Raw genomic sequence first — 72089 nt, forward strand, 5'->3', positions numbered from 1 at the left:
CAATTCATCAATCTCGGAACGTACAACAGTTGCTTGAAGAATGGAATATGGAAAACTGCAAGTCTTTTTCGACTTCTTTGGCAAATGGAATCGTTTTGAAAAAATGTGATCAAGAAAATTGCGGTGAGTTATGTGATGTAAAGACTTATCAATCATTGATTGGGGGCTTGATGTACTTGTCTGTCATATCGAGATCGGATATATCACACGCTGTGTCACGACTTTCACAGTTTGCTTCATATCCACATAACGATCACCTTGCGGCAGCTAAACATATTTTGAGATATCTTAAAGGTCACCCTTAAGGCAAAATAACATAATCAAGCGAAAATGGACTATGTTGTTTCACCGATTCAGACTGGGGAGCAGATTCCAATGACAGGAAGTCATATAGTGGCTGTGCACTATTTTTTGGCGATGGCTTAATTGCTTGGGAATCGAAAAACACAACATGTCGTTTCACTCAGTTTCATGGAGGCGGAGTATATAGCATTGTGTCAAGGAGCAAAAGAAGTTGCATTTCAAAGAAGTCTTCTCCAAGAAATGGGTTTCTTCGAATTTGTTTCTGGACCAACAACTATGCGCTGCGATTATCAAGGTGCTGAATTTTTAGTCAAAAATGCAACGGTACACAAACGAAGCAAGCACATTGACATCCGTTATCATTACATCCGAGAGAAATACATGGATAAAGAAGTCGATATCGAATATGTGCCAAGTACTGAAAATGCAGCCGACATCTTAACGAAGGCCTTATCTAGGGAAAAGCATTTTAATTGTTAGTATATTTGAGTTTAATACTTTGTCAATTCAACTGTATTATTGTATTAGAATATAAGTAGTAGTAGGCTTTGAAATATTTTGCTTTTACATGTATTGTTTGTCACCCTTATTTTCTTATGTTCAAATTAGTTCAATAAAAACTTCCATCAACATAAACCAAAAACATTGCGTTTCCTTTGAAAAATACCATAGATATCGAAAAATAATCGATTTTTCGAGATAGAAAAATCTCAAGTTGAAACTGTTATAATTCCTTATTTTAAACTACCATAACTCCTTCAATAGTTCGAATTTCCAAGATTTTAAAGCATTTATGAACTCCTAACGCAATAGATATTCATGACGAATGCAAATCCTTTCGAAAATTCGACTTTGAATTTTTTGTTCATTTTTCGAAGAAGGCTATAGCTCATGAAAAATTTAAATTTTTCGAAAAGCCAAAATTTTTTCAAGTGGTGATAAGGATAGAAAGGCAAGTACACAGTCATGCTAAATAAACCAAAGACATTGCGGTTTCTTCGGAAAATACCATAGATATCGAAAAAATCGATTTTTTTGAGTTCGAAAAATCTCAAGTTGAAACTGTTATAATTCCTTCTTGAAACTACCATAACTTCTTCTATAGATCGAATTTCTAAGATTTTAAAGCATTTATGAACTAAGCACGCAATATGTAATCATATCGTGTGCAAATCGTTCCGAAAATTGGACTTTGAATTTTTTGTTCATTTTTCGAAGAAGGCTATAGCCCATGAAAAATTTAAATTTTTCGAACACCCAAAATTTTTTCAGGTGGTAATAAGGATGGAAAGGCAATTACAAAGCCACGCGAAATAAACTGAAAACATTGCGTTTTCTTCGGAAAATACCATAGATATCGAAAAAAATCGATTTTTTCGAGATCGAAAAAACTCAAGTTGAAACTGTTATAATTACTCCTTTAAACTGACATAACTCCTTCAATAGTTCGAATTTCCAAGATTTTGAAGCATTTATGAACTAAGCACGCAATAGGTAATCATATCGTGTGCAAATCTTTTCGAAAATCGGACTTAGAATTTTTTTTTTTTCATTTTTCGAAGAAGGCTATAGCCCATGAAAAATTTAAATTTTTCGAACACCCAAAATTTTTTCAGTTGGTAGTAAGGATGGAAAGGCAATTACAAAGACATGCTAAGTAAACCGAATACATTGAGTTTTCTTCGGAAAATACCATAGATATCGAAAAAAATTGATTTTTTCAAGATCGAAAATTTCAAGTTGAAACTGTTATAATTCCCCCTTGAAACTGCCATAACTCCTTCCATAGATCGAATTTCCAAGATTTTAAAGCATTTATGAACAAGCACACAATAGGTAATCATATCGTGTGGAAATCTTTTCGAAAATCGGACTTTGATTTTTTTTTTCATTTTTCGAAGAAGGCTATAGCCCATGAAAAATTTAAATTTTTCGAACACCCATAATTTTTTCAGGTGGTAATAAGGATGGAAAGGCAATTACAAAGACATGCTAAGTAAACCGAATACATTGAGTTTTCTTCAAAAAATACCATAGATATCGAAAAAAATCGATTTTTTTTAGATCGAAAAATCTCTAGTTGAAACTGTTATAATTCCTCCTTGAAACTGCCACAACTCCTTCAATAGTTCGAATTTCCAAGATTTTGAAGCATTTATGAACTAAGCACGCAATAGATAATCATATCGTGCGCAAATCTTTTCGATAATCGGACTTTGAACTTTTTGTTCATTTTTCAAAGAAGGCTATAGCCCATGAAAAAATTAAATTTTTCGAACACCCAAAATTTTTTCAGGTGGTAATAAGGATGGAAAGGCAATTACAAAGTCACGCGAAATAAACTGAAAACATTGCGTTTTCTTCGGAAAATACGATAGATATCGAAAAAAATCGATTTTTTCGAGAACGAAAAACTCAAGTTGAAACTGTTATAATTCCTCCTTGAAACTGCCATAACTCCTTCCATAGATCGAAATTCTAAGATTGTAAAGCATTTATGAACTAAGCACGCAATAGGTATTCATAGCGTGTGCAAATATTTTCAATAATCGGACTTCGAATTTTTTGTTCTTTTTTCGAAGAAGGCTATAGCCCATGAAAAAATTAATTTTTTCGAACACCCAAAATTTTTTCAGGTGGTAATAAGGATGGAAAGGCAATTACAAAGACATGCTAAGTAAACCGAATACACTGAGTTTTCTTCGGAAAATACCATAGATATCGAAAAAAATCGATTTTTTTTAGATCGAAAAATCTCTAGTTGAAACTGTTATAATTCCTCCTTGAAACTGCCACAACTCCTTCAATAGTTCGAATTTCCAAGATTTTGAAGCATTTATGAACTAAGCACGCAATAGGTAATCATATCGTGTGCAAATATTTTCGATAATCGGACTTTGAACTTTTTGTTCATTTTTCAAAGAAGGCTATAGCCCATGAAAAAATTAAATTTTTCGAACACCCAAAATTTTTTCAGGTGGTAGTAAGGATGGAAAGGCAATTACAAAGTCACGCGAAATAAACTGAAAACATTGCGTTTTCTTCGGAAAATACCATAGATATCGAAAAAAATCGATTTTTTCGAGAACGAAAAACTCAAGTTGAAACTGTTATAATTCCTCCTTGAAACTGCCATAACTCCTTCCATAGATCGAATTTCTAAGATTGTAAAGCATTTATGAACTAAGTTCGCAATAGGTATTCATAGCGTGTGCAAATATTTTCAATAATCGGACTTCGAATTTTTTGTTCATTTTTCGAAGAAGGCTATAGCCCATGAAAAAATTAAGTTTTTCGAACACCCTAAATTTTTTCAGGTGGTAATAAAGATGGAAATGCAATTACAAAGTCACGCGAAATAAACTGAAAACTTTGCGTTTTCTTCGGAAAATACCATAGATATCGAAAAAAATCGATTTTTTCGAGAACGAAAAACTCAAGTTGAAACTGTTATAATTCCTCCTTGAAACTGCCATACTAGTTCCATAGATCGAATTTCTAAGATTTTAAAGCATTTATGAACTAAGCACGCAATAGAAAATCATATCCTGTGCAAATCTTTTCGAAAATCGGACTTTGAATTTTTTTTCATTTTTCGAAAAAGGCTATAGCCCATGAAAAATTAAAATTTTTCGAACACCCAAAATTTTTTCAGGTGGTCATAGGGATGGAAAGGCAGTTACAAAGTCATGCTAAATAAACCGAAAACATTGCGTTTTCTTCGAAAAATACCATAGATATCGAAAAAAATCGATTTTTTTTAGATCGAAAAATCTCAAGTTGAAACTGTTATAATTCCTCCTTGAAACTGCCATACTAGTTCCATAGATCGAATTTCTAAGATTTTAAAGGATTTATGAACTAAGCACGCAATAGATAATCATATCGTGCGCAAATCTTTTCGATAATCGGACTTTAAATTTTTTGCTCATTTTTCGAAGAAGGCTATAGCCTATAAAAAATTTTAATTTTTCGAACACCCAAAATTTTTGTAGGTGGTAATAGGGATGGCAAGGCAATTACAAAGTCATGCTAAATAAACCGAAAACATTGCGTTTTCTTCGAAAAATACCATAGATTTCGAAAAAAATCGATTTTTTCGATATCGAAAAAACTCAAGTTGAAACTGTTATAATTCCTCCTTGAAACTGCCACAACTTCTTTAGTTGTTCGAATTTCCAAGATTTTGAAGCATTTATGAACCAAGCACGCAATAGATAATCATATCGTGTGCAAATCTTTTCGATTATCGGACTTTGGACTTTTTGTTAATTTTTCGAAGAAGACTATAGTCCATGAAAAAACTAAATTTTTCGAACACCCAAAATTTTTTCAGGTGGTAATAAGGATGGAAAGGCAATTACAAAGTCACGCGAAATAAACTGAAAACATTGCGTTTTCTTCGGAAAATACCATAGATATCGAAAAAAATCGATTTTTTGAGAACGAAAACCTCAAGTTGAAACTGTTATAATTCCTCCTTGAAACTTCCATAACTCCTTCAATAGTTCGAATTTCCAAGATTTTAAAACATTTATTAACTAAACACGCAATAGGTAATCATATCGTGTGCAAATCTTTTCGATTATCGGACTTTGGACTTTTTGTTCATTTTTCGGAGAAGGCTATAGCCCATGAAAAAATTAAATTTTTCGAACACCCAAAATTTTTTCAGGTGGTAATAAGGATGGAAAGGCAATTACAAAGTCATGCTAAGTAAACCGAAAACATTGCGTTTTCTTCAAAAAAAGCATAGATATCGAAAAAAATCGATTTTTTCGAGATCGAAAAATCTCAAGTTAAAACTATTATAATTCCTCCTTGAAACTGCCATAACTCCTTCCATAGATCGAATTTCTAAGATTTTAAAGCATTTATGAACTAATCGCGCAATAGGTAATCATATCGTGAGCAAATTTTTTCGATAATCGGACTTTGAATTTTTTGTTAATTTTTCGAAGAAGGCTATAGCCCATGAAAAATTTAAATTTTTCGAACACCCAAAATTTTTTCAGGTGGCAATAAGGATGGATAGGCAATTACACAGTCATTCTAAATAAACCAAAAACATTGCGATTTCTTCGAAAAATATCATAGATATCGAAAAAATCGAATCAAAAGGCGTTGGCAAATATAACGCTATGCGTAAAACCATCAGAAATTTTACATATCAAGAATTGTGCAACAGCATAAGAAGCTTGGTAAACATTCAGCCGTTTGTATCAGAGGAATACTCCTTCTCGGAAAGTCAATTTGTTCAAGAAATTGGTGCGGTTCAGATTCCAGAATGCAGAGAAGTATGTCCCGCAGTTGAACGAATTCTATACGATGGTGGATGACTTGAAGGCCACAAGTGTGGTCATGCCTGAGGATTTTTTAAGCATTTTGCTGCTAAGCAGTTTACCGGAAGAAATATAAAATTTCGTGGTAGCTATTGAAAGCAGAGATGAATTGCCCGGTATAGAAGTATTGAAATCAAAAATCCTGGAAGAAGAATAACGTCAAAACAGCAAAGGCGAGAAAATGATTGCTGAAAATGTGTTTTGTCGCAAAATTTCGTCAACAGAAAACTTGTCGAAAATGGAATTGTGCATCAAAAATCTTGTCCCTACACCCCACAGCAAAACGGTGTTGCGGAACGTGCAAACCGGACATTGTCGGAAATGGCTCGTTGCATGCTGGATCAATCAAAATCAAAGCAGTATTTGTGGGCTGAGGCAGTCAATACAGCTATGAGTTATGGGTTGGAAGAAAACCTTCTGTAAGCAATATCATAATCTTTGGGTGCGAGGTTGTTGTCGTGCAACATAAACAAAAACGAAGCAAACTGGAACCAAAAGGCGTCAAAATGATTTTCGTTGGTTTTGAAAAGTATACTAAGAGTTACAGGCTGTTTAACCCCACGACGCAAAATATCGGCATAGTAAGGGATGTTATTTTCTTCGAAAATACGTTTGCAACTCCCGTGCTGGAAGAAAATCTTGAAGTTGACAGTTTTTATGATTTTGAAATCCCTGGTGGTACTGTTCAAGAAGATACAGCTCCAGTAAAAATCGAAACCGTTCAAGATGAAACTCAAGAACATAACCAAGAACTCGCTAAAGACGATGACGAAAGTCAGGAAAGTGCAGTTGATGTCCCGAATGCTAATGGCAAACGTTGCCGAGGAAGATCAAAAATTTGTCGTACAGGAAAGGTTGGAAGACCTAGAAAAGTCTATGTTACAGAGCCCCGAGTTGAAATGCTGAATGCTGTGATCGAGAATCCTACCACAATTGCTGAGGCATTAAAGTCAGATAATGCGGATCGGTGGAAGCATGCTATGCAGGTAGAATATGATTCTTTGATTAAAAATAAGACATGGAAATTGGTTGACCCTCCGAAATCTAAAAACGTCATAAGTACAACAATGACTACAAGGAAACGTATGCTCCCGTTGTTCATCATTCAACAATACGCTTAGTTCTAGCGTTGGCTGCAAAATATGAATTGATGGTGAATCATGTGGATATTGTTTCGGCTTATCTAAGCGGCGACCTACAGGAAGAAGTTTATATGAAACAACCCCCACAGTTCCAGAATAAAAAATTTCCAAACAAGGTAGCAAGCTAAAACGTTCACTCTACGGTTTGAGGCAAACTGAAAGAGAGTGGAATAAGAAAGTGACGGAAATTTTGACGAAAATTGGTTTTACCAGATGCAAAACGGATAATTGTGTATATGTCAGACGAAGCAAAGAAACTATAAGTCTGATTGCTATTTATGTCGACGATTTATTGTTGGCGAAAATGCAGGACGTAATCACCAGCCTAAATAAAAAGATCGAGGCGGTTGATCGAGGTGCAATCTCATTCTATTTGGGAATGGAGATTGAGCGGGAGGATGATGGCAACATATCAATTCATCAATCTCGGAACGTACAACAGTTGCTTGAAGAATGGAATATGGAAAACTGCAAGTCTTTTTCGACTTCTTTGGCAAATGGAATCGTTTTGAAAAAATGTGATCAAGAAAATTGCGGTGAGTTATGTGATGTAAAGACTTATCAATCATTGATTGGGGGCTTGATGTACTTGTCTGTCATATCGAGATCGGATATATCACACGCTGTGTCACGACTTTCACAGTTTGCTTCATATCCACATAACGATCACCTTGCGGCAGCTAAACATATTTTGAGATATCTTAAAGGTCACCCTTAAGGCAAAATAACATAATCAAGCGAAAATGGACTATGTTGTTTCACCGATTCAGACTGGGGAGCAGATTCCAATGACAGGAAGTCATATAGTGGCTGTGCACTATTTTTTGGCGATGGCTTAATTGCTTGGGAATCGAAAAACACAACATGTCGTTTCACTCAGTTTCATGGAGGCGGAGTATATAGCATTGTGTCAAGGAGCAAAAGAAGTTGCATTTCAAAGAAGTCTTCTCCAAGAAATGGGTTTCTTCGAATTTGTTTCTGGACCAACAACTATGCGCTGCGATTATCAAGGTGCTGAATTTTTAGTCAAAAATGCAACGGTACACAAACGAAGCAAGCACATTGACATCCGTTATCATTACATCCGAGAGAAATACATGGATAAAGAAGTCGATATCGAATATGTGCCAAGTACTGAAAATGCAGCCGACATCTTAACGAAGGCCTTATCTAGGGAAAAGCATTTTAATTGTTAGTATATTTGAGTTTAATACTTTGTCAATTCAACTGTATTATTGTATTAGAATATAAGTAGTAGTAGGCTTTGAAATATTTTGCTTTTACATGTATTGTTTGTCACCCTTATTTTCTTATGTTCAAATTAGTTCAATAAAAACTTCCATCAACATAAACCAAAAACATTGCGTTTCCTTTGAAAAATACCATAGATATCGAAAAATAATCGATTTTTCGAGATAGAAAAATCTCAAGTTGAAACTGTTATAATTCCTTATTTTAAACTACCATAACTCCTTCAATAGTTCGAATTTCCAAGATTTTAAAGCATTTATGAACTCCTAACGCAATAGATATTCATGACGAATGCAAATCCTTTCGAAAATTCGACTTTGAATTTTTTGTTCATTTTTCGAAGAAGGCTATAGCTCATGAAAAATTTAAATTTTTCGAAAAGCCAAAATTTTTTCAAGTGGTGATAAGGATAGAAAGGCAAGTACACAGTCATGCTAAATAAACCAAAGACATTGCGGTTTCTTCGGAAAATACCATAGATATCGAAAAAATCGATTTTTTTGAGTTCGAAAAATCTCAAGTTGAAACTGTTATAATTCCTCCTTGAAACTGCCATAACTAGTTCCATAGATCGAATTTCTAAGATTTTAAAGCATTTATGAACTAAACACGCAAAAGGTAATCATATCGTGTGCAAATCATTCCGAAAATCGGACTTTGAATTTTTTGTTCATTTTTCGAAGAAGGCTGTAGCCCATAAAAAATTTAAATTTTTCAAAAACCCAACATTTTTTCAGGTGGTAATAAGGATGGAAAGGCAATTACAAAGTCATGCTAAATAAACCGAAAACATTGCGGTTTCTTCGGAAAATACCAAAGATATCAAAAATAATCGATTTTTTCGAGAACGAAAAATCTCAAGTTGAAACTGTTATAATTCCTTCTTGAAACTGTCATAACTCCTTCCATAGATCGAATTTCTAAGATTTTGAAGCATTTATGAACTAAGCACACAATGGGTAATCATATCGTGTGCAAATTTTTCCGAAAATCGAACTTTGAATTTTTTGTTAATTTTTCGAAGAAGGCTATAGCCCATGAAAAATTTAAATTTTTCGAACATCCAAAATGTTTTCAGATGGTAATAAGGATGGAAAGGTAATTACAAAGTCACGCTAAATAAACCAAAACCATTGAGTTTTCTTCGAAAAATATCATAGATATCGAAAATAATCGATTTTTTCGAGAAAGAAAAATCTCTGGTTGAAATTGTTATAATTCCTCCTTGAAACTGCCATAACTCCTTCCATAGATCGAATTTCTAAGATTTTAAAGCATTTATGAACTAAGCACACAATGGGTAATCATATCGTGTGCAAATTTTTCCGAAAATCTGACTTTGAATTTTTTGTTCATTTTTCGAAGAAGGCTATACATACATGACGCCCATGAAAAATTTAAATTTGTCGAACATCCAAATTTTTTTCAGGTGGTAATAAGGATGGAAAGGCAATTACAAAGTCATGCTTAATAAACCATAAGCATTGCGTTTTCTTCGAAAAATACCATAGATATCGAAATATAATCGATTTTTTCGAGCTTGAAAAATCTCAAGTTGAAACTCTTATAATTCCACCTTGAAACTGTCATAACTCCTTCCATAGATCGAATTTCTAAGATTTTAAAGCATTTATGAACTAAGCACGCAATAGATAATCATATCGTGTGCAAATATTTTCGATAATCGGACTTTGAATTTTTTGTTCATTTTTCGAAGAAGGCTATAGCCCATGAAAAATTTAAATTTTTCGAACACCCAAAATTTTTTCAGGTGGCGATAAGAATGGAAAGGCAATTACAAAGACATGCTAAATAAACCAAAAACATTGCGTTTTCTTCGCAAAATACCATAGATAACGAAAAAAATCGATATTTACGAGATCGAAAAATCTCAAGTTGAAACTGTTATAATTCCTCCTTGAAACTGCCATAACTCCTTCAATAGTTCGAATTTCCACGATTTTAAAGCATTTATGAACTAAGTACGCAATAGGTAATCATATCGTGAGCAATTCTTTTCGATAATCGGACTTTGAATTTTTTGTTCATTTTTCGAAGAAGGCTATAGCCCATGAAAAATTTAAATTTTTCGAACATCCAAAATGTTTTCAGATGGTAATAAGGATGGAAAGGTAATTACAAAGTCACGCTAAATAAACCGAAAGTTAAAACTGTTATAATTCCTCCTTGCAACTGCCATAACTCCTTCCATAGATCGAATTTCTACGATTTTAAAGCATTTATGAACTTAACACGCAATAGGTAATCATATCGTGTACAAATCTTTTCGATAATCGGACTTTGAATTTTTTGTTCATTTTTCGAAGAAGGTTATAGCCCATGAAAAATTTAAATTTTTCGAACACCCAAAATTTTTTCAGGTGGTAATAAGGATAAAAAGGCAATTACAAGGTCATGCTAAATAAACCGAAAACATTGCGTTTTCTTCGGAAAATACCATAAATATCGAAGAAAATCGATTTTTTTGAGTTCGAAAAATCTCTAGGTGAAACTGTTATAATTCTTCCTTGAGACTGTCATAATTTCTAAGATTTTAAAGCATTAATGAACTAAGCACACAATAGGTAATCATATCGTGTGCAAATCTTTTCAATAATCGGACTTTGAATTTTTTGTTCATTTTTCGAAGAAGGCTATAGCCCATGAAAAATTTTAATTTTTCGAACACCCAAAATTTTTTCAGGTGTTAATAAGGATGGGAAGGCAATTACAAAGTCATGCTTAATAAACCATAAGCATTGCGTTTTCTTCGGAAAATACCATAGATATCGAAAAAAGTCGATTTTTTTGAGAACGAAAAATCTCAAGTTGAAACTGTTATAATTCCTCCTTGAAACTGTCATAACTACTTCCATAGATCGAATTTCTAAAATTTTAAAACATATATGAACTAAGAACGCAATATGTAATCATATTGTGTGCAAATCTTTTCGATAATCGGACTTTGAATTTTTTGTTCATTTTTCGAAGAAGGCTATGACCCCTAAAAAATTTAAATTTTTCGAACACCCAAAATTTTTTAGGTGGTAATAAGGATGGAAAGGCAATTACAAAGTCATGCTAAATAAACCGACAACATTGCGTTTTCTTCGAAAAATACCATAGATATCGAAAAATAATCGATTTTTTCGAGATCGAAAAATCTCAAGTTGAAACTGTTATAATTCCTTCTTGAAACTACCATAACTTCTTCTATAGATCGAATTTCTAAGATTTTAAAGCATTTATGAACTAAGCACGCAATATGTAATCATATCGTGTGCAAATCGTTCCAAAAATGGGACTTTGAATTTTTTGTTCATTTTTCGAAGAAGGCTACAGCCCATGAAAAAATTTAAATTTTTCGAACACGCAAAATTTTTTCAGGTGGTAATAAGGATAAAAAGGCAATTACAAGGTCATGCTAAATAAACCGACAACATTGCGTTTTCTTCGAAAAATACCATAAATATCGAAAAAAATCGATTTTTTTGAGTTCGAAAAATCTCTAGGTGAAACTGTTATAATTCTTCCTTGAAACTGTTATAATTCTTCCTTGAAACTGTCATAACTCCTTCCATAGATCGAATTTCTAAGATTTTAAAGCATTTATGAACTAAGCACACAATAGGTAATCATGTTGTGTGCAAACCTTTTCGGTAATCGGACTTTGGTCTTTTTGCTCATTTTTCGAAGAAGGCTGTAAAAGAGCCCATGAAAATTTTAAATTTTTCGAACATCCAAAATTTTTTCAGTTGGTAATAAGGATGAAAAGGCAATTACAAAGTCATGCTAAATAAACCAAAACCATTGCGTTTTCTTCGGAAAATACCAAAGATATCGAAAAAAATCGATTTTTTTGAGTTCGAAAAATCTCAAGTTGAAACTGTTATAATTCCTCCTTGAAACTGTCATAATTTCTAAGATTTTAAAGCATTAATGAACTAAGCAAACAATAGGTAATCATATCGTGTGCAAATCTTTTCAATAATCGGACTTTGAATTTTTTGTTCATTTTTCGAAGAAGGCTATGACCCCTAAAAAATTTAAATTTTTCGAACACCCAAAATTTTTTAGGTGGTAATAAGGATGGAAAGGCAATTACAAAGTCATGCTAAATAAACCGACAACATTGCGTTTTCTTCGAAAAATACCATAGATATCGAAAAATAATCGATTTTTTCGAGATCGAAAAATCTCAAGTTGAAACTGTTATAATTCCTTCTTGAAACTACCATAACTTCTTCTATAGATCGAATTTCTAAGATTTTAAAGCATTTATGAACTAAGCACGCAATATGTAATCATATCGTGTGCAAATCGTTCCGAAAATTGGACTTTGAATTTTTTGTTCATTTTTCGAAGAAGGCTATAGCCCATGAAAAATTTAAATTTTTCGAACACCCAAAATTTTTTCAGGTGTTAATAAGGATGGAAAGGCAATTACAAAGACATGCTAAATAAACCAAAAACATTGCGTTTTCTCAAATTGAAACTGTTATAATTCCTCCTTGAAACTGCCATAACTCTTTCCATACATTTAATTTCCAAGATTTTAAAGCATTTATGAACTGAGCACGCAATAGGTAATCATATCGTGTGCAAATCTTTCCGAAAATCGGACTTTGAATTTTTTGTTCATTTTTCGAAAAAGGCTATAGTCCATGAAAATTTTAAATTTTTCGAACATCCAAAATTTTTTCAGTTGGTAATAAGGATGAAAAGGCAATTACAAGGTCATGCTAAATAAACGGAAAACATTGCGTTTTCTTTGGAAAATACCAAAGATATCGAAAATAATCGATTTTTTCGAGAAGGAAAAATCTCCAGTTGAAACTGTTATAATTTCTCCTTGAAACTGTCATAACTCCTTCCATAGATCGAATTTCTAAGATTTTAAAGCATTTATGAACTAAACACGCAAAAGGTAATCATATCGTGTGCAAATCGTTTCAATAATCGGACTTTGAATTTTTTGTTCATTTTTCCAAGAAGGCTATAGCCCATGAAAAATTTAAATTTTTCGAAAACCCAAAATTTTTTCAGGTGGTAATAAGGATGGAAAGGCAATTACAAGGTCATGCTAAATAAACCAAAAATATTGCGTTTTCTTTGGAAAATACCATAGATATGGAAAAAAATCGATTTTTTTGAGTTTGAAAAATCTCAAGTTGAAACTGTTATAATTCCTCCTTGAAACTGTCATAACTCCTTCCATAGATCGAATTTCTAAGATTTTAAAGCATTTATGAACAAAGCACGCAATAGGTATTCATAGCGTGTGCAAATCTTTTCGATAATCGGATTTTGGACTTTTTGTTCATTTTTCGAAGAAGGCTATAGCCCATGAAAAATTAAAATTTTTCGAACACCCAAAATTTTTTCATGTGGTAATAAGAATGGAAGGGCAATTACAAAGTCATGCTAAATAAACCAAAAACATTGCGTTTTCTTTAGAAAATACCATAGATATGGAAACAAATCGATTTTTTTGAGTTCGAAAAATCTCAAGTTGAAACTGTTATAATTCCTCCTTGAAACTGTCATAACTCCTTCCATAGATCGAATTTCTAAGATTTTAAAGCATTTATGAACTAAGCACGCAATAGGTAATCATATCGTGTACAAATCTTTTCGAAAATCGGACTTTGAATTTTTTGTTCATATTTCGAAGAAGGTTATAACCCATGAAAAATTTAAATTTTTCGAAAACCCAAAATATTTTCAGGTGGTAATAAGGATAAAAAGGCAATTACAAGGTCATGCTAAATAAACCGAAAACATTTCGTTTTCTTCGAAAAATACCATAGATATCGAAAAAAATCGATTTTTTCGAGATCGAAAAATCTCAAGTTGAAACTGTTATAATTCCTCCTTGAAACTGTCATAACTCCTTCCATAGATCGAATTTCTAAGATTTTAAAGCATTTTTGAACTAAGCATGCAATAGGTAATCATAGCGTGTGCAAATCTTTGCAATAATCGAACTTTGAATTTTTTTTTTAATTTTGCGTAGAAGGCTATAGCCCATTAAAAATTAAAATTTTTCGAACACCCAAAATTTGTTTAGGTGGTAATAAGGATGGAAAGGCAATTACACAGTCATGCTAAATAAACCATAAGCATTGCGTATTCTTCGGAAAATAACATAGATATCGAAAAAAATCGATATTTTCGAGAACGAAAAATCTCAAGTTGAAACTGTTATAATTCCTCCTTGAAACTGCCATAACTCCTTCAATTTTTCGAATTTCTAAGATTTTAAAGCACTTATGGACTAAGCATGCAATAGGTAATCATATCGTGTGCAAATCTTTTCGATAATCGGACTTTGAATTTTTTGTTCATTTTTTGAAGAAGGCTATAGCCCATGAAAAATTTAAAATTTTCTCCGATTTTTTGCTTCTTGCAACCTTAAAGATAATTTCGGTTAAGAAAAAAATTATAATTTCAACCTTGGTCAATTTAGAAACCTCTTGTTTCTTCCTACTTTTGAGCTTTAAACCTAAAGCTACCCCAACAGCTTCCGCAGAAAATAACCCCACCTATTAGTTACTCGCACACTTCTGTAACGCTATGATAGTATCTTATCTAAAACTGCGCAAATACATATCAAAATGCAATAATCCATTCATTGTGGTAAAATTTCAAACCCATTTTATTTAGTTGGCAGACACGCTTCATTGTTGTTGTACTTTTTTACGAGCAATTTATCATCATCTGGGATTTTATGGTTGCTGATATCCATTCAATGATCATCATAAAATGTTGTTTCATCTACGAAGGCACGTCACCTCACATCAGCGCCACTTACTCTTGCCAGCAGCCTGTAAGAGCACTTTAATACAAGCTTTTATGCGATGATTTGAATTAAATTGCTTGTAAATGAATATGAGTTACGTTTGCCCAAATGGTGGCCACCATTCCTTCCAACTATGCTTGTCATTCATTCATTTATCACTTATCACCCACAGCGATTTTCGCGTGAATTTATTTGCATTCTTTGAGGAGGCATCATTCATGACCGCAATCAGTGGACAAAGCGTGGCATCACAGCTTCTTCCAATTGTAGTTTTATTATTTGATTACCGTCTTCATTGTTTGGCTAATTCATTGAATTTGTCAAGTCCAGATTTATTAATGAAAACTTCCCATCACTGTTGGCGATGCGAGCTAAATGCATTGATTACAAAAACGATAAAAGACTCTCTTCATGTCACTGTGAAGAATTTCAAGGGTATGTAAGCTAGAGTAAGGGTAGATTTTCATGAATGAAATAACGATGTGTGAAAGTCAATGTCGAACATGGGAATAGGCGAATTTTTGTAGTCATCATTAATGTAAACAAAATCAGCAAAAAGGCATTAAGTTCGGCCGGGCCGAATTGGACCAAACTCGCCACGGACGTCGAGTGGTGTTAAAAATTCAATGCACTGTTTAAGTTGTTAAAACAGAATATTGGTCAATATGGCAACTATATCGAAATATAGACCGATATAAACCATATAGGGCACGGATGTCGAAAAGCCTAACTTATGCCACTATAAATTTCAGCGAAATCGGATAATAAGGCCCTAGACCTTGAAATGGGAGATCGCTCTATATGGCCGCTATATCCAAATATAGACCGATTTTGAATGCGGATGTCGTAGGGCCTAACACAGCGCACTGTGTCACATTTCAGTAAAATCCGGTAATAAACGCTGCTTTTATGAGCCCAAGGACTAAAATCGGGAGATTGGTGTATATGGCAGCTATATCCAACTTGTCGTGAACCCAAGGGTCTCTTGCCATTGGATTGAGGAGTCGGACTGGCGGGCGCTGGTTGCTGACATTTCAGCACCGGCTTTTGGCTCAGTCTGTGGGGCGCGGTTCTTTTGCCAATCCAACCCTCTGGCAAGTGACAAAAAAAAAATTTACCAGCTATCGATGGAACAAGAAAACTCAATAAACCATTAACGAACAACTATATAAACAAACTTGTAGACATCACAACTGTGGAATTGCCTGGCGCCTAAATACCTTCCCGGCGCCTCAGGACATTGCCCACCCCTACCATGGTACACTTCGTCCTGAAATGTTTAAGGGTACCCCATGATCCATTACCTATTCTCACTCCGCCTGTCTAGTTACTTACCCCATATTCCGTTGATTTAGCCTTCCATCACTCAATTAATAAGGCAAGTGTTTTCAATGATAATTCATCATACAAACTCAAATATTTTATTAAATAGGAAAAAAATATACATCATTAATAGCCGAAAGGCTTCGGGTTAACCAAATTTATTGACGGCAGTCCTCTGGCCTTCACCACCAAATCGTCTGCCCTTTCATTTCCCCTTACTCCGTTATGGCACGGCATCCAAACGATCCATCATCAGAGAAGGCGTTAATCTCCTTCTTACACTGCAAGACTGTTCGTGACCTTGCCGTCCTGGTTGTTATAGCCCTTATAGCAATTTTACTGTCGGTAAAGATGTTTACACTTGACGTCCTCACGTTAGCACCACACCATTTCACGCATTCCGTGATCGACCGGATCTCCGCCTGCAGACCCGTTTCATGGCCAGGCAGTCTAAAACAGATCTCAGTCCCTGGGTTCTCAATGTATACCACCCAGGCCCACTCTGTCGTTTAGCTTTGATCCATCTGTGTAACGTGATCTTCCAGATGGCAATACTAGGGTTCCGTCCATCCAAGACTGTGCCGATGGCAGCAGTGCCTCGCACTCGTCTTCAAGGTTCATCTCAGGTATCCGTTCGGAAACCTCTTCCCTTCCTTCCAGGTTTCCTATCGTCGCCTCGATTATACCGCGATGCTATGAGCTGCTCCCATCCTCAATCCATTCTCCCATTGCCTTAAGTTTCATAGCCGCAGTGGCTGCCTCACACTTAAACTGTATGTCAATGGGTCGGATATCTGGAATAGTCTCCAGTGCTCTAGTGGGCGTGGTTCTCATCTCTCCGCCTATGCCGAGACAACATATCCGCTGAACATGTTGTTTGGTCCTTATGTTGCACTTTTTCTCCATAGCAGTCCACCAAACTACTGAGGCGTAAGTAAGTATAAGCTGATTACTGGCTTGGGTGTATGTCCATAGTGGCATGGGGCGGATAAATATCTGCACCTTCTTTCCAACCTAAACTAACCTTAAAAATGTTAAGATAAAAAAGAAAATTTCAAATTAGATTAAAAAAAATGAAATTTAAACTGGGTCTAATAACTACCAAACAATTACGAGAAAAAGGCAAACTTTGGATATAAAATCGTTAACTATCCTTTTATAAACAAAAAAAATTAAAAATTCGTCCCTTCCCGTTCTTTCAGATGGTATGTGCTGCTTCGTCTGCCTCGGATGAAAGTCAATGTATTGCCAGTGTAGAATACGGCCTTGGTGAGACGAGAACTCAAAGGGACATTTGAGTTCTCGTCTGTCCCTCCGTGCGTCTAGTCTTTGGTAAGTATTGTCTAGTTCAAGTGTCGGTCGGTGCGTCTGGCTTCCGCGCCTTGGAAGCCGAAGGGTGGCGGTGCCAATGTCACCCTGGAGTGCACTCCGAGGGTGGCGGATAAGTTGTGCGAGGTGGGAGCGTCCACTTCACGTACGTACTTCCGCTTCACCGCCCGGCTGCAGGATGCGGTCTTCGCATGCCATCGGTGCATGAGTTTCGACCACAGGGTGCGGATTGCCGCATGCAGGGTGATGTTTGTCGCCGTTGTGGATTGGGTGGACATGTGGCTTCGGCCTTTCGGTGCTTTCAAGGGCTTGCCGGCGGATCCCATGATGATCTCCGCGGCCTGTCCGATCTATCCGGCGGGTAGGCCGACGCTAGACATTAAGGATAGTCATGGGGATTACATTTTCCCAATTTAATTGCCAGCGGTCTAGAGCGGTGACACAGGATTTGGGTCATGTCATGCGCAGCATTGGTTGCTAGGTCGCGCTGGTACAGGAACCGTATGTATTGGACGGGGGAGATGCAAGTCTTTACTGACAGCGGTGGCGACTCTGCCATAATTGTAGATGACAGCGACATCGACTGTACGGTGGTTAGCTATAGCCAGTGGGGAGTCTGCATTTGTGCAGCAAGGCGGTATGATAAGATGTTCTTGGCTAGCATCTATTGTAGGTTTAGCTCCGACTTAGAGCCCTATCTTGGATATATGGATATGGTACTACTACTCGCGAGCACCAATCCGCCGCTGTGGTTCTCGAAAATGACCCAGCACTCGCTTGGTCATGAGAATCGCCATCTTGGGCAGTTGCTCAGCGAATGGTTGACTTTGAATGACGTCGGTGTGTTGAACATGCCGAGCGAGAGGTAAACCTTTGATGGGCCTTCAGTCGTTAGTGACATTGACGTTACGGCTGCGAATGGGGCGGCATTTACTGCTTACCAGTTTAGGTGGAGGATTTGTGACGAATGGGGTTCAAGTGACTATAATCCGATTGAGATTATGGTCACTTCCAGGGATCGACGGACTCGGGTAACGACTGAACGATCCGGGTGCTGGAAGAATCGAGACGTGAACTGGAATTTGCATGTGGAAAGTTTTATGGAGACTGCATCAGCATTGTCTTTAGATGACTTTAGGACCATGAATGACCAAATTGCTAAGGTAGACGAGTGGATGAGAGCGGTAAATGATGCGCTCCTTGGCAGACGTCGAAAAACGAAACCAAGTAAGGTCAAGGGGTGGACCCGTGAGCTGAACACAATGCGGCGGACGGTCAGGTGTCTGAAGAAGCGATTCCACAAAGCCCGAAGTTTCAATGCTGAGGATCTTGTCTCACGCCGAAACGATTACCTTAGCAATTTGAGGACGTACAAGCAACTGTTGATTAGGAGCAAGGAAGATCACTTTAGGAGATTTGTACAGGACAGCAGAGATGATTCATGGGGCAAGGTATACCGCGTGTGGCGGCGCGGTGGGCAACAGGGTTCTATTTAGGGTGACCTGGGCGGTTTTAGTGTGGGGGACAATGTGTGGGGGACAATGTGTTGAATTCTTGGAACAAATGTACTAGGGTATTAATGGGAACGTTTTTTCCCGATGCGAATGACCACGAACAGGCTCCCAGTGTGGAGATTATCGTGCCCCTCCAAGTCTGGAAAGGGTCCGAGATAGTGGACAGTGTCTGCCGGCTTAGAAGCGGGAGGTCACCTGGCATGGACGGTATGACTGGACAGATGTGTAAAAGCATTTGGAAGGCTATACCTGACACGATGCGTCGAAGTAGGCTATTTCCCTCGTGCGTGGAAATGGGCTCGAGCCGTAGTCCTTCTTAAATCGCCCGATCGATTCAGGAGCAAACCGATATCGTATCGGGGCATCAATCTCCTCCCTGTGCTTGCAAAATATTGGAGAGGATAATGGTGACAAGATTTAGGGTGGGCTACAGGGAGGGTACTTCTACGTACCAAGTCGCCTTTCGGGAGGAAGAGAGCACTGTGGATGCCTGGATCCATGTGCAGAACAGTGTGAGAGAATCGAGCGCCAACTATGTCCTTGGCATATTTGTGATAGTCCTTCAAAATCAGTGCATATGCGCGAGACCTGCTCATCCTGGTTGAAGGAGATTCCAGACTTGCTCTGGAAACTCGCGGTGAGCTTGCAATGGGCATTGTGCGCGAATGGAGCGATCGTGTTGGTGTTGACGTCGCGGAGAACAAAACCGTTACAGTGTTGCTCAAGGGCATCTTGTCGCGGAATCGTCCACCCACGATTCGATCTGGTGGGCTAGCATTAGGAACGTAGCGCTCGTAAAATATCTGGGAGTGACTGTTTTAGATAGGATGTGTTTCCTGGTCCATTTAGATCTGGTGAAGGAAAAGAGGACTTGCGTAGCCGGAATGGTTAAGAGTGTTCTGAGAAATGATTGGGGTCGTAGTCGTCACGCTGTTCGGTCCATATATGGTGGTCTATTTGTTGCTTGCGCAACTTATGGAGCGCCAATACCCCAAACCGGATATATTTGCTGACTTTTGCAATAAGAAGTTTAAATGAGATTAGAAAACGAATTTGATATCCAATTTTGAAGCAAATTGCAATATGGGGTTCAAATAAATGATATGGGGCTCAAATATAAGTATTTTGGAGTAGAATACGAATTTGATATCCAAATGTATTACCATGTATTTAGGGCATGGTCTTTCCCCAAAGGGAAAAAATTTTTCGACCATGCCAATATGTGGCTCAAATGAAAGGTATTTGAGATTCGAAAACGAATTTGATAACCTATTTTGGGGCCATGTGTTTGGCGGACGCCGTGTAAATTACCCTAAACCAATGACAATACGAGGTTTAAAAAATGGTATTTGAGAGAGAAGAGCACGATGCTGATATTTTTTCAGGGCCAAGTATCTGGGGGATCACCTCTCCCCCGAAAACACCACTAAATCAGACATCATGAGAATACCGGACTGAAATGAAGTATTTTAAGAATGGAGTACACCTTACATCCAAACTAAAATTCGTAGACCAATAAAGTTCATTTGGTATTCAGATAAAGGCACTTATATTGTTAAACTGTTAGTCAAGTTAGCATGGTATTTCACTAAAAGATGTTTAACTGTCGAAAATAAATATTTCAAGGAAAATTTTGTTCCATATAAAGTAAAAGAAGGCGCAGCGGAGCGGGCCCGGGTCAGCTAGTGTCTAAATAAATAAATACCAAATATCAGCCATATTCAGAGCACTAAGCGACACTCTACCGCTAAAGACGAGAAAAATGAACGAGTACAGCATCAAAACATGTATTGGGTTGCCCAAAAAGTAATTGCGGATTTTTCATATAGTCGGCGTTGACAAATTTTTTCACAGCTTGTGACTCTGTTATCGAATCTTTCTTGCGTCAGTTATCAGCAATTACTTTTAGCTTGCTTTAGAAAAAAAGTGTAAAAAAAGTATATTTGATTAAAGTTTATTCTAAATTTTATTAAAAATGCATTTACTTTCTTTTAAAAAATCCGCAATTACTTTTTGGGCAACCCAATAACTTATGCAACACCCGCCAAGTTGGAGACATTGCACATTTCTTGGGAACGTGTCCTATATTCCAAGAACTCACGAAGAACTACTTCGGAATAGAATTATTTAATGAGCAAGAAACCATAAATGTATTAAATGGCCTCAATTACATTTGAATACAATTAGCTAATTATATAATAAATGCTTAAAGATATAGGTCCTTTTTACTAGAAGGTTTTGATTACTAAGTAAGAACAAATTTGGACACCACATGCAAAATTACAGCCAAACCGGATAAGAATTGCGCCCTCTAAAAGCTGAAGAAGTCAAGACCCAAGAGCGGTTGGGTCTTGACTATATCAGGTTATAAACCGATGCAATCCATATTTAGCACAGATGTTGGAAGTGATACCAAAACACCACATGCAAAATGACAGCCAAATCGGATAAGAATTGCGCCCTCTAAACGCTAAAGAAGTCAAGATCCAAGATCGGTTGGTTCTTGACTATATCAGGTTATAAACCGAGGTAAACCATACTTAGCACAGTTGTTGGGAGTGATACCAAAACACCGCGTGCAAAATTTCAGTCAAGTCAAACAAGAATTGCAGCTTCCTGGGACTCAAGAAGTCAAATCGGGAGATCGGTTTATATAGAAGCAATATCTAGAAGCTATATCTTGGGGTGCGTTGTTCCGTTATGACTTCCAAGAACTGTCCCAAATACGGTTCAAATCGGTCTATAACCTGATATAGCTCCCATATAATCCGATCTCCCGATTTGACTTCATGAGTCCTTACGTAGTGTTCTGTTGTGACTTCCAAACACTATGCCAAGTACGGTCCAAATCGGTCTATAACCTGATATAGCTTCCATATAAACCGATCTCCCGATTTACCTTCTTGAGCCCCTGGAAGCCGCAATTTTTGTCTAATTTGGTTTAAATTTTCCACATAGTGTTCTGTTATGACTTCCACCTACTGAGACAAATACGTTCCGAAACAATGTATAACCTGATATAGCTCCCATATAAACCAATCTCCCGATTTGACTCCTTGAGTCCTTACAAGCCGCAATTTTTGTCCGATTAGGCTGAAATTTTGCATGCGATGTTCTGTTACGACTTCCAATAACTCTGCCAAATACGGCCAAAATCTATCTATAACCTAATATAGCTCCCGTGTAAACCGGTCTCTCGATCATCCTTGTTCGGTTCCTAGAAGCTTTAATTTTGCTGAAGTTTGACAGAAGTTAGGTATGCAGAATAAAATTATGCCCAACGACTAAATTTATTTAGTATAAATGTTTACCAGAATCCATGGTGGTAGGTTCATTCATTTTCAGCAAACAACAGACTTTTTAGCAGTAAGCGTGCTGCTCTGAAATAGCAGTACTACTGCTGTAATAGCAGAACTACTGCTACAATAGCAGCAAAATTAACTGCTTATATTCAGCAGATAGTGTTTACTATTTTCAGCCAACTTTTTTCTATGAGTGTATGTGTCCCGTTATGATACCGAAAGCTATACTGACCTCCTTCTAACTTATTTTCAGTAATTGCCTCGTCTGTGCCAAGTACGGTTCAAATTGCATAATAACTTGATATAGTTGCCATATAAACCAATTACGGACCTTTACTTCTTGAGCATCTAGAGGGCGTAATGTTAAACCGATTTGGCTGGAATTTTGCATACGGTCTTTTGATAAGACTTCCAACAATTATGGCCAAGTATGGTCAGAATCGGTCTTTGAACTAATATAGTCCCCCTATAAAACGATTTCTCGATTATTCTTCTCTAGCCTATAGAGGGCGCCATTCTTATCCGATTTGGATGAAATTTTGTACAACGTAATTTTAAACCGATTTGGCTGAAATTTTGCATGCGATCTTTTGTTCAGACTTCCAACAATTATGGCCATAATTGTATGGTCAGAGTCGGTATTTAAACTGCCCCCCTATAAAACGATTTCCCGATTATGCTTCTCTAGCCTATAGAGGGCGCAATTCTTATTAGATTTGGCTGAAATTTTGTACAACGTAATTTTAAACCGATTTGGCTGAAATTTTGCATGCGATCTTTTGTTCAGACTTCCAAGTATGGTCTGAATCGCTCTTTAACCTGGCATAGCTGCCATATAAACTGATCTCCCGATTTTACTTCTTAAGCCTGTATAGGGCGCAGTTTTTATCCGATTTGCACAATGACTTGAACTATGATCTCCAATATCTAAGGCACGTATTGTCCAATTAGGTCCATAACTTGATATGGCTCCAAAAGCATGGCAATTTTCATCCTTTATCCTTTGTTTGATACGAGGCAAAGAACTTGACAAATGCGATCCATGGTGAAGGGTATCTAAGATTCGGCCAAGCCGAACTTAGCACACTTTTCCTTGTTTAATGGTATGCTAATTTTTCACTCGAGATGAGCTAAATGGCCGAAAATTTTATGTAATCGAAAAATAATAATAATTTTAAAATAGTTTTATTTTTATCATAGAGTGTTCAAAATTGATTACAGTTAACAAATTAAAACAAGTTACGCAAGTGATAGAATAAAATCAAAAAATGCCAAACAAGGATGGGTGTGCAGCTGGCAGCTGGCTTCTGACCATGATCATATTATTAATAGTATTCTGAGCTGTGTTTTGTATTCATATGCATATCAGCTGTATAAAGACAGGCTTGCTTAAACGATTTTATTCTGTTTTCATAAAAAAATTTGCAAAATTCTATTTTAAAAAATTTTAGAAAATCGTTTGAGAAATTGACTTTTACGGCAAAAATTCTTTGATATTTTATTTTTAAAACAAAAGTCTTAAAACTTGTTCTCCTCATACCTTTCATTGAAATTCCATTATAAATTTTTTTTTTTGAATATATTCCCCGTATTCTATGCATATAATTATTAATTTTATTGATGAAATATGTTTCATTGACGTACATAAATTAAACAAATATTCAACATCAATCATTCGCGCGTTCGAGTTGGATATATTTTGTGTTTTGTTTTCTTCAAACCCACTGGATAATAATTTTTTTTTTTGATTCTGAATTCGAATCTTCCACATGTTTCGACGGTTAACTTCTAAATATCCGGTTAAATGGCATCCAGCGAATAAATTATAATCGGCTAATAAAAACAAGTAACAGCGTGCTAAGTTCGGCCGGGCCGAATCTTGGGAACCCACCACCAGGGCAGCAAAAATTAAAGCTTCTGACAAGTAGACCGGTTTACATGGGAGCTATATCAGGTTAAAGACCGATTCAGACCACATTTGGCACGCATGTCATATGAAAAGACGTTGTATAAAATTTCATCCAAATTGGATAAGAATTGCGCCCTCTATAGGCTAGAGAAGCATAATCGTGAAATCGTTTTATATGGGGGCTATATCAGTTTAAAGACCCATTCTGACCATACTTGGCCATAATTGTTGAGAGTCTTAACAAAAAAAGTATGCAGAATTCCAGCCAAATCAGTTTAAAATTACGCCCTCTAGAGGCTAAAAATTTCAGCCAAATCGGATAAAAACTGCGCCCTATACAGGCTTAAGAGGTAAAATCGGGAAATCAGTTTATATGGGAGCTGTATCAGGTTAAAGACCGATTCCGACCACATTTGGCACGCATGTCATATGAAAAGACGTTGCACAAAATTTCATCCAAATCGGATAAGAATTGCGCCCTCTATAGGCTAGAGAAGCATAATCGGGAAATCGTTTTATATGGGGGCTAAATCAGTTTCAAGACCGATTCTGACCATACTTGGCCATAATTATTGGAAGTCTTAACAAAAAAAAGTAGGCAGAATTCCAGCCAAATCGGTTTAAAATTACGCCCTCTAGAGGCTAAAAATTTCAGCAAAATCGGATAAAAACTGCGACCTATACAGGCTTAAGAGGTAAAATCGGGAGATCAGTTTATATGGGAGCTATATCAGGTTATAGACCGATTCAGACCACATTTGGCACGCATGTCATATGAAAAGACGTTGTATAAAATTTCATCCAAATTGGATAAGAATTGCGCCCTCTATAGGCTAGAGAAGCATAATCGTGAAATCGTTTTATATGGGGGCTATATCAGTTTAAAGACCCATTCTGACCATACTTGGCCATAATTGTTGAGAGTCTTAACAAAAAAAGTATGCAGAATTCCAGCCAAATCAGTTTAAAATTACGCCCTCTAGAGGCTAAAAATTTCAGCCAAATCGGATAAAAACTGCGCCCTATACAGGCTTAAGAGGTAAAATCGGGAAATCAGTTTATATGGGAGCTATATCAGGTTAAAGACCGATTCAGACCAAATTTAGCACGCATGTCATATGAAAAGACGTTGCACAAAATTTCATCCAAATCGGATAAGAATTGCGCCCTCTATAGGCTAGAGAAGCATAATCGGGAAATCGTTTTATTTGGGGGCTATATCAATTTAAAGACCGATTCTGATCATACTTGGCCATAATTGTTGGAAGTCTTAACAAAAGACCGTATGCAAAATTCCAGCCAAATCGGTTTAAAATTACGCCCTCTAGAGGCTAAAAATTTCAGCCAAATCGGATAAAAACTGCGCCCTATACAGGCTTAAGAGGTAAAATCGGGAAATCAGTTTATATGGGAGCTGTATCAGGTTAAAGACCGATTCCGACCACATTTGGCACGCATGTCATATGAAAAGACGTTGCACAAAATTTCATCCAAATCGGATAAGAATTGCGCCCTCTATAGGCTAGAGAAGCATAACCGGGAAATCGTTTTATTTGGGGGCTATATCAATTTAAAGACCGATTCTGATCATACTTGGCCATAATTGTTGGAAGTCTTAACAAAAGACCGTATGCAAAATTCCAGCCAAATCGGTTTAAAATTACGCCCTCTAGAGGCTAAAAATTTCAGCCAAATCGGATAAAAACTGCGCCCTATGCAGGCTTAAGAGGTAAAATCGGGAAATCAGTTTATATGGGAGCTATATCAGGTTAAAGACCGATTCTGACCACATTTAACACGCATGTCATATGAAAAGACGTTGCACAAAATTTCATCCAAATCGGATAAGAATTGCGCCCTCTATAGGCTAGAGAAGCATAATCGGGAAATCGTTTTATATGGGGGCTATATCAGTTTAAAGACCGATTCTGACCATACTTGGCCATAATTATTGAAAGTCTTAACAAAAAAAAGTAGACAGAATTCCAGCCAAATCGGTTTAAAATTACGCCCTCTAGAGGCTCAAGAAGTAAATGTCCGTAATCGGTTTATATGGAAGCTATGTCAGGTTATCGACGAATTTGGACCGTACTTAGCACAGTTGTTGAAAGTCACAACAGAACACTACATGCAAAATTTCAGCCAAATCGGACAACAATTGGGGCTTGTAAGGGCTCAAGAAGTCAAATCGGGAGATCGGTTTATATGGGAGCTATATCGGGTTCTTGACCGATTTGGACCGTACTAGGCACAGTTGTTGGAAGTCATAACAGAACACTACATGCTAAATTTCAGTCAAATAGGACGAAAATTGCGGCTTCCAGGGGCTCAAGATGTCAAATCGGGAGATCGGTTTATATGGGAGCTATATTAGGTTCTCGACCGATTTGGACCGTATTAGGCACAGTTGTTGGAAGTCATAACAGAACCTCACATGCAATATTTCAGCCAAATCAGAAATTACGGCTTCTGGGGTCTCAAGAAGTCAAATCGTATATGGAAGATATATCAGGATAAATACCGATTTAGACCGTACTTGGTACAGTTTTTGAAAGTCTTAGGAGAACACTACATGCACAATTTCAGCCAAATCGAACAAACTTTTTTTTTTTTTGTCGGCCAATACGCAGGTGATGTCATCCCCTTTGAATGCAGTGCATTGCGTTGGCGAGAGAAAATTAAGATTTGGAGGGGGGGAAAGGATGTAGTGCTTATTGACATTTGTCTTAAATTCTTGTATGTCAAAGTGGGTGGGAAAAACATTAGCCGGAAGTCGATTCCACATTCGAACGGTTCGGGCGAAATAAGAATTCTCTCTATAATGCATTGTGCGGTCTGCTGGCCAATCAATTACAAACCGGTGTGAGTTCCTGGAATGTCTAGTATTCCTGACATACATCCTTACATCAGGAATAAGAAGACGAATATCAGACGAACACACGCCAAACAACCCACATTGCGACGATGATGAAGGGAGGCAATAGAGTTGGATACCCCACTGTCCCCAATCAACGCCATCGCTCTCCTCTGTACACGGTCCAGTAGCTCCAGAGATGATTTTGAAGCTCCAGCTCATACATGTGAGTTGTACTCCATTTTCGGCCTTATGAAAGTGGTGTCGATGTTAAGAAGATCAGACGGAATGAAGTAATTCTTACACCCTTTAAGGAAGCCTAAACACTTGAATGCTTCTTTCGACACTTCGAATACATGTTTAGCCCAACGGACATCACTTTGTATTTTCATGCCCAGAACATCAAGAGCTTCTGATTGCTCAACATCTACACCGTTAATAGACAAAGATAATCGTAATGGGTCAGCGAATAGTTTGTGTGACAACAAGCAGCACTGAGTCTTCCGTGCATTAATATCTACTCGATTCATTCGGCCCCACTCTGAAATTGCCAGCAAATCCTGGCAGAGTGTATCGTCCATAAGCCGCCTCTTGTCCTCAATCTCTCGAGGACTTGGGCTATGGTCGAATGACTACGAATGACAGAGATTACTGTCATCCGCAAATGAGTAGATCGGATTCGATGTCTGACGCAACTGATCGTTGATGAAAATTAAATATAAAAAGAGAAGGAGAAAGAACACAGCCCTCTGGGGTACACCTGCGGTCAATTTGCGCTCATTGGATGAGAACCCATCTGTAACGACTCGAATAGTGCGATCTCTGAGAGAGATCGAAATAAATCGAACAAAGCCATTACCGACACAAAATGCGACAAGCCTTGATAGGAGTGCACCGTGCCAGACCCTATCAAATGGCTTGGAGATATCCAGAGCCACAACCTTACTCTCACCAAACTGGTGGATTGAGCGACTCCAACGTTGCGACAGAAGTGCCACCCATAGAGCGATTTCTACGGAACCCATACTGTTGGTCGCTAAGAAGGCCATTAGACTCTAAATACCTCACAAGATGGTGAATAACCATGCTCTCCATGACCTTCGAGAGAGCGTAGCATATCGCAATTGGCCGATAATTTGCAGTGTTGCTTGCCTCACCCTTCTTGGGTATTGGCTGAACGTTCGTAACCCTCCAAAGCGCCGGGAAGACTCCCGAACGGTAGGCAAGATTGAAAAGGTTGCGTAATGGACAAGCAAGTGTCGAAGAAGACTTGCGTAAGAGAAGTGTCGATATGCCATCCGGGCCCGGGATTTATTTACCTCTAGATTTTCAAGAAGCCTTTTAACTCCACGAGTTTGAAAAAATATTTGGGGGATGATGCCAGATACATTATCTACTGAGGGGAGTGGTTGATTGCTATCCGGCAGGGAAGAATTCCCTGCAAATATTGGGTTGCCCAAAAAGTAATTGCGGATTTTTCATATAGTCGGCGTTGACAATTTTTTTCACAGCTTGTGACTCTGTAGTTGCAGTCTTTCTTCTGTCAGTTGTCAGCGGTTACTTTTAGCTTGCTTTAGAAAAAAAGTGTAAAAAAAGTATATTTGATTAAAGTTCATTCTAAGTTTTATTAAAAATGCATTTACTTTCTTTTAAAAAATCCGCAATTACTTTTTGGGCAACCCAATATATCAGCCAACAGGTTGGGCCTTATCATCCTACATCAATATTAAGTACATGTGCAAAATTTTAAGCTCTATGCTTTCGACCGCTATTGTGATTTCGACACACGGACGGACGGACATGGCTAGATCGACTCAGAGCGTCGAGATGATCAAGAATATGTTCACGGGGTTTTATGTTTACGGGGTCTTCGACGAATACTTCGATGTGTTACAAACGGAATGACTAGCTTAGCATACCCCCATTCTATGGTGGTGGGTATAAAAAGTTGTTAGATGTCTATTAGATATACGATGATGCAGATTCTTGATGGTTCTACAAAATTATGAGAAAAGAACCCTTGTTCAATTGTTGCGCGTATTTAATCCACAAAAGGGGGTTTACACAAAGTCTACCTTTTGTATTTAAGTCTATCGCAAATGTGCTAATTCCAAAAATTTGGTATTATTTATGATCGCCACTAGTGAAAAAAATAGCAATTTCCAGTCCAACGATCATTCACTTTCTGTTAAAATTATACCAATAGAAAATGAATGGCGATATTGAAATTGAATTTGCAGATTCAAAATACGAGGGCTGCTTTATAAGTTTCTGACCTAATACTGAGAATGCAAATTTTTATCATCAACCAGTAAGGAAAGGCAAAAGTGCGGACTGTATAATACCCTATTCCTGTCCTAAAAGTAAAAAGTGTGAGCTATATGTAATTCTGAATCAATTTTGATGGATCTCGACCGGGCCGAACTTTGGATACCCACCAACTCGGGCGTATATGAAAACCCCCTTTCGCCACAATCCGTTGAAAATTGGATAACTTGTGCACCCAAATTCGTCACGGACATTCAGTGGTCTAATATATATGTCACTATTCAACTTTGTAGAACAAAAGACTGTTTTTTTTTTTGGTACATATATGCAGCTAGCTGAGCCGGGCCCGCTCCGCTGCGCCTTCTTTTACTTTATATGGAACAAAAGTTTCCTTGGAATATTTATTTTCGACAATTAAAGATTTTTTAATGAAATACCATGCTACGACTAACAGTTTAACAATATAAGTGCCTTTATCTGAATCCCATATGGTCTTTATTGGTCTACGAATTTAAGTTTGGATGTAAGGTGTACTCCCAGATACTTGGCCCTGAAAAAATATCAGCATCCTGCTCTTCTCTCAAATGCCATTAATTTAAACCCCATATTACCATTGGCTTAATAGGAGTTTACAGGACGAGGCGTCCCCCAAACACATGGCCCCAAAATAGGTTGTCAAATTAGTTTTCTAATCTCAAATACATTTCATTTGAGCCACATATTGGCATGGTCGAAAAATTGTTTCCCTTTGGGGGTGTTTGTTTTGTGGCCCCATAGACACTTTTCCCTAATATTGATATCAGATTTGTGCATTACTCCCAAATACTTTTCATTTGAGCCCTATGTGGCTATGGTCGTAAATGTGTCCCCTTTGGGGGAGGTTTTTGAGAAGAGGCGGCCCTCCAAACACTTGGTCTCATATTTAGATATCGGATTCTAATCCTGCACTCAAATACCTTTTATTTAATCCCCATATTCCCATGGTCGGTAAATAAGTCATGTTTGGGGGGTGTTTTGGGGATGGGATGGACCGCCTGAAACGTGGTTCCACATTTGAATTTTAGATTCGTATTCTACTCGCAAATACCTTTCCTTTGAGTCCCATATTGCCATGGTCGGTAAATATGTCCGATTTAGGGGTGTTTTGGGGGTTGGGGTGGTCCCCCTAGCACTTGGTTCGATATATGGATATCAGATACGTTTTCTCATCCTAAATACCTTTCATTTGAGTCCCATATTGTCGTTTCTGAAAATTAGGGTAAGGGGGAGGGTCCGCCCCCCCCCCCCCCCCCCTTCAGATATCAAAAAATTTAGTACCATATTTTCAGCACGGGGTCATTATGCACCATCTGTGAAAATTTCAAGAAAATCGGTTCAGCCGTTTCTGAGTTTTCGGAGGCCACCGTAGCGCAGAGGTTAGCATGTCAGCCTATGAGGCTGAACGCCTGGGTTCGAATCCTGGCGAGACCATCAGAAAGAAAAATTCAGCGGTGGTTTTCCCCTCCTAAAGCTGGCAACATTTGTGAGGTACTATGCCATGTTAAACTTCTCTTCAAAGAGGTGTTGCACGGCGGCACGCCGTTCGGACTCGGCTATAAAAAGGAGGTCCCTTATCATTGAGCTTTAACTTGAATCGGACTGCACTCATTGATATGTGAGAAGTTTGGAATGTTCATGGGCAGATTTTGCATTCAGTCTCTTATAGGCAGATCGTCCCCTTATAAGCAGATCGGTCTATATGGCAGCTATATCTAAATAAAGTCCAATCAGAACCATACTTAGGTCGGATGTTGGGAGGTCTTAATATACTCACTGTCTTGAATTTCAGCGAAATCGGGTAATAAATAAAGCTTTTATTGGCTTCAGACCCTATATCTGGAGATCGGTCTATATGACAGCTATATCTAAATAAAGTCCGATCTGAACCTTATTTAGGTCAGATTGTGGGAGGCTCTAAATAACCCACGGTTTTAAATTTCAGCGAAATCGGGTAATAAATAAAGCTTTTATGGCCTTCAGACCCTTTATCGGGAGATCAGTCTATATGGCAGCTATATCTAAATATCGACCGATCAAATCCACATTTAAGTCAGATGTCAGGAGGCTTAAAATAACCTACTGTGGCAAATTTCAGCGAAATCGGGTAATAAATAAAGCTTTTATGGCCTTCAGACCTTTTATCGAGAGATCGGTCTATATGGCTGCTATATCTAAATATGGACCGATCCAATCCTTATTTAGGTCAGATGTTGGGAGGCTTTAAATAACTTACTGTTGTCAATTTCAGCGAAATGGATTAAAAAACAAGTAAAAGCGTGCTAAGTTCGGCCGGGCCGAATCTTATATACCCTCCACCATGGATCGCATTTGTCGAGTTCTTTTCCCGGCATCTCTTCTTAGGCAAAAAAGGATATAAGAAGAGAGTTGCTCTGCTATTAAAACGATATCAAGATATGGTCCGGTTCGGACCACAATTAAATTATATGTTGGAGACCTGTGTAAAATTTCAGCCAATTCGTATAAGAATTGCGCCCATTGGGGCTCACGAAGTAAAATAGAGAGAACGATTTATATGGGATCTGTATCGGGCTATAGACCGATTCAGACCATAATAAACACGTTTGTTGATGGTCATGAGAGGATCCGTCGTTTAAAATTTCAGACATATCGGTAATAATAATTGCGACTTCTAGGGGTCAAGAAGTCAAGATCCCAGATCGGTTTATATGGCAGCTATATCAGGTTATGAACCGATTTGAACCTTATTTGACACAGTTGTTGAAAGTAAAAATAAAATACGTCATGCAAAATTTCAGCCAAATCGGATAGGAATTGCGCCCTCTAGAAGCTCAAGAAGTCAAATCCCCAGATCTGTTTATATGACAGCTATATCAGGTTATGAACCGATTTCAACCATACTTGGCACAGTTGTTGGATATCATAACGAAATACTTGGTGCCAAAAATTCATTCCAATCGGATAAGAATTGCGCACTCTAGAGGCTCAAGAAGTCAAGACCCAAGATCGGTTTATATGGCAGCTATATCATGTTATGGACCGATTTGAACCATACTTGGCACAGTCATTGGATATCATAACAAAACACGCCGTACAAAATTTCATTCGAATCGGATAAGAATTGCGTACTCTAGAGGCTCAAGAAGTCAAGACCCAAGATCGGTTTATATGGCAGCTATATCAAAACATGGACCGATATGGCCCATTTACAATACCAACCGACCTACACTAATAAGAAGTATTTGTGCAAAATTTCAAGCGGCTAGCTTTACTCCTTCGAAAGTTAGCGTGCTTTCGACAGACAGACGGACGGACGGACGGACGGACGGACGGACAGACGGACGGACATGGCTAGATCGACATAAAATGTCACGACGATCAAGAATATATATACTTTATGGGGTCTCAGACGAATATTTCGAGTAGTTACAAACAGAATGACGAAATTAGTATACCCCCCAACTTATGGTGGAGGGTATAATAAAGCTTTTATGGGCTTCAGACCCTATATCGGTAGATCGGTCTATATGACAGCTATATCTAAATAAAGTCCAATCTGAAACATATTTACGTCAGATGTCGGGAAGCTCTAAATAACCCACGGTTTTAAATTTCAGCGAAATCGGGTAATAAATAAAGCCTTTATGGCCTTTAGAACCTTTATCGGGAGATCGGTCTATATGGAAGCTATATCTAAATATAGTCCGATCTGAACCACATTCACGTCAGATGTCGGGAAGCTCTAAATAACCCACAGTTTTAAATTTCAGCGAAATTGGGTAATAAATAAAGCCTTTATGGCCTTCAGACCCTTTATCGGGAGATCGGTCTATATGGAAGCTATATCTAAATATCGACCGATCAAATCCACATTTAAGTCAGATGTCAGGAGGCTTAAAATAACCTACTGTGCAAATTTCAGCGAAATCGGGTAATAAATAAAGCTTTTATGGCCTTCAGACCTTTTATCGAGAGATCGGTCTATATGGCTGCTATATCTAAAAATAGTCCGATCTGGACCATATTTAGGTCAGATGTTGGGAGGCTTTAAATAACCTACTGTTGCCAATTTCAGCGAAATCGATTAAAAAATAAAGCTTTTATGGGCTTCAGACCCTTTATCGGCAGATCGGTCTATATGACAGCTATATCTAAATATAGTCCGATCTGAACCACATTCACGTCAGATGTCGGGAAGCTCTAAATAACCCACGGTTTTAAATTTCAGCGAAATCGGGTAATAAATAAAGCCTTTATGGCCTTCAGACCCTTTATCGGGAGATCGGTCTATATGGAAGCTATATCTAAATATAGTCCGATCTGAACCATATTTAGGTCGGGTATCAGGAGGCTAGAAGTAACTAACTTTTCCAAATTTTAGCGAAATCAGTTAAAAAATAAAGCTTTAATGGGCTTCAGACCCTTTATCGGGAGATTGGTCTATACGGCAGCTATATCTAAATATAGTCCAATCTGAACCATATTTGGCTCAGATGTCGGGAGGTTTAAAATAACCTGCTGTTGCAAATTTCAGCCAAATCGGGTACTAAATAAAGCTTTTATGGTCTTCAGACCCTTTATCGGCAGATCGGTCTATATGGTAGCTATATCTAAATATAGTCCGATTTGAACCATATTGGGGTTAGTTGTCGGGAAGCCTTTAACTACTCACTGCTTTAAATTTCAGCAAAATCTGATGAAAAATAAAGTTTTTTTGAGCATTAGACCCTTCATCGGCAGATCGGTCTATATAGCAGCTATATCCAAATATGGTCCGATATGGCCCATTCAAGAACTTAGCCAGCGTGCATCAAAAAAACGTATCTGTGCCAAATTTCAACTCAATATCTCAATTTTTAAAGACTCTAGAATGATTACAACAGACGGACGGACAGACGGATAGACGGACATCGTTTAATCGTCTTGGAATTTTACGACTATCCGAAATCTATACTTTGTAGGGTCGGAAATTGATATTTCGAAGTGTTGCAAACGGAATGACTAAATTAATATACCCCTATCCTACGGTGGTGGGTATCAAAAGGGAAGGGGAAAGGACAGAGCCTTGTGGCGCACCTGCGGTCAATGTATACTCATCTGATGAGAACCCATTCACAACAACTCGTATAGCGCGATCTCTGAGAAAGCTCGATATAAATCGAACAAAGTTATTACCGACACCAAAAGCGACAAGCTTTGATAAAAGTGCACCGGGCCACACCCTATCAAATGCCTTGGAGATATCCAGAGCCACGACCTTACTCTCACCAAACTGGTGGATAGAGCGACTTCATCGTTCCGACAAAAATGCCATGGGGTCTCCCGTAGAGCGATTTCTGCGGAACCCATTGGACTCTAAGTATCTGCCAAGATGATGGCTAACCATACTCTCTATAACCTTGGAGAGCGCGGAGCATATCACAATTGGCCGGTAATTCGTAGGGTTGTTCGCCCCACCTTTCTTGGGCATGGGCTGAACGTTCGCAACCTTCCAACGCGCTGGGAAAACACCCGCATGGTAAGCAAGGTTGAAAAGGTTGCGTAGTGGATGAGCAAGCATCGAAGAATACTTACAAAGCCTCTCGCCATCCGAGACCATCTCCCATTTAGATATAGCTATGGACATAGTAGTGAAGCTATAACAAAATAGGATGATTTTTATATCCGTGTTTTTACATAGCTTTTTAAAGTTTTAAACACCCGATTTAATATAAAGCTTAACTTTGTATATTTTTAATAAATAAAAAAAAAATCATAATCAAAATTCCAAACGATGCACAAAAAGTAAATGTATTGCAAAAATAAACGAGTCCTTATTTTTTTTTTTTAAATTTTAATTTTGAAAATACAAAAAAAAAACGTTCTACACGCGCAGTGTATAAACCGTCAAATCGGTGAATACCTCGATTCTAAGAAAAAAAACAAACAAAAGAAATTTTTTGAATTATGAAGCCATAGTAAATTGCGTATCAATCATAGACTAACAACTCGCTTGGTCTTTAAGTCTACGTTGAATTGAACCGAAATGGTTTTAAACGTCGATGACGTTTTTGTGAGTTAATTCGGCGCGAGTTAGATTAAAACAAGTCTTCTTCTTTTGATTATTAATTAATGGGCGAGCAGAGAGTTTTGCTATTGGGTATCTCTCAAAGCCGCAGTCGTAATTTAATTCACACCTCCAGCTAAGTTAAACAATTTAAAATATTTATTTATTGAGCAAAAAAATGCATACCTACTTAGATATGAAGCTACACCATTTCCAAGAGTAATTCACCGCGATAGAGTTACCCCAAACTTTGGTCATCATATTCATCTTATATATAAAATTGAATTGAATTGAAACAGCTGAACCGATTACCATAAAATTTTCACAGATTGCGTAGGTTGGCCTGGAAAAAAACATAGGCTATATCATTTTTTGATATCGGACGGGGGGGCGGACCCTCCCCCTTACCCCAAAAGTACTACCCAAAAATAAAAGTGGACCAATCGTAACAATATGGGACTCAAATGAAAGATATTCAGAAATAGAGAACGAATTTCATATTAAAAATTGGGTCCAAGTAACTGTAGGGGGCACCCCAACCCCAAAACCCCCTAAAATAGGGTTTTTGGACGATCATGACAATATGGGACTCAAATGAAAGGTATTCGGGAGTAGATTACGAATATATGGTTTGTTGATTTCGGAAGGGGATGGACCCTCCCCCTTTACCCAAAAACAACACACAAAATCAAAAGTGGACGAATCGGGACATTAAGGGTATCAAATGAAAGATATTGGAAATGAATACGAATATGGTATGCCTCCAACCCTAAAATTCCCGCAAAAAAACATATTGGACGTTCATGTCAATATGGGCCTCAAATGAAAGGTATTCGGAAGTAGATTACGAATCTGGCATATAAAATCAGATCGAAGTATAAGGGGTCCCCCTTCCCCCCAAAAAGGCTTTTAATGGGAGTATAACCCATCATGAGTATATGGGACTTGGTTTTTTTGTTTGTTCCGTAGAACCAAAAACTGCTGAACCGATTTTCTTAATATTTTCGCAGATTGTGTAAGTTTGCCTGGAAGGAAACATAGGCTATATAATTTTTAGATATCGGATGGAGGCGGTTCCTCCCCCTTACCCCAAGAACGCCATCCAAAACCAAAAGTGGACCGATAGGCACAATATGGGCATCGAATGAAAAGTTTTGGAGACTAGAAAGTGAATATCGTATTAAAATTTGGGTCCAAATGCCCAGCGGGTGTCCCTAATCCAAAAACTCCTTTCAACAGATATATTCGACGTTCATGTCAATATAGGCCTCAAATGAAAAGTATACCACAGTAGATTACAAATATGGCATACAAAATTAGGTCCAAGTAATGGGAGGTCGCCCTCGGGGGCCGCCCAAAACCCGCCAAATGGGTATAAAGACCAACCACGACAATATGGAGCTCAAACGAAAGGTGCCTGAGAGAAAAAAGTGAATTTGATATCCAATTGAAGAGCCATGTGTTAGGGGAACTGCCCCACCCGAAAACACCTCCCTATTATTTAAAAGCTATTTGATGTTTAAATTGATTGATTTTCGGGAAATTAATACTCATTTTCGGGACAAAGTCCCTGGGGTCCATCTCACCCTCAAAAAACACTTATTTACCGATCATGCCATTATGGAGCTCATTTAAAATGTAAAGAGTGATTTGTTAAGAGCTTGATAACTTTTTTTTTAAAAAAAACGCATAAAATTTGCAAAATCTCATCGGTTCTTTATTTGAAACGTTAGATTGGTCCATGACATTTACTTTTTGAAGATAATTTCATTTAAATGTTGACCACGGCTGCGTCTTAGGTGGTCCATTCGGAAAGTCCAATTTTGGGCAACTTTTTCGAGCATTTCGGCCGGAATAGCCCGAATTTCTTCGGAAATGTTGTCTTCCAAAGCTGGAATAGTTGCTGGCTTATTTCTGTAGACTTTAGACTTGACGTAGCCCCACAAAAAATAGTCTAAAGGCGTCAAATCGCATGATCTTGGTGGCCAACTTACCGGTCCATTTCTTGAGATGAATTGTTCTCCGAAGTTTTCCCTCAAAATGGCCATAGAATCGCGAGCTGTGTGGCATGTAGCGCCATCTTGTTGAAACCACATGTCAACCAAGTTCAGTTCTTCCATTTTTGGCAACAAAAAGTTTGTAAGCATCGAACGATAGCGATCGCCATTCACCGTAACGTTGCGTCCAACAGCATCTTTGAAAAAATACGGTCCAATGATTCCACCAGCGTACAAACCACACCAAACAGTGCATTTTTCGGGATGCATGGGCAGTTCTTGAACGGCTTCTGGTTGCTCTTCACTCCAAATGCGGCAATTTTGCTTATTTACGTAGCAATTCAACCAGAAATGAGCCTCATCGCTGAACAAAATTTGTCGATAAAAAGCGGATTTTCTGCCAACTTTTCTAGGGCCCATTCACTGAAAATTCGACGTTGTGGCAGATCGTTCGGCTTCAGTTCTTGCACGAGCTGTATTTTATACGGTTTTACACCAAGATCTTTGCGTAAAATCTTCCATGTGGTCGAATAACACAAACCCAATTGCTGCGAACGGCGACGAATCGACATTTCACGGTCTTCAGCAACACTCTCAGAAACAGACGCAATATTCTCTTCTGTACGCACTGTACGCATTCGTGTGGTTGGTTTAATGTCCAATAAAGTAAACTGAGTGCGAAACTTGGTCACAATCGCATTAATTGTTTGCTCACTTGGTCGATTATGTAGACCATAAATCGGACGTAAAGCGCGAAACACATTTCGAACCGAACACTGATTTTGGTAATAAAATTCAATGATTTGCAAGCGTTGCTCGTTAGTAAGTCTATTCATGATGAAATGTCAAAGCATACTGAGCATCTTTCTCTTTGACACCATGTCTGAAATCCCACGTGATCTGACAAATACTAATGCATGAAAATCCTAACCTCAAAAAAATCACCCTTTATTTGAAAGTGGAGCACGAAGCGTTTATTTACATTAAGGGCCAAGTGTCTCTCTAACCCGGAAATATTTTCTAATACGCTAATATAGGACCCAAGAGAAAGGTATTTGGGAGTGGAGTAAAAATTTACCCAGGAACCGAGAAGGGGCACACTTCTCACACATCAATGAAAGCCTTTCGATTCTAGTTTAAACTCAATGATAAGGGACTTTTTTTTATAGCCGAGACCGGCGCTTCTTCCATTTTACGACGAATCACAGTTTTGGCTCAATGGGTACGAAAATAAGCAGAATTTTCGATTTTAGAGTGAAGATTCGGCCGAAGCATTGCAAGAACTACCAATGCAGCCAATTTAGTGTGATTTATGGGCTGGTGGCATCATTGGACCGTACTTCTTCAAAGATGATGCAATTCGTAACGTAACTGTAAATGGTGAGCGCTACCGTGAGATGATATCCAACTTTTTTTTTGCCCAAAATGCAAGAGTTTGACTTGCATGACATGTGGTTTCAACAAGACGGTGCTACATGTCACACAGCTCGAGTAACTATGGACTTATTGAGAGGCGAGTTCGATGAACATTTTATTTCACGTTCGGTACCGGTCAATTGGCCGCCTTGATCATGCGATTTAACGCCATGTGACTATTTCTTGTGGGGCTATATTAAAGTACATGTACAAGTGCACCGAAAAGCACGCTTCAATTGACGCATTGGAAGGCAACATTGAAGCATTTATTCGTGAGACACCGGACGAAATGTTGGAAAGAGTACGCCAAAATTGGACTAAGCGAAAGGACCATTTGAGGCATGGTCACGGTCAACAGTACCTTCAAACATTTAATTATATGGACCGTACTATCGATTCAAATAAAGATTTCATGTATTTTTCTGAATTTTATGTGTGTTGTTTTTTTTTTGGAAAAACTTTCCTATAGCTCTTAAAAAAATCACCCTTTTGAATAAAATAATGCACTTTAACTAAATTTAGTTCGTATAAATTTTTAGCAGATTCCATGGTGATGGGTTCCCAAAATTCGGCCCGGCCGAACTTAGCCCCATCAAAGATAATTTTCAGCGTTTGTTTTCTCCTCCCAATACTGGCAACATTTGGGAGGAACTATGCCATGTAAAAACTTTTCTCCCAAGAAGTGTCGTACGCCGTTCGGACTCGGCTATAAAAAGGAGATCCCTTGTCATTCAGCCTAAAACTTGAATCGCACTGCACTCATTGATATGTGAGAAGTTTGGCCCTGTTCCTTAATGTTCATGGGCAAAATTTGCATTTGCATGAAGTAGTAGCTGGTTTTTAACAGTGAAAATAGCAATACTTGAAATCGAGAGATCGTTCTTTATATCAGCTACATCCAAATCTGGACCGATCTGAGTCAATTGCCGAAAGATGTCGATGGGCCTAAAGAAACTCACTGTCCCCAATTTCGGCAAAATCGGATAATAAATGCGTCTTTTATGGGTCCAAGGCCTTAAATCGGGAAATCGGTCTTTATATCAGCTATATCCAAATCTGAACCGATCTGAGTCAAATTGCCAAAAGATGTCGATGGGCCTAAAGCACATCACTGTCCCAAATATCAGCAAAATCGGATAATAAATATGGCTTTTATGGGCCCAAAACTTTAAATCGAGAGATCGGTCTATATGACAGCCATATCCAAATCTGGACCGATATAGGCCACATTGCAGAAAAATGTGGAGGGGCCTAACGCAATTCACTTTGCCAAATTTCGGCGAAATCGGACAATAAATGCGTCTTTTATGCGCCCAAAACCTTAAATCGATAGATCGGCCTATATGCCAGTTATATCCAAACCTGGACCGATCTCTATATGGCAGCTTTATTTAAATCTGGACCGATCTGGGCCAAATTGCAAAAAGATGTCGTGGGGCCCAAGATAACTCACTGTCCAATATGTCTGCGAAATCGGACAATAAATGCGCCTTTTATGGGCCCAAAACCTTAAGTCGAAAGATTGGTCTATATGGCAGCTATATTCAAATCTGGACCGATCTGGACCAAATTGCAAAAAGATGTCAAGGGACCTAACGCAATAATAAATGCGTCTTTTATGGGCCCAAAATCTTAAATCAAGAGATCGGTCTATATGACAGCTATATCCAATTTTGACCGATCTGGGCCAAATTGAAAACAGATGTCGTAGTGCCTAACACAACTTACTGTCCCAAATTTCGGCGAAATCGGGCCATAAATGCGTCTTTTATGGGTCCAAAACCTTAAATCTAGAGATCGATCTTTATGGCAGCCATATCCAAATCTGAACCGATCTGGGCCAAATTGCAGAAAGATGTGGAGGGGCCTACGCAACTCACTTTCCCAAATTTCGGCGACATCGGACAACAAATGCGTCTTTTATGGGTCTAAAACCTTAAATCGGGAGATCGGTCTACATGGCAGCTATATCCAAATCTAGACCGATCGGGGCCAAGTTGAAGAAAGGTGTCGAGTGGCCTAACACAACTCACTGTCCTAAATTTCAGCGAAATCGGACAAAATGCACCTTTAATGGGCCTAAGACCTTAAATCGTTTGATCGGACTATATGGGGTCTGTATCAAGATATAGTCCGATATAACCCATCTTCGAACTTGACCTGCCTATCGAAAAAGAAAAAATCTGTGCAAAGTTTCAGCTCAATATCTTAATTTTTAAAGACTGTGGCGTGATTTCAACAGACAGACGGACGGACGGCCATGGCTAGATCATCTTAGATTTTTAAGACGATCAAGAATAGATAATCTTTATAGGGTCGGAAATGGATATTTCGATGTGTTGCAAACAACATGACAAAATGAATATAACCCCATCCTTCGATAGGGGGTATAAGAAGTTGTGAACTCTTTTTAAAATGTTTGCCGTTCGGCCCACTGTGCATTGCCAATAAATTAAAAATTTAAATTTTTTTTTACCCACCACCATAGGATGGGGGTATACCAATCAAGTCATTCCATTTGTTACATCACGAAATATTCGTCTAAGACCCCATAAAGTATATATATTCTTGATCCTCTCGACGTCCTGAGTCTATATAGCCTTGCCCGTCCATCTGTCGATTTCACGTTAGAGATCGAACGCGCAAAGCTAGCCGCTTGAAATTTTGCACACATACTTAGTATTGATGTTGGTCGTTGGGGATTGCAAATGGGCAATATCAGTTCAGATTTAGATATAGCTCCCATATAAACCGATCTCCCGATTTGAATTCTTGAGCCGCCGATCTCCCGATTTGCACAGGAAGCCGCCATTTTTGTTCGATTTGGGGGAAATTTTGCAATTTTTGTCCGATTGGGCTGAAATTTTACTTGTGATGTTCTGTTATGAATTCCAACATTTTTGTTTAGTACGGTCCAAATCGGTCTATAACCTGATATAGCTCCCATATAAACCCGTCACCCGATTTGACTTCTTGAGCCCTTATAAGCCGCAATATTTGTCCGATTGGGCTGAAATTTTCCATGTAGAGTTCTGTTATGACTTTCAACATTATTGTCGAGTACGGTCCAAATCGGTCAATAACCTGATATAGCTCCCACATAAACCCGTCTCCCGATTTGACTTCTTGAGCCTTTACAAGCCCTAATTTTTGTCCGACTTGGCTGAAATTTTGCATGTAGTGTCCTGCTACAGTTTCCAACAACTGTGCCAAGTATGGTCTAAATCGGTCTATAACCTGATATAGCCTCATATAGACCGATCTCCTGATTTGACTTCTTGAGCCTTTACAAGCCGCAATTTTTGTTCGATTTGGCTGAAATTTTGCATGTAGTGTTCTGCTACGGCTTCCAACAACCTTGTCCAGTACGGTCCAAATCGGTGCATAACCTGATATAGCTCCCATATAAACCGATCTCCCGATTTGACTTCTTGAGCCCTTATAAGCCGCAATATTTGTCCGATTGGGCTGAAATTTTCCATGTAGTGTTCTGTTATGACTTCCAACATTCTTGTCTAGTACGGTCCAAATCGGTCAATAACCTGATATAGCTCCCATATAAACCGATCTCCCGATTTGACTTCTTGAGCCCTTATAAGCCGCAATATTTGTCCAATTGGGCTGAAATTTTGCATGTGGTGTTCTGTTATGACCTCCAACATCTTCGTCTAGTACGGTCTAAATCGGTCAATAACCAGATATAGCCCCTATATAAACCTGTCTCCCGATTTGACTTCTTGAGCCCTTACAAGCCTCAATTTTTGTCCGATTTGGCTGAAATTTTGCATGTGGTGTTCTTTTATGATTTCCAACAACTGTGCCAAGTATGGTCTAAATCGGTCTATAACCTGATATAGCTCCATATAAACCCGTTTCCCGATTTGACTTCTTAGGTCCTTACAAGCCGCAATATATGTCCGATATGGCTGAAATTTTGCATGTGGTGTTCTGTTATGACTTCCAACAACTGTACTTAGAACGGTTCAAATCAGGTTTTAAGTTGGGAGAAGTATGCCCTGTTCCTTAATGGACTATTCATGGGAAATTTATAAGTTTAGTAGTAGTTGGTATGCTGATCATGGAGACCCATATAGATAACAACAGGCAGCATAAATTCATTAAGGCCTCACGGTCTTATGTGATTATATAGTAAAAGTGATTTATATGGGAGCTACTGCTTCCTATATTGCTTCGATTTGTTTCATTCACAATCTTAAGGCATCTACAACATGCAAAATGTCAAGCAGAAAGCTCTTTTTGTAAACAAAAGCAAGCATTTTCTGACAGACGAACTGTGCTACGAACACAATGACGTTGTAACTACACTCCCTATGCCAAGGTGGGGGCCAATAATAGGCAATGCTATCAGTTTTTATAAAACACGTCCTACATCTAAGAACTTGAACTGCACATTAGGCAAACCACTACTTATTCTTAGAATACTCATCATGTCTCATGCCGACATTTCTTACCGCAACAGAAATTCCCTCAAGAACGTTGAATACAAAGAAAAAAACAAAAACAAGAAGAGAATATACGCCATATGGTTATGGCTGCTGCTGCTTCTACAGAGAAAAAAAGTCCCGCTTTTAAAACTGTTTTAAACCAGCAAATTGTACTTGTATTCGCCTCATTTGGTATTTATTTTTAGCCTTATGTCATAAGGAGAGAAAGATGTGAAATTCTATACAACTCACTCGATTCGGACAGTAAGTCAGTTTGAAAACAATTGCCAACGCGATCGGTAATATCAGAAGTATAGTTGCGCCTGCCTGCCTGGTGTAAAGCGAAAAAAAAACTCAATAAAATTCGATCCATAACTGCCGTTGGTTTACCAAAACAAAATCTCATTACAAGAGTGCTAATGTGTTAATTAATCTGTAAATAAGTGAAGTGAAGTTGGCTTTAATTAATTGGCAAATAAAACAAAATCAACACCAACAACAGTTTCAATTAGTGTTAAAAGAAATCAAGGAATACGGAGTGAAAACACCGAGAAAATGTCAAAATCTTTTATATTTTTATTGCTTATATCATCACTTTTAAACAAAGCCCAACAACAATTTCTAACTGTGCCCGACATTGCGTGTCCTCAGTATTTTCAATACGGCCAAGATGGCTCTGGAACTTATGGCCTACTGACAATGCCTTATGTCTCACAACGAATGCAGTTGGAAGTCCATTTGAGCCAAAAAACACCTCTAACGCAGGTAATAATCCGAAAACAGTGAAAATGTATTAAACTTTAAGTGAAATGAAGAGATGACTACTGATTAAATATTCATTTCTTGATCGAAAAATTTTGCAACACATAACGATCTTGTTCAAATTTATTTGAACAACTAGCCGAACCGGACCCACTCCGCTGCGCCTTCTTTAATTCTCTTATAACTTTTTAGGCTGGCGACACTTTGCCCTGAATGCGGATATCGAATTCGTGACATTGTAACCTATGACTCGGAATGCGTTCGAATCCTGGCAAGAACATCGAACAAAGCGGTGTTTATCCCCTCTTAATGCTGGCGACATTTGCCAGGTACAATGCCATGCATGGTCATTTAAAAACTTCTCCCCAAAGAGATGTCGCACTGTGGGATGCCGTTCGGACTCGGCTATAAGAAAAGTTCCCTTATCATTGAGTTTAAACTTGAATCGCAAAGCACTCATTGATGTGTGAGAATTTACCCCTTCTGGGTTCCTGGTGGTAATGTTCTTTTTTAGTGGAGGGATGGCATCTCAGACATTTCGACTCGAATTTTCAATACCATATTCGTATTCTACTCTCCAATACCTTTCATATGATACCTATATTGTCCCAATGGGTCCATTTTTGACTTTGGGTTGTGTTTTTGGCATAAAGGGGAAGGTCCGATCCCCCTTCCGATACCAAAAAATTATATATCCTATGTTGCCTTCCAGACAAACCTACACAATATGCGAAAATTCCGAGAAAATCGGTTCTGGCGTTTTTCAGTCTATACGGAGGGTGGGGTGGACCATCAGATACCAAGGAATACATTTTTATGTCAGATTTGTACTCTTCTTTAAAATACCTTTTATTTGATACCCATATTGCCCAACGTGGTAAAAGTGCCTATTGGGAGGTGTGTTTGGGGGTGGGGGACCCCCTCTGACATTTTGATGCCACGTTCGTACTCTACTCTCAAATACCTTTCATTTGATACCCATATTGTCCCAATCGGTAAACATGTCCGTTCGGATGGGTTAAGGGATGGGGCTTCTCCCCCCCCCCACACCCCAGGTTATTTCACCCATAATTGTATACCAATTTTACATTTTTGGGTTACCATAAGGTGGCATGCAAAATTTCGCTTAAATCGGTGCACCCATCTCCGAGATCTGGAATTTTTAAAAATCGGGGCATGGGGAGGGTCCGCCCCCCTTCAGATATTAAAAAATGTAGTACTCTACTTTCATCGGGGGCTCTACCATCTGTGAAAATTTCAAAATGCATGCTCTGTTAAGATAGTTCATTGTGTTCAAATTGTGTTCAGCGACGAAGCTCATTTTTGGCTCAATGGGTATGTAAATAAGCAAAATTGTTGAATTTGGTATGAAGATTAGCCAAAAGCATTGCACAAGCTACCAATGCATGCTGTAAAAGTCACCGTTTGGTGCGGTTTATAGGCTGGCGGCATCATTGGACCGTACTTCTTCAAAGATGATACGAATCGAAAACGTAACTGTGAATGGTGTGTGCTATCGTGAGCATGAGATCTTTATTTGAATCGATAGTACGGGGGACCGACACTCTCCTCCCAATATAAACAACACCAAAATGTAATGTAGTACGATCGAGAATATATTGCAGTCAAATGACTTTATGTGTCAGAGGGCAATGCCCCTCCCCCTGTCCTACCCAAAAAAAAGAAATTAAAAATTAATATATGAAGGCCAATCAGGATGGAATAGGCCAGCAATAAAAAGTCTTTGGTAGTAGAGTACACATTTTACCCTCAAATTGGAATAGACATAGGAGGGACCTGCGAATCTTTAACAACTAAAACGGAGTTAAGTTCGACCGGTCTGAACTTTGGGATACCCATCACCTCGGGTATATATGAAAACCACCTTTTGTCATAGTCCGGTGAAAAATTCATAATTTTTGCCCCCTTAGATCCGATTTGGACCAAATTCGGCACGGACATTGAGTGGTGTAATAAGTTCATGCCATTGTTCAATTTTGTAGAGCAAAATAGTGGTCTTTTTGGCAGCCATATCCAAATATAGAACGAACTGAATCATATACGACACGGGTGTGGAAAAGTCTCAGATTAGTCATTGTGTCAAATTTCAGCGAAATCAGATTATAAATGTATCTTTTATGTGGTCAAGACTATAAATCGAGAGATCGGTCTATATGGCAGCTATATCTACATCTGGATACCAAGTACGGTCCAAATCGGTCTACAGCCTGATATAGCTCCCATATAAACCGATCTGCCGATTTGACTTTGCACAAAGTGTTCTGTTATGATTCCCAATAACTGTACGGTTCAAATCGGTCAAGAACATGATCTAGCTCCCTTATAAACCAATCTCCCGATTTGACTTCTTGAGCCCTTACAAGCCGTGATTTTATCCGATTTCACTGAAATTTTGCATATAGTTTGCTGTTATGACTCTCAACAACTGCGTCAAGTACTGTCCAATTCGGTCTTTAACTAGATATAGCTGCCATATTTTAGGCAGAATCCATGGTGGTGTGTTCCCAAGATTCGGCCCGGCCGAACATAGCACGCTTTTACTTGTTATACTAAAAACAGCAGATTTTGTTTGCTGATTTAGCTGACCGAAATGTTTGCTTATACAGCAGTAATGTCTGCTTTCCCATTTTCAGCGGACAAAACTGCTATTTTAGCAAAAATTTTGCTGTTTTGAATAACAAATTTGTTTGAATGTAGTCATACCATTTGTAACACCTCGAAATATTCATCTAAGACCCCATGAAGTATATATATTCTTGATCGTCTCGACGTTCTGAGTCGATCTAGCCATGCCCGTTCGTTCGACCGTCTGTCCGTCTGTCGAAATCACGATAGCTGTAGAACGCGTAAAGTTAACCGCTTACAAGTTTGCACAGATACCTAATACTAATGTAGGTCGCTGGGGTTGCAAATGGGCCATATCGGTTGAGATTTAGTTATAGCTCCCATATAAACCAATCTCCCGATTTGTCCTTTTGAGTCCTTATAAGCCGCAATTCCGATTTGGCTGAAATTTTGCATGCGGTATTCTGTTAGGACCTCCAACAATTGTGCCAAGTACGGTCGAATGGAGGCCACCGTAGTGCAGAGGTTAGCATGTCCGCCTATGACGCTGAACGCCTGGGTTCGAATCCTGGCGAGAACATCAGAAAAAATGTTCAGCGGTGGTTTTCCCCTCCTAATGCTGGCAACATTTGTGAGATACTATGCCATGTAAAACTTCTCTCCAAAGAGGTGTCGCACTGCGGCACGCCGTTCGGACTCGGCTATAAAAAAGAGCCCCCCTATCATTGAGCTTAAACTTGAATAGGACTGTACTCATTGATATGTGAGAAGTTTGCCCCTGTTCCTTAATGGAATGTTCATGGGCAAAATTTGCAATTTTTACGGTCCAAATCAGTCTATAACCTTATATAGCTCCTATTGGGTTGCCCAAAAAGTAATTGCGGATTTTTCATATAGTCGGCGTTGACAAATTTTTTCACAGCTAGTGACTCTGAATTGCATTCTTTCTTCTGTCAGTTATCAACTGTTACTTTTAGCTTGCTTTAGAAAAAAAGTGTAAAAAATGTATATTTGATCAAAGTTCATTCTAAGGTTTATTAAAAATGCATTTACTTTCTTTTAAAAAATCCGCAATTACTTTTTGGGCAACCCAATATTATTCAGTAAGTGTTATTCTTTATATAAGCTGCTGCTTTCTATAGGACTTAATGAACTGTATAATATTCATATAAAGTATTGCACTTTATCTTGTTTTTAAAATGTTTGAAATTTTGTTCTTCTTGGGGGGCAGTAGACATTAAAGAAACAGGTAAGAATACAATCAACAGGTGGCCCATCTCTCGTTCTTTTGGGTGTGGTAAAGAATTGATGCTCCGCTAACCAAACAGATATGTCCCATGACTTAGAACACAAAATTGATTGATTCGCCATTGGAGCCATAAAAGGTCATACCATAGAAAAGGTGTTGAAAAATGGGTCTGTATAATATTGCCCAAAAAGTAATTGCGGATTTTTCATATAGTCGGCGTTGACAAATTTTTTCACAGCTTGTGACTCTGTAATTGCTTTCTTTCTTCTGTCAGTTATCAGCTGTTACTTTTAGCTTGCTTTAGAAAAAAAGTGTTAAAAAAGTACATTTGATTAAAGTTCATTCTAAGTTTTATTAAAAATGTATTTACTTTCTTTTAAAAAATCCGCAATTACTTTTTGGGCAACCCAATAGTTTAAGTTTCTTCATTTACAGGAATATTGGCAACTTCTAAATGCAAATTTGCCCGTGAACATTCCGCGTGCCATAGCGCGACACCTCCTTGGGGGAGAAGTTTCTACACTGCTGCCATACCATATTTACACCCTACACCACCACTGTGGTACAGGGTATTATAGATTTGTGCATTTGGTTGCAACGCTAAGAAGGAGAAGAGCTATACCCATTGATAAGTATACCGATCGACTCAGAATCACTTTCTGATTCGATTTAGCCATGTCCGTCTGTCCGTCTGTTGGATATTTTATTTGAGGTCTACATATGTGTGCAAAATTTCATGAAAATCGGTGCATCCGTAATAAGTACGATTCAAATCGGTGTGTAACCTGTTATAGCAAAACATTTGATTTTGGCGACTTTTGAAAATATTTTCGCTAGCGAAATCCAGATCGGATCATATTTGGATATATTGGGTTGCCCAAAAAGTAATTGCGGATTTTTCATATAGTCGGCGTTGACAAATTTTTTCACAGCTTGTGACTCTGTAATTGCATTCTTTCTTCTGTCAGTTATCAGCTGTTACTTTTAGCTTGCTTTAGAAAAAAAAAGCGTAAAAAAAGTATATTTGATTAAAGTTCACTCTAAGTTTTAATAAAAATACATTTACTTTCTTGTAAAAAATCCGCAATTACTTTTTGGGCAACGCAATAGCTCCAGATTTAAGGTCTTGAATCCATAAAAGGCGAATTTTTTGTCCGATTTCGGAGAAATTTGGAACCGTAGGGCCCCTTGCAACCCTTGTTTAATTTGACTTAAATCGGTCCAGATTTGGATATACCTGCCACTCCTCGATATCCTTGTTCAATACGGCCCATATCGGTTCATGATTGAATCAAGTTGCGATATGTACCGATCTCCCTATTTAAGGGTTTAGATCCATAAAAGACTATAAAGTATATATATATTCTTAATCAGCGTAAAAATCTAAGACGATCAAACCATGTTGAGCTGAAATTTTGCACAGATTATTTTTTTTGTCCATAAGCAGCTTAAGATCGAAGATGGGCTATATCGGACTACATCTTGATATAGCCCCATATTGACCGATCTCTCGATTTAGGGTCTTAGGCCCATAAAAGCCACATTTATTATCCGATTTTGCTGAAATTTGAGACAGTGAGTTGTGTTAGGCCCTTCAACATCCTTCTTCATTTTGGCCCAGATCGGTCCAGATTTGGATATAGCTGCCATATAGACCGATCCTTCGATTTAGGGTATTAGACCCACAAAAACCACATTTATTATCCGATTTTGCTGAAATTTGGGACAGGGAGTTGTGTTAGGCCCTTCGACATCCTCCTCTGATTCGGCCTATATCGGTCCAGATTTGGATATAGCTGCCATAGAGACCGATCATCCGATTTAGGGTCTTAGGCCCATAAAAGCCACATTTATTATCCGATTTTGCTGAAATTTAAGACAGTGAGTAGTGTTAGGCCCTTCGACATCCTTCTTCATTTTGACCCTGATTGATCCAGATTTGGATATAGCTGTCATATAGACCAATCTCTCGATTTAGGGTCTTGGGCCCATAAAAGCCACATTTATTATCCGATTTTGCTGAAATTTGGGACAGTGAGTTGAGTTAAGCCCCTTGATATAATTCTGCAATATGGCACAGATTGATCCAGATTTGAATATAGCTGCCATAGAGACCGATCTTCCGATTTAGAGTCCAAGGCCAATAAAAGCCACATTTATTATCCGATTTTGCTAAAATTTGGGACAGTGAGTTGTGTTAAGCCCTTCGACATCCTTCGCCAATTTGGCTCCAATCGGTTCAGATTTGGATATAGCTGCCATAAAGACCGATCCTCCGATTTAGGGTCTTAGGCCCATAAAAGCCACATTTATTATTCGATTTTGCTGAAATTTGGGACAGTGAGTTGTGTTAGGCCCTTCGACGTCCTTCTTCAGTTTGGCCCAGATCGGTACAGATTTGAATACAGCTGCCATATAGACCGATCTCTCGATTTAGGGTTTTGGACCCATAAAAGCCGCATTTATTATCCGATTTTGCTAAAATTTGGGACAGTGAGTTGTGTTAGGCCCTTCGACATCCTTCTTCATTTTGGCCCTGATCGGTCCAGATTTGGATATAGCTGTCATATAGACCGATCTCTCGATTTAGGGTTTTGGACCCATAAAAGCCGCATTTATTATCCGATTTTGCTGAAATTTGGGACAATGAGATGTGTTAGGCCCTTCGACATCCTTCGTCAATTTTTCTTAAATCGGTCCAGATTTGGATATAGCTGCCATATAGAACGATCCTCCGATTTAGGGTCTTAGGCCCATAAAAGCCACATTTATTATCCGATTTTGCTCAAATTTGAGACAGTGAGTTGTGTTTGGCCCTTCGACATCCTCCTCCGATTTGGATATAGCTGCCATAAAGACTAATCTCTCGGTTTAGCGGTTTAACATATTTCGATACAGCTGCTATGGGGCATAAGATATGCATTTTTCACCGGATTTTGACGAAAGATGGTTTACATACATACCCGAGGTGGTGGGTATCCAAAGTTCGGCCCGGCCTAACTTAACGCCTTTTTACTTGTTTCCGTTGTCAAAGATACAACTACGTCGTCACAAGCGTCCGACATACATACCTCTATTCAATATAAATTTCTTACATCTGTTGGCAAAAACAAAGAAATGTCAATGAAAGTTTTTTTTGGTTTGTTTATAGGCCCTTAAGTATGTGATTTAATCTTAGGTAGCTGACACCCTAACCCACAACAGGTTTAGTCATCTCTTCATCATCACATCAAAACAAAGAAATTCCAGCATCGTGCCCAAATCATTGAATACTTTGAACAATACCATGCAGGCAGATGAGCCCATAAAACCGGTTCTTCACAATTCATGTGAGAACAAATAGTTGATAATTGTTCCCTTTTAAACGTGACATACAAGTTGACTTTCAAAAAAAAAAAAAAAAGAATATGGTAATTGACTCAGGCAGGTGATATCTTGACAGATTGATGTTTATCATATATAGGTTGTAGTGCGTTATATAATGGTTTGCAATGCAACAGATCCCATAAATGTGCAATTTAGGTGATCAAATGAAAAATTTAGATTGTTATGAGACGTTCTTTCAAAGAACTTTTCAGCACTACTACAAACTATACATCTCGCAAGAAGTCTTTTTTGGCATAAACATGATAATTATACAAAAACGAGCTTATACTCGAAAAAAAACGATCACAACATTTTGGTTTTTTATACCCTCCACCATAGGATGGGGGTATACTGATTTCCTCATTCTGTTTGTAACACCTCGAAATATGCGTCTAAGACCCCATAAAGTATATACAGCGGTCAAAAAAAGTATTCATCATTAGCAAAATTGATAATAAATTCACTTATTTTGGGTAATTGAAGAAAATTTAAAGTAAACAAATAATGCAGTTTTATGCAATAGTTTATTTTTCGTAATATGTTTTAAAATAAATTCAAAAAATAAATTTAATTAGCGCAAAAAATGCAATTTTATATAATAACACCAAAAACAGAACAAAAAAAGTATTCATCATTGATGTGCTATCATCAAAGTCAAATTCAAATATTATTTGGGAATCCCCCTTTTCTGTTTTATTTAGTAAAGGAGGCTTTGCCCTTGACAGCAAATATTTAATTTCTTTGAAAATATAGTTTTTGTCAAAATGGGTCGTAAGCAAAACGAGGTTTCTGATGAGGTAAAAGTTTTGATAATAAAACACCACAGGAATGGTTTAACTCAAAAAACTATCAGTGAAATATTAAATAGACCACGATCTACTATACAATCCATCATCAGAAAGTGGACAGAACCGAAAACTGTTGACAATAAACCAAGATCTGGTCGACCAAAAGCACTTTCAGTTGGAGATGTGCGTTGGCTAGTGCGGCAAGTTCAGAAAACTCCGAAGACAAATGCGACCATTCTTCGTAAAAACACTATGGAATATTTAGGGAAGGAAGTTACTACACAAACAATTCGAAATACACTCAAAAGGCATAGTTACAGAGGAAGAACTGCACGTAAGAAGCCCTTTATAAATAAAATAAACCGAGTGAAAAGGCTAAACTTCGCAAAAATGTATGTAAAACAGCCCGAATCATTTTGGAAAACAGTCATTTTTGCAGACGAGAGCAAGTTTAATCTTTTTGGGTGCGATGGAAAGGTCATAGTGTACAGAAAACCAAATACAGAGCTTGAAGAACGAAACACAGTTGCTACTGTAAAACATGGTGGAGGTGGTTTAATGGTTTGGGGGTGTATGGCGGCTTCAGGAGCGGGAAATCTTGAAATTATTAATGGAGTAATGGATCATAAGTATTACATTGACATTTTAAAGAGGAATTTAAAAGATAGTGCTGTAAAACTTGGGCTTGGTAATAACTTTCAATATTATCAAGATAATGACCCCAAACATTCTGCTTTAAATACCAAGATGTGGATGCTGTATAACTGCCCCAAAGTCATTAAAACTCCTCCTCAAAGTCCCGACTTGAACCCAATTGAACATCTTTGGGAACATCTCGAACGCAAATTGAGAACGCGCAATTTTTCGAGCAAGAGTCAAATGCAACAGGTGATAATGGAGGAATGGACTAATATAGACCAAAATATAACCGCTAAATTAGTCCAATCGATGTCAAACCGTTGAAAAGAAGTTATAAGACGCGGTGGTCGAATAACAAAGTATTAATTTTTTTAAATTATGTTATTTATTTTTTTGTTTTTTTGCAATGATGAATACTTTTTTTGTTTAATTTTTTGTGTTCAGCTGTAAAATGGCCCTTTTTGTTCCAATAAATACTATTTTTTTCTTTAAAAACAATGAAATTGTGTACATATATATCACACAAGCACTACTGCATCATTAGTTTAATATGTTTTTATTCCAATTGTCTTTTGTAGACTTATTAAAAAAAAAACATTGAATGATGAATACTTTTTTTGACCGCTGTATATTCTTGATCGTCATGTCATTTTAAGTCGATTTAGCCATGTCCGTCCGTCCGTCTGTCCGTCCGTCCGTCTGTCCGTCTGTCCGTCTGTCCGTCTGTCCGTCCGTCCGTCTGTCCGTCCGTCCGTCTGTCTGTCGAAAGCACGCTAACTTCCGAAGGAGTAAAACTAGCCGCTTAAAATTTTGCACAAATACTTTTTATTAGTGTAGGTCGGTTGGTATTGTAAATGGACCAAATCGGTCCATGTTTTGATATAGCTGCCATATAAACCGATCTTGGGTCTTGACTTCTTGAGCATCTAGAGGTCGCAATTCTCGTCCGATTTTATTGAAATTTTGGACGTAGTGTTTGGGTAGCACTTCCAACAACTACGCTAAGTATGGTTTATGTCGGTCCATGTTTTGATATAGCTGGCATATAAACCGATCATGGGATCTTGACTTCTTGAGCCTCTAGAGGGCGCAATTATCGTTAGATTTAACTGAAATTTTGCACGTAGTGTTTTGGTATCACTTCCAACAACTACGCTAAGTATGTTTTAAATCGGTCCATGTTTTGATATAGCTGCCATATAAACCGATCTTGGGTCTTGAAGTCTTGGGCCTCTAGAGTGCGCAATTCTCATCAGATTTGGCTGAAATTTTGTATGAGGTGTTTTGTTATGACTTTCAATAACTGTGCTAAGTATGGCGTAAATCGGTATAGAACCTAATATAGCTGCCATATAAACCGATCTGGGATCTTGACTTCTTGAACCTCTAGAGTGCGCAATTCTCATCAGATTTGACTGAAATTTTGTACAACAGCTTCTCTTATGATCTTCAACATACGTGTCTAATACAGTCTGAATTGATCAATAGCTTGATGCAGCTCCCATATAAACCTATCTCCCGATTTTGCTTGTTGAGCCCCTATAGGGCGCAATTCTTATCCGATTGAACTGAAATATTGCACAATGACTTCTACAATGTTCAGCATTCATTTATGGTCTGAATCGGACTATAACTTGGTATAGCTCCAATAGCATTACAGTCCTTATTCAATATTCTATGTTTGTCTAAAAAGAGATACCGCGCATAGAACTCGGCAAATGCGATCAATGGTGGAGAGTATATAAGATTCGGCCAGGCCGAACTTAGCACGCTCTTACCTGTTATTTTCTATGGTATACAATGAAAAGGGGATTTTTTTTTTTGCAAATTGATTAAGAGAAATAAAAAGAAATAATAATAAGGGGATTTTTGCACGCATTTTTGGAATGGCAGTTTTTTATACACGCTCCCTCTTTAAAAATGATCAAAAACCCCATAAACTTTTTTTTATTATAACGATTCTCACACACACCCTTTTAAATACAGACAGACAAATGAACGCAAAACCTGTTGAGTTTCAAACAAAACTTTTGAAAATTCAAGCAAATAAAGTTGAGAAATATTTAAACATATATTTCTTATATAATAATGATGAGTATGTGAGATTGAAGGATGATGTGAGTTTTATTATCAAGTAGACGATGAACACCTGAATTAAAACTATGGGATTTTTTCCAGTTAAAAAAAATTGTGGAAGCAATTAACAAAGAATGAATAATTTCAAGTTGGTAATAGTAATAAAATTGTGGTCATATAAATTACGTGGTGGGAACAATCCCCGTAAAAATTACCAAAATTTGGTTGAATGTAAAGTCCCTAAAAAAAAGAAAAAACAAAGTAAAAAGGCATTACGTTCGCCGGGCCGAACTTCGAATACCCACCACCTCGGATATATAGGTAAACTCCCTTTCGTCACAATATGGTGCAAATTGGACAACTTAAGCACCCAAATAAGCCACTGTTCAATTTTTTAGAACAAAATATTGGTCTTTTGGGCAACTGCTTCAAATTGCAGCGAAATCGGGTAATAAGTAAAACTTTTATGGGCTTCAGACCCTTAATCGGGAGATCGGTCTATATGACAGCTATATCTAAATATACTCCGATCTGAACCATATTTGGGTCCTATGATGGGAGGCTTAAAACTACTCACTGTTTAAAATTTCAGCTAAATCGGTTAAAAAATAAAGCTTTTATGGTCATTAGACCCTTAATCCGGAGATCGGTCTATATGGCAGCTATATCTATGTTGAGAGGACTTTGGGGGTAAAGGGCGAATCTGATATAACGATTGATTCGGGGCCACCTCACCCCCATAACACCACCCATATAAGACGTATTTGCTGACCATTCCAATATGGGGCTGTAATAAGAAGTATTTTTGAGAGTAGAACACGAAGCTGATATATATTTTCAGGGCCAAATCGCAGAAGGGCCGCCCATCCCCAAAATCACCCACGAAACCGGTCATGTTTGCCGACTATGGAAATATGGGGCTCACATAAAAGGTATTTGGGAGTAGACCAACTGCCTAGGGGACGTCCCACCCTCACCGTGACAAATTTGGGTTTAAAAGGGAGCGGATCTCGATATTGATAGTTTTTGAGGCCCATACCCTAAACTGGGTATGGGCAAAATCACCCCCGAAACCGGTCATGTTTGCCGACTATGGAAAGGTATATGGAAGTAGACAAACTGCCTAGGGGACGTCCCACCTTCAGCATGGCAATTTTGTGTCTTAAAGGGAATGGGTCTCGATATTAATAGTTTTTAGGGGCCATACCCTAAACTGGCTACACTACTCTACACTACTATACACTACTCTACTCTACTCTACTCTACTCTACTCTACTCTACTCTACTCTACTCTACTCTATTCTACTCTACTCTACTCTACTCTACTCTACTCTACTCTACTCTACTCTACTCTACTCTACTCTACTCTACTCTACTCTACTCTACTCTACTCTACTCTACTCTACTCTACTCTACTCTACTCTACTCTACTCTACTCTACTCTACTCTACTCTACTCTACTCTACTCTACTCTACTCTACTCTACTCTACTCTACTCTACTCTACTCTACTCTACTCTACTCTACTCTACTCTACTCTACTCTACTCTACTCTACTCTACTCTACTCTACTCTACTCTACTCTACTCTACTCTACTCTACTCTACTCTACTCTACTCTACTCTACTCTACTCTACTCTACTCTACTCTACTCTACTCTACTCTACTCTACTCTACTCTACTCTACTCTACTCTACTCTACTCTACTCTACTCTACTCTACTCTACTCTACTCTACTCTACTCTACTCTACTCTACTCTACTCTACTCTACTCTACTCTACTCTACTCTACTCTACTCTACTCTACTCTACTCTACTCTACTCTACTCTACTCTACTCTACTCTACTCTACTCTACTCTACTCTACTCTACTCTACTCTACTCTACTCTACTCTACTCTACTCTACTCTACTCTACTCTACTCTACTCTACTCTACTCTACTCTACTCTACTCTACTCTACTCTACTCTACTCTACTCTACTCTACTCTACTCTACTCTACTCTACTCTACTCTACTCTACTCTACTCTACTCTACTCTACTCTACTCTACTCTACTCTACTCTACTCTACTCTACTCTACTCTACTCTACTCTACTCTACTCTACTCTACTCTACTCTACTCTACTCTACTCTACTCTACTCTACTCTACTCTACTCTACTCTACTCTACTCTACTCTACTCTACTCTACTCTACTCTACTCTACTCTACTCTACTCTACTCTACTCTACTCTACTCTACTCTACTCTACTCTACTCTACTCTACTCTACTCTACTCTACTCTACTCTACTCTACTCTACTCTACACTACTCTACACTACTCTACCCTACTCTACACTACTCTACACTACTCTACTCTACTCTACTCTACTCTACTCTACTCTACTCTACTCTACTCTACTCTACTCTACTCTACTCTACTCTACTCTACTCTACTCTACTCTACTCTACTCTACTCTACTCTACTCTACTCTACTCTACTCTACTCTACTCTACTCTACTCTACTCTACTCTACTCTACACTACTCTACCCTACTCTACACTACTCTACACTACTCTACTCTGCTCTACTCTGCTCTACTCTGCTCTACTCTGCTCTACTCTTCTCTACTCTACCACTACTTTTTGCCCACAAACAAAGGGCTTTACTTTTTTTTATAGATTAAAGATCATCAAATGAATTTGATAATCACAATTAATGGTGTAGGATATACAAGATGCAGCCTGAATGAATTTACGGCATTTGTTTTATGTTGTTAATAATATTTACCTTTTTTTTCATTATTTTTTTTTTTTTAGAATTATTATGGCAAAATAAGTCTAGCTGAAGATCGTTTTACTACAGAAAGAAAAATAAAAAATGGCGAGCCAATCCTATACCGTGTGGACTTTCCCACCACGGAGTCACCCAAGTTAACTAGAATAGTAATTAATAATCAGGACATATGCTTTGACAATGAGTGTAAGTATAGTACTTGCCATCTACCGCCAAATGTATTTAGAAAATTACCTTCTATAGATTCCAGACCCAGCACAAGTTTGTTTCTACAACATAGCCTGGTGAGCAGTACACATACATTCCCTATAGCGATTGATCAGCCAACACCCGATGTAGATTTCCCATGGCCCACGCCACCAGTTAGTAGACCACGACCAAAACCCGAGATAGAGACCACAAGGCCCGCGCAACCAGTTAGTAGACCACGACCAAGACCCGAGGAAGAGTCCACAAGGCCCGCGCAACCAGTTAGTAGACCACGACCAAGACCTAGTACTAGTACTAGTCCTAGAACAAGTGCTAGTGAAAATGATCAATGTGGTAAGGTCTCGGGTGTGACTACCTTCATATATGGAGGTTTAGATATATCAAGGGGCCAGCATCCCTGGTTAACGGCCATCTATGCAAAATCTGCAGGGTTGCGTTTCCTGTGTGGCGGATCCTTGGTATCAAGGAAGACTGTATTATCGGCAGCTCATTGTTTTACAATTAGCGCCGTAACTGCTGATCGTTTGGTAGTCAATGTGGGACGTTACAATCTGGAGGATTATAGCGAAACGAATTTCCAAACCAGAGAGATACAAAACTTGGTAATACATCCGGATTTTGCCGGCAATGTACATCCGGATGCCGATTTGGCGTTATTGCAATTGCAGCGACCAGTGGAGTAAGTGCAATTTGAAGGAGGTTATGGGGGAATTTATGATTTGATTAAAACTGTTGGTTCTGTTCTGTCCAATTTCAGATTTAACGCATATGTTCGTCCCATCTGCTTGTGGAGCGAACCGGTTGATACCAACCGCATAGTGGGTATGACTGGTGTGATAGCTGGCTGGGGCGGTGATGAAAATGGCAATGCATATACTGCCATACCCAAAATGGTTGATGCCAACATTGTCAGTGAGGGTGAATGTTTGCGTTCATCACAAGTCTACGCATCTTTAACTTCGCGGCGTACCATATGTGCCGGCAATAGAGATGGCACTGGCCCCTGTATGGGCGATTCTGGCAGTGGTCTGTTGCTTAATCGCAACGATCGTTGGTATTTGCGTGGCGTAGTTTCTATCGGAACGACGAAACAAAAGAAATGTGATCTGCTCGAGTATGTGGTATTTTGTGATGTTGCCCAGCATCTGTCATGGATCGAGGAGAATACCATATGATGAGTGATGGTCATTTTGAAAGCCTCATAGTAGTTGTTTTTTTATTTAACAGTGATATTTTTGCAATAAATAATTTATAAAGCGTAATTTTAGAAAAGAAAATTTAGAAATTTTACAAAAAGAACGACTCTGGGCAGAAATCTGCAGCAGGGGTGCAGGCGAATTTTAGCAATGGAGTGACCATACTTTGGTGAAGTGACCATACTGGCTACCCATTCTACTATTGTCCATTTTCTTCATAAAAATTTACTCCCACCTATCCTTATTCGCTATTAAATTGTAATCCCTTTTTTGACATAGCCTTTAAGGCATTTGACAAGAATACCATTTCCTTTTTTGGTTTTCTTTTTCAATGTACTAATGTTTGCTAAAAGTTCTCTTGGTTAAGCCATTCTTAACTGAGGTTTTATTATCCACATTGCACACATGCAGGGGTTTTGCTCAATTATTTTCTAATCGAATCATTTTAGGAGTTTTTGTGGCTGACTGATTTCAATTCGGTCTCTTTCGAAAATCTCCTCAAATGCTTGTGGTTCGAATGGTATTGAGATATCTGCAAAAACTACCAAATCTGCATAGAAATGTGAGAAATTTGAGTTAACAGGAAGGAAGGTCGAAAGAAAGAAATATTTTGCATGATTTCATCCGTTTAAAAATATAATGGGAAACGATTATCGAACTACCCCTCGGCCAAGTTGAAGATTACAAAGGAAAGGGAAATTGGGGTATGTAAAAAAAAAAAAATCCATAAAGTGTTGTTACTACCTGCTGCTTTCGATAAGGTTGAGGGGCCACATTTCAAAAGGTTAGCTGTAAAAAATTTATAAAATTAAAAGAATCTTGGGAACCCACCACCATGGATTCTGCTAAAATATGGGAGCTCTATATGGTAATAGACCGATTTGGAACGTATTTGGCACAGTTGTTTAGAGTCATAACAGGATTCCAGAGTCTCAAAAAGTCAAATCGGAAGATCGATTTATATGGGAGCTATATCAGGTTCTTTACCGATTTGGACCGTACTTAGCGCAGTTAACACTATGTGCAAATTTTCAGCCTAATCGGGTGAAAAATTGCGGCTTCCAGGGACTCAGGAAGTCCAAACAGGAGATCCGTTTATATGGGAGCTATATCAGGTAATAGACCAATTTGGATGGTAATAGGCGTAGTTGTTGCAAATCCTAACCGAAGACCATATGCAAAATTTCAGCAAAATCGGACAAAAACTGCGGCTTCCAGGGTCTCAAGAAGTTTTATCGGGCTATGGGCTTATATAGCAGCTATATTAAAATCTGAAGCGATATGGCCCATTTGCAATCCCCAACGACCTACATCAATAAAAAGTATATGTGCAAAATTTCAGGCGGCTAGCTTTACGCGTTCGACCGCTATCGTGATTTCGACAGACGTACCGACATGGCTAGATTGACTCAGGATGTCGCGACAATCAAGAATTTATATACGTTAATAGCCGAACCGGGGCCGCTCCGCTGCGCCTTCTTTAATTCTCTAATATCTTTTTAGGGTAGAGACACTTCGCCCTGAATGCGGATATGGAATTCATGCCATTGTAGCCTATTGGAATCCTGGCGAGAACATCGGACAAAGCGGGATTTATCCCCTCTCAATGTTGGCGACATTTGCGAGGTACAATGCCATGCATGCAAGGACTCTTATCATTGAGTTTAAACTTGAATCGGAAAGCACTCATTGATGTGTGAGAATTTGCCCCTTCTAAATTTCTGGTGGTAAGGTTCTTCCTTAGGCTAATGTTCTCATTCGGTGAGGAATGGCACCTCCGACATTTCGACTCAAATATGGATATCAAATTCGTGCTGCACTTCCAAATCCCTTTAATTTGAGCCCCATATGAGCCGTTTGGAGGGTGTTTAGGGGCTGGGTCGGCCACCGGTTCTATGCGCTGAAAATAGATATCAAATTCGTTCTTTATTCCCAACGGAAATGAAGTTCAGTTTACGGGGGTGCTTTACCCCACTTGGCTCCATAATTGGATATCAATTTCGTTTTCTATTCTCAAATAACTTTCAGTCCCATATTGTCATAATGGGTCAAATAAACCATTTGACGTATATTTAGTAAGGAAAAGCTCCACCTAGATTGAACACAAATTTTAATGTCATATTCGTAATCTACTCCCTAATACCTTTCATTTGAGTCCCATATAGCCATGATCGGCTAAAATGCCCATTTGGGGGTATTTGGGGGTGGGCGACCTCCCATTACTTAGACCTAATTTTTTATACCATATTTGTAGTCTACTGCCTAATACTTTTCATTTGAGTCCCATATTGACCTGAACTTAGAATATATCTGTTTAGAGAAGTTTTGGGCTTGGTGGGGAGGGATGGGGTGGTATTCACTGGGTACTTGGACTCAAATTTTAATACCATATTCGTATTCTACTCTCCAATACCTTTCATTTGATACCTATATTGTTCCGATCGGTCCTCTTTTAGTTTTGGCTTGTGTTTTTGACATAAGGGGGAGGGCCCGTCCCCCTTCCGGGCCTATGTTTCCTTGCAGACCAACCTACACAATATGCGAAAATTTCGAGAAAATCAATTCAGCGGTTTTTCAGTCTGTACGGAACAAACAAACCGAGTCCCATATATCCGTGATTGGCTAATGTGTCCATTTTGGACGTTTTGTAGGGTTGGGGTGACCCCCCACTTCGACATGAATTTGTATGGCAGATTCGTTATCTACTCCCGCATACTTTTCATTTGATACCCATTTTGTCCTTATCGGTCCACTTTTGATTTTGGGTGGTGTTTTTGGGTTAACGGTGAAAGGTCCGCCCCCTTACGTTATCTTATAAAGCCTATTCCTACTTCCTGACCATATTCGTAATCTATTCCTGAATACCTTGCATTTGAGTCCCATATTGTCATGATCGTCAAAAACCTATTTTAAGGGGTTTTGGGGCTGGGGCGACCCCCAGGGTACTCGAACTCAAGTTTTATTATGAAATTCGTACTCTACTCTTGAATACCTTGCCTTTGAATCCCATATTGTCCCGATCGGTTCAATTTTAGTTTTGGGTAGTACTTTTGGGGTAAGGGAGGGAGCGTCCGCCCCCTCGCGATATCAAAAAATTATATAGCCTATGTTTCCATCCAGACCAACCAAAATAAAAGTGGACCAATCGGGACAATATGGGATTCATATGAAAGGTATTCAAGAGTAGAGTACGAATTTCATTTTAAAAATTGGGTCCCAGTACCTGGGGGGCCGCACCAGCCCAAAAACCCCTTAAAATTGATTTATTTGACGATCATGACAATATGGGACTCAAATGAAAGGTGTTCGGGAGTAGGCTTTATAATTGATTGATAACAGAAGGGGGCGGATCCTCCACCTTTACCTCAAAAACACCATCAAAATCAAAAGTGGACCGATAAGGACAATATGTGTATGAAATGAAAAGTATGCGGGAGTAGATAACGAACCCCACCTCCACAAAAACGCCCAAAATGGGCACATTAGCCAATCACGGATATATGGGACTCGGTTTGTTTGTTCCGTATAGACTGAAAAACGGCAGCAACGATTTTCTCGAAATTTTCGCATATTGTGTAGGTTGGTCTGGAAGGCAACATAAGCTATATAATATTTCGGTATCGGAAGGGGGACGAACCCTCCCCCTTATGCCAAAGACATAACCCAACATCAAAAATGAACCCATCGGGACAATATAGGTATCAAATGAAAGGTATTGGAGAGTAGAATACGAATATGGTATTAAAATTTAAGTCTAAGTACCCATCGGGCCGCCCCAACCCCAAAACTTTTCCAAACAGTCATATTTGACGATCATTTCAATATGGGGCTCAAATGAAAGGTATTCGGGAGTAGATTTCGAAACTGACCTACAAAATCAGATCGAAGTATAAGGGGTTACGCCCCCCTCAAAAACGCCATTATGACCAAATGATATTTGGCTGAACCGATTTTCTTAAAATTTTCATAGATTGTGTACGTTTGTCTGGCAGGAAACATGGGCTATATAATTTTTAGATATGGGGTGGAGGCGGACTCTCCCCCTTACCCCAAAAATGCCACCCATATCCGAAAGCGGTCCGATGGGCACAATAAGGGTATCAAATGAAAGTAATTGGAGACCAGAAAACGAATATGGTATTCAAATCTGGATCCGAGTACCCGTCCGTCATTTGATATCCATATTTGACCCGAAATATCTGATGTGCCATCCCTCTCCTAAGGAAGACCACTACCACCAGGAACCGAGAAGGAGCAAATTCTCACCCATCAATGAGTGCTCTGCGATTCAAGTTTAATCTCAATGGTAAGGGACCTTTTTAATAGCCGAGTCCGAGCGGCGTCCGCAGTGCGTCACCCTATGGGGAGAAGTTTTTACAAGGCATAGTACCTCACAAATATCGTCATAATTAGGTGCGGATAACTACGGCTGCGCTACGGTGTCATATATTCGGATCTCTCGATTTAGGGTCTTGGTACCCTAGGTATGGTATAGGGCGGATTATATTTGGACATAGCTGCCATAGACATATATCGATCTGCCAATTTAAGGTCTTAGGCCCATAAAAGGCGCATTTACTACCCGATTTCTCTGAAGTCTAGCACAGTGAGGTGTTTAGGCCTCTTGACATCCGAAGCGCGTATGGTCAAGATCGGACAATACTTGGGTACAACTGCTATATATGCAGATGTCCCACTTTAAGGCCTTAATCCCATTAAAGGCACCCTAGTTATCCGATTTCGCTGATCTTTGGCACAGTGAATTGTGTTAGGTCCCATGACATCCGCCCAAATTTAAAACCTTTTTTCTTGCTGTTCCTTTCTAAATCATATAGCGTGGCATGCACACCTCTCTACCAACACTGATATTTTATTTAAATTTCAATGTCACCATTTACTTAAAAAAAAAAAAACAATCAATTTGCATGTCTCTTTAATCAAGTGCCATAATTTTAAATTTGTTGAAATATTCTCAATGGGTTTTTTGTACGCCTTTACTGCAACCACAAAAAAGTTCCATAATTATTTGTTGCCTTCCAAAAACATGGCAAAACACAGCTGTTAAAACGATTTTTGAGAAGTTTGAAACACTTGATGTCAATAGCAAAATTTTTTGGGAAAAACTCGTTTATTTCGTTTTCATACTCAAAGGTGCGACGAATTTGGAGTGACAGTTTTTATATCAACCACCGAAGGATATGGGTATATTCATATCAAAGTATCCATTTCTGACCCAATAGCAAATACAGGGTGCGCCAGAGACACAAACTTCCGATTTGACTTTCTGAGCCCCTGGAAACCGCAATTTTTGTCCGATTTGGATGAAAATTTGCATACGGTGATCTGTAATGACTTTCAACAAGTGTGCTAAGTTTGCTCCGAATTGGTGTATAACCTGATATAGCTCCCCTATAAATCGATCTCCGGATTTGACTTCTTGAGCCCTTACAAGCTGCAATTTTGTTTTGTTTGTTTGTCGGTTTTTGTGTCGGTGTAGGCTGATTGCGTAGGTTGGTCTGGAAAGAAACATAGGCTATAAAATTTTTTGATATCGGGAGGGGGGCGGACCCTCCCCCTTACACCAAAAGTACTACCCAAAATAAAAGTGGACCCATCGGGACAATATGGGATTCAAATGAAAGGTGTTCAAGAGTAGAGCACGAATTTCATAACAAAAGTTGGCTCCAAGTACCTGGGGGGCCGCCCCAGCTCCAAAACCCCTTAAAAAAGGTTTATTTGACGATCATGACAATATGGGACTCAAATGGAAGGTATTCGGGAGTAGATTACGAATATGGTCAGGAAGTAGGGGTAGGCTCTATAATTTTTGGTTAACAGAAGGGGGCGGACCCTCCAACGTTACCCCAGAAACACCATCCACAATCAAAAGTGGACCGATAGGGACTATATGGGTATCAAATGAAAAGTATGTGGGAGTAGATAACGAAGCTGGCATACAAATTTATGTCAATGTATAGGGCGTTACCCCACCCCCACAAAAAAACGCCAAAAATGGGCACATTAGCCAATCTGGGTTATATGGGACTCGGTTTGTTTGTTCCGTATAGACTGAAAAACGGCAGCACCGATTTTCTCGAAATGTTCGCATATTGTTTAGGTTGGTCTGCAAGGAAACACAGGCTATATACTTTTTTGGTATCGGAAGGGGGACGGGCCCTCCCCCTTATGCCAAAAACACAAACCAAAATCTAAAGTGGACCGATCGGAACAATATAGGTATCGAATATGGTAATAAAATTTGAGTCTAAGTACCCATGAGGCGGCCCCATCGCCAAATCTCCCCAAAACAGGCATATTGGACGTTCATTTGAATATGGGGCTCAAATCTGCGATAAAAAATCAGATTAAAGTATAGGGGGTCACGCCACCCCACAAAAACGCCATTAGACCCATTATGACCATATGATATTTGGCTGAACCGATTTTCTTAAAATTTTCTTAGATTGTGTACGTTTGTCTGGAAGGAAACATAGGCTATATAATTTTTAGATATCGGGTGGAGGTGGACTCTCCCCCTTAACCCAAAAACGCCACCCGAAAGTGGTCCGATGGGCACAATAAGAGTATCAAATGAAAGGTTTTGGAGATCAGAAAACGAATATGGTATTCAAATCTGGGTCCGAGTATCCAGCAGGCCCTCCCCAACCTCAAAACTCCTCTAAACAGATATATTCAAAGTTCATGTCAATATGGGACTCAAATGAAAAGTATTAGGCAGTCGATTACAAATATGGCATAAAACATTAGGTCCAAGTAATGGGAGGTCGCCCAACCCCAAATACCCCCAAATGGCTATATGGAACTCAAATGAAAGGTATTAGGGAGTAGATTACGAATATGACATTGAAATGTGCGTTCAAATCTAGGTGGGGCTTTTCCTCCTAGAGATACGTCAAATGAGGGACGCCAAATCTCGAAGATGGGTGAACCCAAAATCACACGAAATTGGTATGAAATTTATGAGTCAAATAACCTGGGGGACGGGACATTGGGTCGATTGGGACAATATGGGTATCAAATGAAAGGTATTTAAGAGTTGAGTACAAACTTGGTATACAAATTTCGCCCAAAGTGTTCAGCGCCCACCCAAAAACCCCCCCAGCAGGACTCTTTCACAGCTTTGGGCAATATGGGTATCAAATAAATGGTGTATAAAAGTAGAGTTAGAATCCGATATAAAAATGTATTCCTTGGTATCTGAGGCGCCTCCCCACCCCCCAAAACCACCCAACTGGGCTTATTTGCCAATTGGGACAATATGGATATCAAATGAAAGGTGTTTGGAAGTTGAGTACTCATCTGTTATATATGAATTTGGTCCAAGGTGCCTATGGGGCCTCCCCAACCCCGATAGCCCCTTAATCGGGCATGAATGTCCAATGTGACAAAATGGGTATCAAATGAGAGGTTTTTGGGAGATGACTACGAATCTGGTATACATATTTGGGATAGAGTCTGGGACCGGCCCACTCACTAAATAAAGAAAGGTCTATGTCAGAAGAGTTCGAATGTAATGTTAATATAAGGATTAAAGAATCTGGGTCACGTGCAGCCGAACAACCGTTCAGCAGGACATGTATATCGCGACAATAAAGGACTCAAATAAAGTGTCTTTTGGGTCTTAGCGGCGGGGGGAAGCGTCCCTCTCCTCTCAGTAAAAACGTCTCTCTCCTCCCAATCAACACCAAACTGTCATGTAGGACGACCGAGAATATATTTTACTCAAATCTAAGGATGTGGACCTTTGACATAAGGATCTTTAAAAATATGGTATCTCAAGTGGTAGCTTTGAAATATGATTTTGAATGTGGATAACAAAAACAACTTGTGGATTATGACAATAAGGGGCTCAAATCTGATATCTGTTTTATGACCAAGCGTTTCAGGAACGCCTCAGCTAAACTTCCCCTAAACCACACATATATACCGACTATAGCAATATGTAGCTAAAATGTGTTATTTGGGGTATGAAACTGATATTGACTTTCAGGGCAAAGGGTTTGGTTGTTAGATCTAACATCCAAACTATAATGGGCGGACTCCCCTCTTAGTTTATTTTTAAAAACTTCAGATCTCCGAGATGGATGGGGCAATTTAAGCGAAATTTAGTTTGTTTATAATAACTCAAAGAGAGAATTTTGTTACCCTTATTTAGGATGGGATACGTAGGGGGCCGCGCCACCTCCAAAGTCCGCTAAATGGAAATACAAACCAAATGAAAGGTATTTGGGAATAGAGCACCAATATGATATCTACATTGGAGCGAAATATCTGAAAAGGACCGTACCAGTATCCTCAAACAGGACTTTCCTGACCGTGCCAGTATAGGGCTCAGAAAAAATAAGAGCGTGGGAGAAAGGCGCAGCGGCTTCCAGGGGCTCAAGAAGTCCAACGGGCGATCGGTTTATAAGGGAGCTATGTCAGGTTCTCGACCGATTTGGACCGTACTTGGCACACTTATTGAAAGTCTTAACGGAACACTATGTGTAAAATTTCAGCCAAATTGGATGAAAATTGCGGCTTCCAGAGGCTCAAGAAGTCAAATCGGGAGATCGGTTTATATGGGAGCTATATCAGGTTCTTATCCAATTTAAACCGTACTTGGCACAGTTATTGAAAGTCATAACAGAACACCATGTGCAAAATTTCAGGCAAATCAGACAAAACTTGCGGCTTCTATGTGCTGAAGAAGTCAAATCGGGAGGTCGGTTTATATGGGAGCTATATCACGTTTTTACCAATTTATACCGTACTTGGCATAGTTGCTGAGAGTCATAACGGAACACTATGTGTAAAATTTCAGCCAAGGGCTGAAGAAGCCAAATTGGGAAAATTTTAGCTTCTAGGGGCTCAAGAAGATGTCCGTGAAGATAAATTTGAATATAACTTAGCCAAGACACAAACCTGAAATTTTAACAGAGCTATGTTAAACGATTAACAGAGCACTGTTAACTAATTTTCTTTTGTATTTTAATTAAAAATTACAGCCAATCGGGTCGGTCAAGAAGTAAAATCGGGAGATCGGTTTATATGGGAGCTATATCCAAAGCTGAACCGATATGGCGACATTTGCAATACCCAACGACCTACATTAATATGATGTATCTGTGCAAAGTTTCAAGCGGCTGAATTTACGCCTTCGACTGCTCTCGTGATTTCGACAGACGGACGGACGGTCGGTTGGACGGACGGACAGACGGTCATATGGACAAGGTTGGATCGACTCAGAATGTCGGGACGATCAAGAATAGATCAATACTTTTATAACCACCATCCTACGGTAGTGGGTATAAAAAGTGTGGACTTTAAACATGAGCACAGTGCAAATTTTGCCCATGAACATTCCACTAAGGAACAGGGGCAAACTTTTCACATATCAAGGAGCGCAGCCCGATTCAAGTTTAAGCTCAATGATAAGGGGCCTCCTTTTTACACCGAGACGACATCTCTTTGAAGAGAAGTTTTACATGGCATATTACCTCACAAATGTTGCAAAATGTCAGCCTTTGAAGGGGAAAACCACCGCTGAAAATTTTTTTCTGATAGTCTCGACAGGATTCGAATTCAGGCGTTTAGCCTCATAGGCGGATATGCTAAGCTCTGCGCTACGGTGGCCAACATGCGCACAATGTTTGGGATTATTACCAATGCGACCCTTTATTGTTTACGGTCATCAATGGCGGCGCATCTGCCATTGCACTTTTCACCACTTTTTGCCACACTTTGCAATGTTATGCTTGCCAACAAATGTCGACGTGGAATGAAAACAAGGAAAGTACATTTACAAACAGTGACAGCAGTTCTTACTTCTAGTGGCACTAGTGGTTGCCTAAAGGCTCTTCGCATCGTTTGGCGCGGATATGAAGACTGGTAAAAGGAGAAGGAGTAGCAAACAATGTCATCGCGTTTGTTTGGGTTTGCGGTTGGCCGATTAGAGATCCAGTCATATGCTGATGGGAAAAAGTTCCACTTTCGAGGAAAACAAATGGAAAGTTAAGGAAAATGGTTGTATTGAAGTAGGAGCTGATGACATTGTTTTTGAAAACACATTTTCCTACTTGAGTGGAGGGAAATATGCAGGGAATAGTTGCAATTGATTTGAAGTTTGTTGTATGATTGCTTTTAGTTAAGCTGCTTGGGTTTTTATGGAGGTAAAAAATTGTATTGTAGTTGCCCCACTATGGTCAGCATTAATGATTTATTCATATTGAGTGCTAGAAAGAACAAATACTTCATACAACAATAGCCATCTGTATTGATGTATTCCATACAATTTTATTTCACAATACGATTTTGAAAATTTAAAAAAATGTAATCTCTTCATGGCCATATTTCATCTGTTTAAATATTAAATATTTTTATTTCTTGTAAATAAAATTTCATATTTTTTACTTTTCTTTCTTATTTTTCGTTACACTTTGAGTTTGTTGAGATGAAAACTTTTTGTCTCACTCCGTTTACAATTTTTACCCATTTCAGTACATTGATTTTCATTCGCTACAAAAACTTGTACATCGTTAATTTCATAACTCAGTTCAAGCATGCTAATAAGATAAAGAACATTATCTACTTCCTTGTAATATGTTCACATTTTTTTCGCTCCGTAATTTTCTTGAATCCCTGATGCCAAAGAAGATTGAAATGAATTTAATAAACTGCCACAACTTGAATAAAAAGTTTTACGATTAACTTATTTCTCAAATAAACATTAAGCTGAGCTTTAGTTGTTAGGTTTTGTTTCACATAAAAATTCATTTAAAAACAAGTAAAAGCGTGCTAAGTTCGGCCGGGCCGAATCTTATATACCCTCCACCATGGATCGCATTTGTCGAGTTCTTTTCCCGGCATCTCTTCTTAGGCAAAACAGGATATAAGAAAAGATTTCCTTTGCTATTAGAGCAAAATCAAGATATGGTCCGGTTTGGACCACAATTAAATTATATGTTGGAGACCTGTGTAAAATGTCATCCAATTCGAATAAGAATTGCGCCCTTTGGGGGCTCAAGAAGTAAAACAGAGATATCGATTTATATGGGAGCTGTATCGGGCTATAGACCGATTCAGACCATAATAGACACGTATGGTGACGGTCATGAGAGAATCCGTCGTACAAAATTTCAGGCAAATCGGATAATAATTGCGACCTCTACAGGCTCAAGAAGTCAAGATCCCAGATCGGTTTATATGACAGCTATATCAGATTATGAACCGATTTGAACCATACTTGGCACAGTTGTTGGATATCATAACAAAACACGTCGTGCCAAAATTCATTCAAATCGGATAAGAATTGCGCCCTCTAGAGGCTGAAGAAGTCAAGACCCAAGATCGGTTTATATGACAGCTATATCAGGTTATAGACCGATTTGAACCATTCTTGGCACAGATGTTGGATATCGTGACAAAACACGTCGTGCAAAATTTCATTCCAATCGGATAAGAATTGCGCACTCTAGAGGCTCAAGAAGTCAAGACCCAAGATCGGTTTATATGGCAGCTATATCGGATTATAAACCGATTTGAACCATACTTGGCACAGTTGTTGGACATCATAACAAAACACGTCGTGCAAAATTTCATTGCAATCAGACAAGAATTGCACACTCTAGAGGCTCAAGAAGTCAAGACCCAAGATCGGTTTATATGGCAGCTATATCAGGTTATGAACCGATTTGAACCATACTTGGTACAGTTGTTTGATATCATAACAAAACACGTCGTGCCAAAATTCATTCAAATCGGATAAGAATTGCGCCCTCTAGAGGCTCAAGAAGTCAAGACCCAAGATCGGTTTATATGATAGCTATATCAAAACATGGAGCGATATGGCCCATTTACAATACCAACCGATCTACACTAATAAAAAGAATTTGAGCAAAATTTCAAGCGGCTAGCTTTACTCCTTCGGAAGTTAGCTTGCTTTCGACAGACAGACGGACGGACGGAGGGACGGACAGACGGACGGACATGGCTAGATCGACATAAAATGTCACGACGATCAAGAATATATATACTTTATGGGGTCTCAGACAAATATTTCGAGTAGTTACAAACAGAATGACGAAATTAGTATACCCCCCATCTTATGCTAGAGGGTATAACAAATGTTCGCAAAGATGACCATTAAACTGAAAGGGTGAAATAAAATTTGTGTTTCCAATAGTCTCGGTAGAACAAATTTAACCCTCCGATGAGTGAGAAGGTCCCTAGGGACCTTTTTGCCTTTTCAAACTGAAATTACTCCTACTTCGGCCACTACAACCCACCCCCAAAGTTACTCTGTATTCCAAGAGTATTTTGTTGCGCAAAATCAAGCCGATCGGATCATTACTTTAGGAGTTATTGAGGTTTTAGTAAGAATAGTACGCGGACGTGTGAATAGGTCCGTATGGACCTTGTACTGAATTTCATCAATAAATGCATGTTTCTGGGCATCATTATAATTTTTTTTATTGTTTCAACACATAATTTAATACAAAGACCTAAACTCAAAGACATTGGGGATGATGATAAAAACAAGAAATTCTAAAAAATAAACAAATCGTAAAGGCAGGGAGGTTACAGCTGCATGGAATTTGGTGAATCCCACGAAGAAAAAGAAGTGGAAGCCAATGACAGTGAAAGAGTTTGATGCCTTTATAGCTATTCTTTTGTATGCTTTACTCACAAGATCAAACCATGAACCAGCTATGGAATTATGGGATGCGACGCGTTGCCCAATATACAAAGCTGCGTTGTCGTACGATCGCTTCATGGGTATAAAGCAATTTATTCGATTCGACAATGGAAACACTCGACAACAGCGACTCGTCAACAGCAAAACTGCGGCTATTGACGACATTTGGGAAATGTTGCAACATAACTTGGCAGCAGCTTACACTCCTCATGAAGCACTAACAGTTGATGAGCAGTTGTTCCCTTACAGAGGTCGCACCCGCTTCACACAATATATTCCGTCAAAGCCACCTAAGTATGGTTTGAAAGTATGGTGGTTATGCGTCTCACAGAGTTATTATCCTGTAAAGGGAATGATATATTCGAGAAAACTGCCAAACCAACAATGGGAGATAAACCAAGGGCAAAACTTAGTGCTGGATCTTGTGCGAAAATATTTAAATGCTGGCCGTACTATATACGCGGATAATTTATTTACCACACA

General features: G+C 38.7%; 1 protein-coding gene across 1 annotated transcript; it reads left to right on the forward strand.

Moving 5' to 3' along the window:
- Positions 1–17451: 17451 nt before the first annotated feature.
- On the forward strand, positions 17452–58975 carry LOC106080656 (serine protease gd-like). The gene is made up of 5 exons (XM_013242098.2): positions 17452–17495; positions 43468–44026; positions 57527–57689; positions 57747–58392; positions 58471–58975. The coding sequence occupies exons 2-5, from the start codon at positions 43817–43819 to the stop codon at positions 58886–58888; spliced, it is 1437 nt and encodes a 478-aa protein (XP_013097552.2). The 5' UTR covers positions 17452–17495; positions 43468–43816; the 3' UTR covers positions 58889–58975.
- Positions 58976–72089: the final 13114 nt, after the last annotated feature.

This window comes from Stomoxys calcitrans, chromosome 2 (assembly GCF_963082655.1).
Source record: "Stomoxys calcitrans chromosome 2, idStoCalc2.1, whole genome shotgun sequence".
In the NCBI taxonomy this organism is placed as follows: domain Eukaryota; kingdom Metazoa; phylum Arthropoda; class Insecta; order Diptera; family Muscidae; genus Stomoxys; species Stomoxys calcitrans.

Excerpts from the sequence above, each read along its gene's own strand:
- LOC106080656 (XM_013242098.2), top strand. The coding sequence starts at position 43,817 with ATGTCAAAATCTTTTATATTTTTATTGCTTATATCATCACTTTTAAAC. Across the intron at positions 57,690-57,746 it reads CATATGCTTTGACAATGAGT|ATTCCAGACCCAGCACAAGT; the intron begins GTAAGTATAGTA and ends TACCTTCTATAG. Across the intron at positions 58,393-58,470 it reads CAATTGCAGCGACCAGTGGA|ATTTAACGCATATGTTCGTC; the intron begins GTAAGTGCAATT and ends GTCCAATTTCAG.